At 44.5% G+C, this 72,089-nt stretch overlaps 3 protein-coding genes across 3 annotated transcripts; 2 read left to right on the forward strand and 1 right to left on the reverse strand.

The window, feature by feature from the left end:
• Positions 1-12,920: 12,920 nt before the first annotated feature.
• On the forward strand, positions 12,921-16,728 carry LOC123119894 (F-box protein At3g12350). The gene is made up of 2 exons (XM_044539857.1): positions 12,921-13,803; positions 15,991-16,728. The coding sequence occupies exons 1-2, from the start codon at positions 13,081-13,083 to the stop codon at positions 16,426-16,428; spliced, it is 1,161 nt and encodes a 386-aa protein (XP_044395792.1). The 5' UTR covers positions 12,921-13,080; the 3' UTR covers positions 16,429-16,728.
• A 2,240-nt stretch (positions 16,729-18,968) lies between these two features.
• LOC123119895 (LIM domain-containing protein WLIM1) lies at positions 18,969-20,967 on the reverse strand. The gene is made up of 5 exons (XM_044539858.1): positions 20,497-20,967; positions 20,296-20,392; positions 20,181-20,224; positions 19,661-19,744; positions 18,969-19,390 (listed from the first exon to the last, which is right to left on the reverse strand). Exons 1-5 carry the CDS (start codon positions 20,635-20,637, stop codon positions 19,166-19,168), a joined length of 591 nt encoding a protein of 196 aa, XP_044395793.1. The 5' UTR covers positions 20,638-20,967; the 3' UTR covers positions 18,969-19,165.
• Positions 20,968-29,668: 8,701 nt separating this feature from the next.
• On the forward strand, positions 29,669-30,593 carry LOC123124492 (uncharacterized). The gene has a single exon (XM_044545100.1). The coding sequence runs from the start codon at positions 29,834-29,836 to the stop codon at positions 30,488-30,490; it is 657 nt and encodes a 218-aa protein (XP_044401035.1). The 5' UTR covers positions 29,669-29,833; the 3' UTR covers positions 30,491-30,593.
• Positions 30,594-72,089: the final 41,496 nt, after the last annotated feature.

Consider the following 72,089-nt stretch of genomic DNA (forward strand, 5'->3'; position numbering starts at 1 on the left):
TTAGTTGCCCGAGATTCGATTGTGGGTATCATCATACCTAGTTCAATCTCGTTACCGGCAAGTCTCTTCACTCATTCCGTAATGCATCATCCCGCAACTAACTCATTAGTCACATTGCTTGCAAGGCTTATAGTGATGTGCATTACTGAGAGGGCCCAGAGATACCTCTCCGACAATCGGAGTGACAAATCCTAATCTCGATATATGCCAACTCAACAAACACCATCGGAGACACCTGTAGAGCATCTTTATAATCACCCGGTTGTAATGTTTGATAGCACACTAAGTGTTCCTCCAGTATTCGGGAGTTGTATAATCTCATAGTCATAGGAACATGTATAACTCATGAAGAAAGCAATAGCAATAACTACATGATCATAGTGCTAAGCTAACGGATGGGTCATGTCAATCACATCATTCTCTAATGATGTGATCCCGTTCATCAAATGACAACTCATGTCCATGGCTAGGAACTTAACCATCTTTGATTAACGAGCTAGTCAAGTAGAGGCATACTAGTGACACTCTGTTTGTCTATGTATTCACACATGTACTAAGTTTCCAGTTAATACAATTCTAGCATGAATAATAAACATTTATCATGATATAAGGAAATATAAATAAAAACTTTATTATTGCCTCTAGGACATATTTCCTTCAGTCTCTAGTTGCACTAGAGTCAGTAATCTTGATTACACAGTAATGATTCTAACACCCATGGAGTCTTGGTGCTGATCATGTTTTGCTCGGGAGAGAGGTTTAGTCAACGGGTCTGCAACATTCAGATCCGTATGTATTTTGCAAATCTCTATGTCTCCCTCCTTGACATGATCGCGGATGGAATTGAAGCGTCTTTTGATGTGCTTGGTTCTCTTATGAAATCTGGATTCCATTGCCAAGGCAATTGCACCAGTATTGTCACAAAAGATATTCATTGGACCCGATCCACTAGGTATGACACCTAGATCGGATATGAACTCCTTCATCCAGACTCCTTCATTTGCTGCTTCTGAAGCAGCTATGTACTCCGCTTCACACGTAGATCCCGCCACGATGCTTTGCTTAATTAGAACTGCACCAACTGACAGCTCCACCGTTCAATATAAATACATATCAGGTTTGTGACTTGGAGTCATCTGGATCAGTGTCAAAGCTTGCATCGACGTAACCGTTTACGACGAGCTCTTTGTCACCTCCATAAATGAGAAACATATCCTTAGTCCTTTTCAGGTATTTCAGGATGTTCTTGACCGCTGTCCAGTGATCCACTCCTAGATTACTTTGGTACCTCCCTGCTAAACTAATAGCAAGGCACACATCAGGTCTGGTACACGGCATTGCATACGTGATAGAACCTATGGCTGAAGCATAGGGAATGACTTTCATTTTCTCTCTATCTTCTGCAGTGGTCGGGCATTGAGTCTGACTCAACTTCACACCTTGTAACACAGGCAAGAACCCTTTCTTTGCTTGATCCATTTTGAACTTCTTCAAAACTTTATCAAGGTATGTGCTTTGTGAAAGTCCAATTAAGCGTCTTGATCTATCTCTATAGATCTTGATGTCGAATATATAAGCAGCTTAACCGAGGTCTTTCATTGAAAAATTCTTATTCAAGTATCCTTTTATGCTATTCAGAAATTCAGTACCATTTCCGATCAACAATATGTCATCCACATATAATATCAGAAATGCTACAGAGCTCCCACTCACTTTCTTGTAAAAACAGGCTTCTCCAAAAGTCTGTATAAAACCATATGCTTTGATCACACTATCAAAGCGTATATACCAACTCCGAGAGGCTTGCACCAGTCCATAAATGGATCGCTGGAGCTTGCACACTTGGTTAGCACCTTTTGGATCGACAAAACCTTCTGGTTGCATCATATACAACTGTTCTTTAAGATATCCATTAAGGAATGTAGTTTTGACATCCATTTGCCAAATTTCATAATCATAAAATGCGGCAATTGCTAACATGATTCGGACGGACTTAAGCATCGCTATGGGTGAGAAAGTCTCATTGTAGTCAACTCCTTAAACTTGTTGAAAACCTTTCGCAGCAAGTCGAGCTTTGTAGACAGTAATATTACCGTCAGCGTTAGTCTTCTTCTTGAAGATCCATTTATTCTCTATGGCTTGCCGATCATTGGGCAAGTCAACCAAAGTCCGCACTTTGTTCTCATACATGGATCCCATCTCAGATTTCATGGCCTCAAGCCATTTTGTGGAATCTGGTCTCATCATCGCTTCCTCATAGTTCGTAGGCTCGTCATGGTCAAGTAACATGACTTCCAGAACAGGATTACCATACCACTCTGGTGCGGAACTTACTCTGGTTGACCTACGAGGTTTGGTAGTAACTTGATTTGAAGTTTCATGATCATCATCATTAGCTTCCTCACTTACTGGTGTAGGAATCACTTGAACTGATTTATGTGATGAACTACTTTCCAATAAGGAAGCAGGTACAGTTACCTCATCAAGTTCTACTTTCCTCCCACTCACTTCTTTCGAGAGAAACTCCTTCTCTAGAAAGGATCCATTCTTAGCAACGAATATCTTGCCTTCGGATCTGTGATAGAAGGTGTACCCAACAGTCTCCTTTGGGTATCCTATGAAGACACATTTCTCCGATTTGGGTTCGAGCTTATCAGGTTGAAGCTTTTTCACATAAGCATCATAGCCCCAAACTTTAAGAAATGACAACTTGGGTTTCTTGCCTAACCACGGTTCATAAGGTGTCGTCTCAGCGGATTTATATGGTGCCCTATTTAACGTGAATGCAGCCATCTCTAAAGCATAACCCCAAAACGATAGCGGTAAATCAGTAAGAGACATCATGGATCGCACCATATCTAATAAAGTACGATTACGACGTTCGGACACACCATTACGTTGTGGTGTTCCGGGTGGCGTGAGTTGTGAAACTATTCCGCATTGTTTCAAATGAAGACCAAACTCGTAACTCAAATATTCTCCTCCACGATCAGATCGTAGAAACTTTATTTTCTTGTTACGATGATTTTCCACTTCACTCTGAAATTCTTTGAACTTTTCAAATGTTTCAGACTTATGTTTCATTAAGTAGATATACCAGTATCTGCTTAAATCATCTGTGAAGGTCAGAAAATAACGATACCCGTCGCGAGCATCAACACTCATTGGACCGCATACGTCAGTATGTATTATTTCCAACAAATCTGTTGCTCGCTCCATTGTTCCGGAGAACGGAGTCTTAGTCATCTTGCTCATGAGGCATGGTTCGCAAGCATCAAGTGATTCCAAAAGCCCATCAGCATGGAGTTTCTTCATGCGCTATACAACAATCTGCCTAAACAGCAGTGCCACAAATAAGTTGCACTATCATTATTAAACTTATATCTTTTGGCTTCAATACTATGAATATGTGTATCACTACTATCGAGATTTAATAAAAATAGACCACTCATCAAGGGTGCATGACCATAAAAGATATTACTCATATAAATAGAACAACCATTATTATCTGATTTAAATGAATAACCGTCTCTCATCAAACAAGATCCAGATATAATGTTCATGCTTAACGCTGGCACCAAATAACAATTATTCAGGTCTAATACTAATCCCGAAGGTAGATGTAAAGGTAGCGTGCCGACGGCGATCACATCGACTTTGGAACCATTTCCCACGCGCATCGTCACCTCGTCCTTAGCCAATCTTCGCTTAATCCGTAGCCCCTGTTTCGAGTTGCAAATATTAGCAACAGAACTAGTATCAAATACCCAGGCACTACTACGAGCATTAGTAAGGTACGCATCAATAACATGTATATCAAATATGCCTTTCACTTTGCCATCCTTCTTTTCCTCCAAATACTTGGGGCAGTTCCGCTTCCAGTGACCAGTCCCTTTGTAGTAGAAGCACTCAGTCTCAGGCTTAGGTCCAGACTTGGGATTCTTCACTTGAGCAACAACTTGCTTGCCGTTCTTCTTGAAGTTCCCCTTCTTCCCTTTGCCTTTCTTCTTGAAACTAGTGGTTTTATTGACCATCAACACTTGATGCTCCTTCTTGATTTCTACCTCTGCAGCCTTTAGCATTGCGAAGAGCTCAGGAATTGTCTTATCCATCCCTTGCATATTATAGTTAATTATGAAGCTTTTGTAGCTTGGTGGCAGTGATTGAAGAACTCTGTAAATGACAATATCGGAAGATTAACTCCCAGCTGAGTCAAGTGATTGTGGTACCCAGACATTCTGAGTATATGCTCACTGACAGACTATTCTCCTCCATTTTGCAGCTGTAGAACTTATTGGAGACTTCATACTCAATCCGGGTATTTGCTTGAAATATTAACTTCAACTCCTGGAACATCTCATATGCTCCATGACGTTCAAAACGTCGTTGAAGTCCCGGTTCTAAGCCGTAAAGCATGGCACACTGAACTATCGAGTAGTCATCAGCTTTGCTTTGCCAGGCATTCACAACGTCCGGCGTTGCTCCTGCAGCGGGTCTTGCACCTAGCGGTGCTTCCAGGACGTAATTTTTCTGTGCAGCAATGAGGATAACCCTCAAGTTACGGACCCAGTCCGTGTAGTTGCTACCATCATCTTTCAACTTAGCTTTCTCTAGGAATGCATTAAAATTCAACGGAACAGTAGCACGGGCCATTTATCTACAACAACGTAGACATGCAAAATACTATCAGGTACTAAGTTCATGATAAATTAAAGTTCAATAAATCATATTACTTAAGAACTCCCACTTAGATAGACATCCCTCTAATCATCTAAGTGATCGCGTGATCCATATCAACTAAACCATGTCCGATCATCACGTGAGATGGAGTAGTTTTCAATGGTGAACATCACTATGTTGATCATATCTACTATATGATTCATGTTCGACCTTTCGGTCTTCGTGTTCCAAGGCCATATCTGCATATGCTAGGCTCATCAAGTTTAACCCGAGTATTCTGCTTGTGCAAAACTGGCTTGCACCCGTTGTATGTGAACGTAGAGCTTATCACACCCGATCATCACATGGTGTCTCGGCATGACGAACTATAGCAACGGTGCATACTCATGGAGAACAGTTGTACCTTGAAATTTAGTGAGAGATCATCTTATAATGCTACCGCCGTACTAAGCAAAATAAGATGCATAAAGGATAAACATCACATGCAATCAATATAAGTGATATGATATGGCCATCATCATCTTGTGCCTTTGATCTCCATCTCCAAAGCACCATCATGATCACCATCGTCACCGGCTTGACACCTTGATCTCCATCGAATCATCGTTGTCGTCTCGCCAACTATTGCTTCTACGACTATCGCTACCGGTTAGTGATAAAGTAAAGCAATTACATGGCGATTGCATTTCATACAATAAAGCGACAACCATAAGGCTCCTGCCAGTTGCCGATAACTGTTACAAAACATGATCATCTCATACAACAATTTATATATCATCACGTCTTGACCATATCACATCACAGCAAGCCCTGCAAAAACAAGTTAGACGTCCTCTACTTTGTTGTTGCAAGTTTTATGTGGCTGCTACGGGCTTAGCAAGAACCGTTATTACCTACGCATCAAAACCACAACAATTTTTCGTCAAGTTTGCTGTTTTAACCTTCAACAAGGACCGGGCGTAGTCACACTCGATTCAACTAAAGTTGGAGAAACAGACACCCACTAGCCACCTGTGTGCGAAGCACGGCGGTAGAACCAGTCTCATGAACGCGGTCATCTAATGTCGGTCTGGGCCGCTTCATCCAACAATACCGTCGAATTAAAGTATGACATGCTGGTAAGTAGTATGACTATTATCGCCCACAACTCTTTGTGTTCTACTCGTGCATATAACATCTATGTGTAGACCTAGCTCGGATGCCACTATTGGGTAACATAGTATTTCAAAAAAATTCCTACGATCACGCAAGATCTATCTAGGAGAAGCATAGCAACGAGCGGGAGAGTGTGTCCACGTACCCTCGTAGACCGAAAGCGGAAGCGTTAAGTAACGCGGTTGATGTATTTGAACGTCTTCGTGATCCAACCGATCAAGTACCAAACGCACGGCACCTTTGCGATATGCACACGTTCAGCTCGGTGACGTCCCTCGAACTTCTAGATCCAACTGAGGTCAAGGGAGAGTTTTGTCAGCACGACGGCGTGATGACGGTGATGATGAAGTTACCGATGCAGGCCTTCGCCTAAGCATGACGACAATATGACCGAGGTGGAAATCTATGGAGGGGGCATCGCACACAGCTAAAATCAACTTGTGTGTCTATCGGGTGCCCCCCTCCCCCGTATATAAAGGAGTGGAGGAGGGGGAGGACCGGCCTCCTAGGGCGCGCCCCAAGGGGGGATACCTACTCCTACTAGGAGTAGGTTTCCCCCCTTTCCTAGTCCAACTAGGAGGGGAAAGGAAGGGAAGAGGGAGAGAAGGAAAGCCCCCCCCCCCAAACGCTACCCCAATTCGGATTGGGCCTAGGGGGGCGCGCGCCACACCTGGCTGCCTCCTCCTCTCTTCCACTATGGCCCATCAAGGCCCATTAACTCCCCGGGGGGTTCCGGTAACCCCCTGGTACTCCGTAAAATGCCCGAACATATCCGAAACCTTTCCGGTGTCCAAACTTAACCTTCCAATATATCAATCTTCATGTCTCGACCATTTTGAGACTCCTCGTCATGTCCGTGATCTCATCCGGGACTCCGAACTACCTTCGGTACATCAAAACACATACACTCATAATACCGATCATCATCGAACGTTAAGCGTGCGGACCCTACGGGTTCGAGAACTATGTAGACATGACTGAGACTCATCTTCGGTCAATAACCAATAGCGGAACCTGGATGCTCATATTGGTTCCTACATATTCTACGAAGATCTTTATCGGTCAAACCGCATAACAACATACGTTGTTCCCTTTGTCATCGGTATGTTAGTTGCCCGAGATTCGATCGTGGGTATCATCATACCTAGTTCAATCTCGTTACCGGCAAGTCTCTTTACTCATTCCGTAATGCATCATCCCGCAACTAACTCATTAGTCACATTGCTTGCAAGGCTTATAGTGATGTGCATTACTGAGAGGGCCCAGAGATACCTTTGCGACAATCAGAGTGACAAATCCTAATCTCAATCTATGCCAACTCAACAAACACCATCGGAGACACCTGTAGAGCATCTTTATAATCACCCAGATACGTTGTGACGTTTGATAGCACACTAAGTGTTCCTCCGGTATTCGGGAGTTGCATAATCTCATAATCATAGGAACATGTATAAGTCATGAAGAAAGCAATAGCAATAAACTAAACGATCATAGTGCTAAGCTAATGGACGGGTCATGTCAATCACATCATTCTCTAATGATGTGATCCCGTTCATCAAATGACAACTCATGTCCATGGCTAGGAAACTTAACCATCTTTGATTAACGAGCTAGTCAAGTAGAGGCATACTAGTGACACTCTGTTTTTCTAGTGGTACGGTAATCCTTTTCTAGAAATCATGTTACTAGACCATGACGAACCTACGAACTATGAGGAAGCGATGATGAGCCTAGTGTTGGGTAACGTAGTATTTCAAAAAAATTCCTACGATCAAGCAAGATCTATCTAGGAGAAGCATAGCAACGAGCGGGGAGAGTGTGTCCACGTACCCTCGTAGACCGAAAACGAAAGCGTTAAGTAACGCGGTAGATGTAGTCGAACGTCTTCGCGATCCAACCGATCAAGTACCGAACGCACGGCACCTCCGCGATCTGCATACGTTCAGCTCGGTGACGTCCCTCGAACTTCTAGATCCAGCTGAGGTCGAGGGAGATTTTTGTCAGCATGATGGCGTGATGACGACGATGATGAAGTTACCGACGCAGGGCTTCGCCTAAGCACTACGCCAATATGACCGAGGTGGAAATCTGTGGAGGGGGGCACCGCACACGGCTAAAATCAACTTGTGTGTCTATGGGGTGCCCCCCTCCCCCATATATAAAGGAGTGGAGGAGGGGGAGGGCCGGCCTCCTAGGGCGCGCCCCAAGGGGGGATTCCTACTCCTACTAGGAGTAGGTTTCCCCACTTTCCTAGTCCAACTAGGAGGGGAAAGGAAAGGAAGAGGGAGAGAAGGAAAGGCCCCCCCAAACCCTACCCCAATTCGGATTGGGCCTAGGGGGGTGCGTGCCACACCTGGACGCCTCCTCCTCTCTTCCACTATGGCCCATCAAGGCCCATTAACTCCCTGGTGGGTTCCGGTAACCCCCCGGTACTCCGGAAAATGCCCGAACCTACTCGAAACCTTTCCAGTGTCCAAACATAACCTTCCAATATATCAATCTTCATGTCTCGACCATTTCGAGACTCCTCGTCATGTCCGTAATCTCATCCGGGACTCCGAACTACCTTCGGTACATCAAAACACATAAACTCATAAAACCGATCGTCATCGAACGTTAAGCGTGCGGGCCCTACGGGTTCGAGAAATATGTAGACATGACCGAGACTCATCTCCGATCAATAACCAATAGCAGAACCTGGATGCTCATATTGGTTCCTACATATTCTACGAAGATCTTTATCGGTCAAACCACATAACAACATACGTTGTTCCCTTTGTCATCGGTATGTTAGTTGCCCGAGATTCAATCGTGGGTATCATCATACCTAGTTCAATCTCGTTACCGGCAAGTCTCTTTACTCGTTCCGTAATGCATCATCCCGCAACTAACTCATTAGTCACATTGCTTGCAAGGCTTATAGTGATGTGCATTACTGAGAGGGCCCAGAGATACCTCTCCGACAATCGGAGTGACAAATCCTAATCTCGATATATGCCAACTCAACAAACACCATCGGAGACACCTGTAGAGCATCTTTACAATCACCCGGTTGTAATGTTTGATAGCACACTAAGTGTTCCTCCGTTATTCGGGAGTTGCATAATCTCATAGTCATAGGAACATGTATAAGTCATGAAGAAAGCAATAGCAATAAACTAAACAATCATAGTGCTAAGCTAACGGATGGGTCATGTCAATCACATCATTCTCTAATGATGTGATCCCATTCATCAAATGACAACTCATGTCCATGGCTAGGAGTTAACCATCTTTGATTAACGAGCCAGTCAAGTAGAGACTTTGTTTGTCTATGTATTCACAGATGTACTAAGTTTCCAGTTAATACAATTCTAGCATGAATAATAAACATTTATCATGACATAAGGAAATATAAATAACAACTTTATTATTGCCTCTAGGGCATATTTCCTTCACCCAGATTCCGCGAAATGGCTTGAGGCCATGAAATCTGAGATGGGATCCATGTATGAAGAACAAAGTGTGGACTTTGGTTGACTTACCCGATGATCGGCAAGCCATTGAGAATCAATGGATCTTCAAGAGGAAGACGGACGACGATAGTAGTGTTACTATCTACAAAGCTCGAATTATCGCGAAAAGGTTTTCGACAAGTTCAAGGTGTTGACTATGATGAGATTTTCTCACTCATAGGGATGCTTAAGTCTGTCCGAATCATGTTAGCAATTGCCACATTTTATGAAATCTGGCAAATGGATGTCAAAACTGCATTCCTTAATGGATTTCTTAAAAGAAGAATTGTATATGATGCAACCAGAAGGTTTTGTCGATTCTAAAGGTGCTAACAAAATGTGCAAGCTCCAGCGATCCATCTATGGATTGGTGAAAGCATGTCGGAGTTGGAATATACGCTTTGATAAGTTGATCAAAGCATATACAGACTTGTGGTGAAGCCTGTATTTACAAGAAAGTGAGTGGGTGCACTACAGCCTTTCTAATAAGTATATGTGAATGACATATTGTTGATCGGAAATGATGTCGAATTTTCTGGAAAGCATAAAGGAGTGTTTGAAAGGAGTTTTTCAAAGAAAGACCTCGGTGAAGCTGCTTACATATTGGGCATCAAGATCTTTAGAGATAGATCAAGACGCTTGATAAGAGTTTCCAATGAATACATACCTTGACAAGATTTTTGAAGTAGTTCAAAATGGAATAGTCAAAGAAGGAGTTCTTGCCTGTATTGCAAGGTGTAAAGTTGAGTAAGACTCAAAACACGACCACGACAGAAAATAGAAAGAGAATGAAAGTCATTCCCTATGCCTCAGCCATAGTTTCTATAAAGTATGCTATGATGTGTACCAAACCTATTGTGTACCTTGCCATGAGTTTGGCAAGTGGGTACGATATTGATCCAGGTGCGAATCACTTGACAGCGGTCAAAATTATCCTTAGAAGACTAAGGAGATATTTCTCGGTTATGGAGGTGATAAAGAGTTCGTCGTAAAGAGTTACGTCGATGCAAGCTTTTACACCGATCCGGATGACTCTGAGTCTCAATCTGGATACATATTAAAAGTGGGAGCAATTAGCTAGAGGAGCTCCATGCAGAGCATTGTAGACATAGAAAATTTGCAAAAAAAAACATACGGCTCTGAATGTGACAGACCCATTTACTAAGCTTCTCTCACAAGCAAAACATGATCACACCTTAGTACTCTTTCGGTGTTAATCACATTGCGATGTGAACTAGATTATTGACTCTAGTAAAACCCTTTGGGTATTAGTCACATGGCGATGTGAACTATTGGTGTTAAATCACATGGCGATGTGAACTAGATTATTGACTCTAGTGCAAGTGGGAGACTGAAGGAAATATGCCCTAGAGGCAATAATAAAGTTGTTATTTATATTTCCTTATATCATGATAAATGTTTATTATTCATGCTAGAATTGTATTAACCGGAAACTTGGTACATGCGTGAATACATAGACAAACAGAGTGTCCCTAGTATGCCTCTACTAGACTAGCTCGTTAATCAAAGATGGTTATGTTTCCTGACCATAGACATGTGTTGTCATTTGATGAACGGGATCACATTATTAGAGAATGATGTGATGGACAAGACCCATCTGTTAGCTTAGCATAATGATCGTTTAGTTTTATTGCTATTGCTTTCATCATGACTTATACATGTTCCTCTGACTATGAGATTATGCAACTCCTGAATACCGAAGGAACACCTTGTGTGCTATCAAACGTCACAACGTAACTGGGTGATTATAAAGATGCTCTACAGATGTCTCCGAAGGTGTTTGTTGGGTTGGCATAGATCGAGATTAGGATTTGTCACTCCGTGTATCAGAGAGGTATCTCTGGGCCCTCTCGGTAATGCACATCACTATAAGCCTTGCAAGCAATGTGACTAATGAGTTAGTCACGGGATGATGCATTACGGAATGAGTAAAGAGACTTGTCGGTAACGAGATTGAGCTATGTATGATGATACCGACGATCGGATCTCGGGCAAGTAACATACCGATGACAAAGGGAACAACATATGTTGTTATGCGGTTTGACCGATAAAGATCTTCGTAGGATCTTCGTAGAATATGTAGGAGCCAATATGAGCATCCAGGACTGGAGATGTGTCTCGGTCATGTCTACATAGTTCTCGAACCCGTAGGGTCCGCACGCTTAACGTTCGATGACAATTTTTTTGACACTTGAAATAGCTTCGATGACGATTTGTATTATGAGTTATGTGATTTGATGACTGAAGTTTGTTCGGAGTCCCGGATGAGATCACGGACATGACGAGGAGTCTCGAAATGACCGAGAGGTAAAGATTGATATATTGGGAGGTAGTATTCGGACCCTCGAAGGGTTCCAGAGTGTATCGGGTACATACCGAAGTACCGGAAGGGTTACCGGAACCCCCGGGAAAAGATATGTGCCTTATGGGCCATAGGAGGGAGGCTAACCAGCCCATAAGGGGCTGGTGTGCCCCCCACAAGGGAGGAGGCCGAATTGGACTTGGGAAGGGGGCGCCACCCCCTTTCCTTCTCGTACTCCCTCTCCTTCCCCTTTCCCCCCTCCGGTAGAAGGAAAAAAGGGTGGGGCCGAATCCTACTAGGACTGGAGTCCTAGTAGGTATCCCCTCTCCCTGGCGCGCCCCTTGTTGGTCGGCCTCCTCCTCCCCTCCTTTATATACGGGGGCAGGGGGCATCCCAAAGACACAACAGACAATTGTTTTAGCCGTGTGCGGTGCCCCCCTCCACAGTTACACACCTCGGTCATATCGTCGTAGTGCTTAGGTGAAGCCCTGCGCCGGTAACTTCATCATCATCGTCGCCACGCCGTCGTGCTGACAGAACTCTCCCTCGTCCTCAATTGGATCAAGAGGTCGAGGGCGTCATCGAGCTGAACGTGTGCTGAATGCGGAGGTGCCGTACGTTCGGTACTTGGATTGGTTGGATCGCGAAGACGTTCGACTACATCAACCGCGTTACTAAACGCTTCCGCTTTCGGTCTACGAGGGTACGTGGACACACTCTCCCCGCTCGTTGCTATGCATCTCCTAGATAGATCTTGCGTGCTCGTAGGTAAATTTTTTGAAATACTGTGTTCCCCAACACCGCCACCCTCCTCTCCTCGGCCGCCGCATCTTGGGTCCATGCCATCATCCTCACCACGTTCGCTTCCTTTCTTGCCTTCACAATAGCTTCCATAGCATTTTTAAACTCATCATCTCCTTTTCTCTTCTTCTTTTCTTTTACGTCTTTCTCGCCTCTATTTGGTCTTTTTTGGCTTGGAGTAGGCAACCGAGTTTGGTGTAGGGCTTCTCTTGCCGCCATCACTTGATGCCTCCTCCTCATCATCATCCAAATTAATAGTTTGCTTGCGTTTGTTGCTCTCCTCTTCGACACCTTCACAGGGCTTCCATTTCTCATCATCCTTCAACACATCATAGCAATGGGGCAAGGTAAATGGTCTCTCTTTCTTGATCTTTTCTTTCTTGGTCTTCTTCTCCTCTCCTTGAAATAAGTTTTGTGTAATAGTGAGTTACGAAAAAACTCTCTAAGAAACGCTGTCTCCCTGCGAATATTCGCACCCAAGCCCATTTTCACTTCCTCCCACGCCTCCGACCACCGCCCGTTCCCAAATCCCCAATTCCATCATCTCTCAAGCTCCAACACACGCCGATCTCATCGGGAAATTCGGCGCGCCGACTCGAAGGAAATCCTAACCCTAGCTCTTGCACCATGGCGACCTCACTGGTGGCGGCGGCGGAGACGGCGCTGGAGGATATGCCGGAGGATGCGCTGCTCGCGATCCTGGCCTTCCTCGCGCCGGCCGACGCCGCCGCCGCCGCCTGCACCTGTCGAGCCCTCTTCGCCGCGGCGTCTTCCCCGGCGCTCCCGCTCGCGCTCGCGCTCCGCCTCGGCCTCCCGCCGCCGCGGCCCTCCCCTGAGGCCTGCCCGGCCTCCGTGCGTCGCCTCTTCCGCTCCCTCCACCGGCTACGCCGACTCCTCGGCCTTTGGCGCCGCCTCCCCTCCTCCCACTCCGGCTCGCCATCCCTCGTCGCGTTCGAGTGGGCTCCGCGCGCCACTCTCGCTGCCTCCCTCCTCGCACCCTCCAACCGCGGCCTCGCCGTCTCCAAGTCCCCCTTTGTGACCCTCTCCGTCGCGGAATCCGGTGACACGGTGGCGGCTCTCGGAGAGGTTCCGGTCTGCGTCAATTTCGTCGGGGACAACCACATTGTGGTGGAGGCGGCGTCGGGGGAAGATGAGGAGGAGGGGATGGAAGGAGGATCGCCGCCGGAGGAGATGTATATGCATTTCGCGAACCGTAGGAGCCCCGGGGCAGGGAGGAGAAGGCGGGAGAGGCAGGGAAGGAGGAAAGGTGGTCGAATGGAGCCTGAACACTTTGTGAGGATTCCAGATGCTGAGCCGACCAAAGCGCGGCCGCTGCAGGGCCTGTGGAAGGTGCTTCCTTTGCACCCACAGCTTGCTCCTTTGTTGTTGCATAGTATTCTCCTTGGAGTAGTTGATTGATATACTAATACTCATGGAGTGCATGCGGAATCATTACTGTTGCGGATACTGCGAAATGTGGTTGCTCGTGCGAGGAATTGGCATATGTCAGTTGTCTGTTGTTGCACCTATTGGCATAGATCAGTTTTGGGAGTTTGCCATATAAGATCAGGATGTAGCCTGCACTCTTGTGGATAATATGTTTGTTCATGTGTGATTGCTCCGCTTTTCGAGCATCTGTACTTTGACATGAATTGCGTGCACTTTAAGAGGATTACTTGGGTATTACTCCCTCCGTAAAGAAATATAAGAGCATTTAGATCACTACTTTAGTGATCTATAGTGATCTAAATGCTCTTATATTTCTTTACAGAGGGAGTAGTTTATATTACTCCTATGGTCAGGTGATCATCGCTATTATGTTGATTGGAGATGACTGAGATATCTCTTGGATTGAAATAGCATAGCAGCATGATCTGTTAGATGTTGGCACTGAAAATTGGATATGTTAGTTATTGTGTAGATTGTTTTTGATTGAATGCTATAATTGAATTGCTGTCCATTTGCCCATGGCACAATTTATGTAGTTTGAGATATCTGTTCAAGTTAAAATTGTGCGCATTCATAGTGTTTGCCCCATGGCCTCTATGCTGACCTGCGTATCATGCACATGCTTGGAATTGAGTTAGAAATATCTGTTGAAGTTCGAATTCGCATGGTTGTTATGGTGGACCACACCTATGACTGTCAAAGGAGGTCACTTGGAATTGATTGTCACTAAAGAGAGCATGAAGGTGTTTCTCTTAGAATTGAACTATGGGTAACCTAGGTACATTTAACTGTTCTTAAAATCATAGCCATTTGAAAATCTGATAGCATCTTTGAAGAAAAATTGCTCAGTGACAGTCGTGTTGACTTTGAGTTCTTGTTAGAATAGCTATTTTTTGGTTTTCGCAGATAGTGCTTATGAAAGGGCAAGGGCAGTACCACCAGAGGTGGTTTTCCTTGCTAGCATGGCAAGTAGTGTCTTTCATGGTTCACCATTCATATCGCCCCACGAACATATAATGCTGTGTGGAAGCTATGTCAGCAGTCAGAATCCCTGTTGTGTCATGATACGAGAACGCATGGTCACAAGGCTGTACAGACTGAGAATGTGATTCTCATTGGATAGCAAAAGCTTGAAAACTTGGTGTAGTTCCATTTAGTGCTGCCGCCAGAACTAAGGATATAACATTACTGCCTAAGAGGTTTCAGTTCCTACTTGTTTGGGATGACTAGGACTTCTATCGTGAAAGCTCAAATAAATGTTAATTTTTTTTGGTTTATTTTGGAAATGAAAGGCTAGCAAAATTCGCAGGTTCAACTCCTCTGATATTTGTGATTTAATTGAGAAACTATCGTAAAGGCTGCATGGAATTGGCGGTGCAAGTAACTGATTTTTACATAGTCGCGATGTTAGAGTGCTGAATTTGACAAGTGGTTGCAGTACTGCCAGTGCAAAATTTTGCATCCCCATATGTCTCTGTGACTAGGAGCCCGTTGGTGGATAGAAAATTGAAGAGAACCCTCCCTTACCATATTAGAGGCTTTGGAAAGTATGGGTTATTTCCTGTACATTGCTACTTAATAGTATGAGATCTCAGACAAGGTTTGCATGCAACTTCTAAATATGAGTTCATTTTTGCTTGTTTCTCTCTATCTCCTGTTATGTGTAGCAAATTAGCTCATGAATGATAGTTCCACAGTTATGATTTGCTGTTCTAGTTTGTTGTTACTGATTTTGTTTACAAGAAACTCTGATATGTTTATATCGTCTATAGATTGTTTTCATTAGTATTTGGACATTGACATTGTCTTAAAACATATGGTCCAATAGAAGGTTAATGTGTACTCCCTCCGTCCTAAAATAAGTGTCTCAACCTTAATACAACTTTGTACTAAAGTTAGTACAAAGTTGAGACACTTATTTTGGGACGGAGGGAGTATATATGATACTGAACTAAAACCACGACCCTTATTTTGGAACAGAGGGAGCATATATCATCAGCTGATTTCTCAAATCACTTTTCTTAGTTTACAGAATATCTTTTGCAATTTATAGGAAATATGATGTTAACCTTTATTTTCCTCAAACAGGGTGTATGCGAGAATAAGACTCTGGAATTTTACATTATCAGCTATGACGACATTGGTGGAGTGAGTTGTCGACGAGTTAGTGAGAATAGGGGGCAAAACTCAGGCTACTCCCCTGTCTTCTGGACTACAGATGCTACATTTCTTGAACCACCATTTTCTGAACGGGAGCTGGATCGTTATAGTTGCCTTGAGCATATTGGAGTCGTTACTTGTGGCCATACAGAGACTTGGAACAAGGCAGTCTCTCGGATACTGTGCATCAATTCAAGTTTTGACCTGGTTCATCCTCATCTGTTAGCTCCCTTTGATGATACCAGGAATGTAGAGGGGAGGATTTGGCTTTATGAAGATGGAACCTTTGGGTTCGGATTCACTGGAAGTAATTCAATTATAGATCTGAAGCATGTCTCCATGGATGGTTGTATTATTGATACATAATCCTAAAGATATGTCCTTCTGGCATGTAATTGTTGCTAGGACTAGGAAGCCATCTGTACATCATTGTTAGGAAAAAAAATTGCATCTGGCATGAAGCATATTGCTTCCAGTTGTTGTACTACTACTATAGATGGCAATTCGCCAGACCTGGCCCTTTGGTCTTGTACTTGTTCGTAGGATAACCGTGTATCCTGATACTGCACTGAATGGTGGTCCCTTCTGGCATTTACTTGTTGCTAGAATACCCTTGTAACATTATTACAAAATTTAATTCTCAATAAATTGGAGTTGTTACTTCTTCGTAGGTGCTGTTTTGTTGTCCCATTTTAGGTGAATGCTGTGCCGTTAAGGGCAGTCTTGTAAAACTTTGCAACTTCCTGTGCAAGTCATCTGATATTGAATGTTAATGTTATCTCATGATAATAGAGAAGGTTAATGTTGCCTTGTTTTCTTGTTTATTTAAGGTTTTTGCTTTTTGTCAAATGAACAAACTGGCTCTTGGTGTTGTAGAAAAGATATCAAGTGATTCTTATGGTAACAGTACTGTATTATAATACTAGTACCACTTTTTGCTCAGCTATCAAAATAATTGATTCACCAATGTATCAGCTTAGCACTTCAGTTCAACAGCGCTGTGTGGATAGGTAAACAGGTAATGTTCTACTCTTGCATATAGTTTCGTATTACTTGCAGTTACATTTCTCAAGAGCATATATCCCTGTGCTCCATTCTCGAGAGGTAGTTTGCCTGTCAGATCTCTGCATATAATTTAAGTCGCTTGGTATCTGGTGGTAAGTGGTAACAGTGATTTACACAATCTTAAGTTTCCATTTCTTGTATATAAATGCTGATATACTTGTCTTTCTAATAAACTTGTATCGTCTATCTTTCTCCTCTAGGTGTAGATTTGCTTATCATGAGCCCTCTTCTTCAGCGCAAGTCGCCATGTGGAGCCCAGTAGTGAAAGGCCTGAGGACGCCTAGCTGTTTTTGTGGAAATGCCTGTACATGTACATCACATACGGTCAGCAATTCAAGACCAGTGTGCTGTGTGCACTGTCTGCAGTAATTAGTAGTGATTACTACTTCCCTGGTAGAATATGGTACTGCCAGTCTGCCACTTTGCCAAACAGTAGGAAAACGTATAGCTAAGAATAGCAAGCAGATGCAGATTCTATTGTTTGGCCAGGGGATACACAATATCGCAATAAAGATAAGGAATAGTTTCCCTGTTTCCTACTTTTATGCTTCTAGTTCATGAAGATAAAGATCCATTCTAGGTCTAAGATCTCTTTGGAGCTACTCGTCTTCATTATGTGAAATGCCGCATTATCTACATTTTACATGTATTTTTGGACTAATATTTTATGTTGGTATATACTCCCTTCGTCCAAAAATAAGTGCCGTGTCAAATTTGGACCAAAACCACGGCATTTATTTTGGGACGGAGGGAGTACCACATCATTCATCATTCCGGTTGATTATTAGTTATGACTGTCCCATGACGCTCTTCATTTTGGTACTGCATATGGCTAATTCCTTACTCCATTCTTAATATTCTCCCTTTACGACATGTGTGTTAAGGTCCCTCGTAATAATTCTATGTTGTCCTGCTGTCATAATTACAAATAAGCAAATGATATAAGTTGATGGGAGGAAATTGGCATGCTAGTTGGTCAAAGGACAGCTGGTGATGGTGTCAGGATATCCAAGCTGGGTGCCTGCCTGGTAATCCCAACAGCTGGCAAGTGACTGCCATGATTGATCCTTGAAATTTAGAGCAACTTCTGATCCTCTCATACACTACATTTCAGCTGGCAAGTGACTCTAGTTTTCTTTCCAGGGACAGGTTGGTCGTCTCATGATCTTGCAGCGTTCTGATGGCCTTGTGCACTTTTCAGCTGGCAATGAGATTCTAGGGGCGCAAATAAATTGGAACTAGGTAGAAAAATCCCTATCTGATTTATGTATCTGAACTAATTTTGTCCATCCTCTTGGGCTAACAAGCCGAAATAATGGAACATAAAGAGGACAAATCATGTTGTGGCCATTCAAATCTTTCTCAGTGAATGCATTTTTCTATACCCTGTTATAAATGGCCTGCCAGTGATATCTTAAGATATTTGCATTGCTAATGATGCCACACCCTACATTGTATAGTATATTTGTATCTTTGGATGCCTCCTTTTTCAGTTAATTAAGCATAAAAGAATACTTCTTCAGTACTGTATCCCCAACACTATATGATCTATCATTACTTGCTTCAACCCTGCTAGAAAGCTTTGTTCTATCGTCCACGCACAAAAAAATATATCATGGTTGTACAGCTTGTTGTAATGTCTTTTTCAGTACTGATTAATTAATGGGCCTCCAAATCTGTGCCAGTTCTTTTTGGGGCACCAGCTCATTTCTTTTCTGTGGAAGGCTTAAAGTTGTTCAGAGTTTTATTCTTTTTAAACATAAATGTTTTACCCCTATTACCTATTCTTTAGACAAATGATAAATCAACTTACAATTCTCTTGCTTGTATGCGCATAGACGTCGTCGAACCAGGTAGAGATATTTTGACTCGGATATAACAAGGTTTACATGCGTACAAGGCAATAACATAATTGTCTTCGGAATGCACTTGATCTCGATTGGAAAAACTCAAAAGAACCACACAGCAGAAAGATATACTGCTCTGGTGCAAATGCAGAAGGGCTCGTTATTCATCTCTGGATATCCTCAAGGACTGACTAATACTCCGAGTCTTCATCATCCACTGACCCGGCACTCTGTGATGTCTTGTCGTGGTCGTTCTCGAGCTGGCTGAAATTACCCTTCTCTTTGATCAGCTGGGTGTGGTGGTGCTTGCAGAAGAGCTTGCCCTCGTGCGCGATGTAATTCGAAGGGCTGATGGTGCACCCTCCATGGCAGCATTTGAAGCAGCTCTTGTGGTACATAGTGTTATTCACAGTAACCTGCAGAGTTGGTGCAGGTGTCATGACCAGAGCACTGTTATGTATGCAAACCAAAGAGGTATGATATGAACAATACGTCCGCGTCGCCTTTTCTTATCACAGAAAAAGGAAGATGAATAATTGAATGCCCAACTTGGAAATGCAGCAGATGAATATGAATGAATCCAGCTACATGTTGTTAAGTAAAGGAAACTCCAGCTAAAAAGTAGTAGTCCAGAGGATAATAATGCAGATACTTAATTGAGACATAAGAGTAGAAAATAATAGTACCCTCTCAATTGGATAGACTGTCTTGCTGCATCCAAAACATTTCTCTCTAGTGCCAGCAAATGCGCTGGAGACTTTAGTAGCATTCTGCCCAAAAAAAACACTCATGATAAGCATCACCAAATGTGGTACTAGCTCACAAAGAACAAAGGATCAATAATGCCGATTAGTTGCACGACTTTGTCGATAATCTGCCTATCAGTTTGCAAAACGTCATTTTCTATTGAACTAAGCTCCCTATCGGATCCGGCGTTGCACTCACTTTCTTCTTAATGAATTACATGGAGCTCTGTTGCATGGTTCGAAAAGAAGAAGAAGAATCTATGTATGTTTTGGATTATCTTGGGTGTGTGTTTTTGGATCATCTTTGGAACAATAGTACTCCATCTGTAAACAAATATAAGAGTGTTTAGATCACTATTTTAATTATCTAAACGCTCTTATATTTCTTTACGGAGGGAGTACTAATGATCTACTACACTCTGCAGAGAATAGATAAATGTTAGAGGAGATTAGTGGATACCTCATTCCCAACATTCCTTTCTGGCTTGACAACCTTTGGAGTGCCTGAATCAACATTCCTCCATTACTTTCTGAAGAATTGCAAAGGAATGCAGTGTGATAGGCTAAGGCCGTACCTTCGAAGCTCTTGTCCAGGCTCCCGGTCCTCTTGAAGAGCTGGTCAAAGTGAGGCCTGCAGTAGAGCACTCCTTCGAACGAGTTGTAATTTGCGAGCTGCGCCAGGGAAACATAGAACAAGTTGAACAAGTGATATCTCAAAGTGAATATGAGGCAGGAGGACTGAGGATTGGGAAGGGGGAAGAGTAGAGTGGTAGTACCTTGAGGGTGCCCTTGCAGTGGTGGCACCTGAAGCAGGCCTTGTGGTAGACCCGGTTGTCGGCGGTGAGCTTGTCGACGAGGTACACCGTCTTGTCGCAGGCGTTGCACTTGGTGGTCGTCCCCTGGAACGAAGTCGCCATTGCCTCTCCCGAACTCTCGATCTGCAAGCTGCTGCTCTGTTCTTCCAACACAAGACTGGCTTGGCTTCGCTCCCGACAAGCCTTGGGGTGAGTGATGATTATATGGTGGTAAATGGCGTGGCGCGGTTGGTGGTGGCCGGCAGCTGCAGGTATTGCTGTTTGCTGCCGCGAGGCGGGGCAGGACAGCTTGGGTGAGACAGGGAATAATGTTGGAGGTGGAAGCAAAGAGCCAGAACGAGTAGTAGTAGTCAAGTGGGAATGAGATTGTAGCAGCTCAAGGAAACGAAAAAGGAGGTGGTGGTTGTGGAAATTTGCGGAGGGGCTAAGCAAAATCCACGTGGTGACTGGTGATGACGTGGCAGGGAGAGAAAGCATTTGGGGTGAAAGGTAAATGGCAGCTGATTTCCATCTTGGGGATTTGAGGGGGCTAAAAAGCCACGGTAATTTATATTCTTGACATGCTCTCTCTCTCTCTCGTTAAGTGTAATAATCTTTGAGGGTCCCTGATTGAAACGTGCTGCCAGCACACCATATGCACTGGATGAACCAAAGCTCAGTCGGTGGGTCTGCTGGGGGAGAGCATCTCCAATAGAGGATGTAAAAGTTGGTGTTCGAAAATAATAATAATAAGTTTTTAGACACCTGAAATTTTTAATTCCGTAACATTATTGCATATTTCATAATTTCTAACTCTAATAGGAAATGTTCAACATTTAACATTAAAACGACATCACACTAGATAACTAAAAACAGTTCTATGGTAAATCATCACACTACTCATCGTCACACCTACAATACACCATCATGGGAAAGGCGTCTTTGTACGCACAAGGTACCCGTCCAAGTCGTCGTCGTCGGATCCTGATCTGGCGACTTTGGGATTGCTCAGACTCAGGCCAGGCAAATCCACGATGGGCTTGCCGATGCTGGCAGCGGCGACACTCGTGGGTGTCATTTTTCTTCTTGGAGGCGCTGCCTTGGCCTTGATATGTGACCCTCGTCGAGCAGCAGGGGAAACCCTAGGTCCGGTTCTCCGGATCGAATGGCGACGGCGTCACAACGGCGTTCCCCTTCTTGAAGGCGCTATCTTGCTAGATCGTTGTGTCCCGGCGTTGGACTTGAAGATGTTTGACGTCCTGTTGATTTGGTTTGCTCCTCTAGTTTTAGTTTTGGTGGGTTTAGTTGTGTTTCACTCTGTTCGGGCTAAGCACCCCGTCTCTCTGCCCAGGGCACCATGTTCATGCCTCCTTGCATTCATGTCATGTGTTGTATCTACTGTTGTACTCATTCTCTTTCCTTCTATCAATGAAAAGATACACAAGCTTTGCGTATTCGCAAAGTCGTCGTCGTCGAGTTGATGTCGATTGCCCCTCCGGCCGAGGGGCCTACCTCGTGGTCATTGCTGGTAGAAGGCTTCACCTCCTCCTCATCGAAACAACTTCCTTGTCAATTTGGTCGAACAACTCATGGACCTCGACTTCTATACTGTGTTGGTGCTCCTCCTCCTCCTTCACGCGCTCCGTGTCCCTCTTGGCATAGAATGCAAGCTCTGCTACCACGAGTTCCGGGTTAGCCTGGGCCAGCTTCGTCATGTGCAGCTAATAAGTGGCCTCGGCTCTACGTGCCTTCTCTGCACTAGACCATGGAAGGGGTGAGGAATCTGTATGGCCGGCCACCTCGGGGAAATTGAGCTCGGCCAAGCTCCGATCGTATCGAACTGCCACTGTATCATAGGCGAGCACCGCGAGCTCCTCGGTCTCAAAGGTGCTAAGCCACTCAGGTGATCTCGGCGGCGAAGTGGCCCGACGCCCGATGACGAACACCACGGTACGGCATGGCGCTCGCGATGGCTAGTGCGACAACATCTTCGACGGGAGGCAGCGGAGAAGCCCGGTGGCGACAAACAAAATGACTGGTGGAGAAGCTAAGCTCGACTGCGGCTGACGAAACAAGCACCGATGGCGGCAATGGACGAAACAGACGCCCCACGACCGAAATGGACATATCTAGTGGTGGGGATGATGGATCCGGCGACGATGGGCGGAAGCCGATGGTGGCAGCCGGATTCGTGCGGGGATGTGGCACGACGAACGACAAAAATGGGGACAGATTTGGGGAGCAGAGTGGCCCGTGGCGGCCAGAATCGGCGGCGGTGCCATCCAGCGATGAAGCACGCAGTGCCGGTCCTGAGATTTTGAGGGCCCGGGCGAAAGTAAAATTTGAGGCCCCTTAATATAAACATCATAGCAATGATAAATAATGATTCTAAAAAAAGCAATGATAAATAATATATGCATCTACAAAATGTTACCAATAATTACTTAAATGCACCCGAAAGCCAATATTTATATAAAATAACTTATACAATTTGCCTACAAATTTTCTTGTAAAATTCTTCGATGCAAAGCCATTGTGCCGATGTCAATCTCATCCATCGATTTCTTCTCGATACATAATTTGTTCATCAATAATTTCAAGTTGGAAAGCATCTTTTAGCTAATGCAACAATCACCGATACAGTACGTAAATCCGAATAAATCTTTAAACACCATGAGTTTTTTAAATCCTTTCTTCAAAGAAGTGATCAATTAAAACAAACAAATAGCATGATAATCCTTCCAACTTCTAGAATTCCTTCTTGGCTACCACTTTTATCAAACTATTTCTTCCTCTAGCATGAAGTTTTACTGAAAATTGTAGGAAAATTACAGTATGATATACCTTGGATTGATTAGATCGGCGTCAGTGGCTGGACGCTCGGCGACGATGCGATGGCGTTTTCTGGTGGCAGGCACTCGGCGATGTGCGTGCTGCGTCGTCGCTGCGTTCAGCGCCGGGAGACCTGTCTGCCCTGCGCGACCTGGGATCTGGAGTTTTAAAACCATGGAACAGAGAATAGGAAATTAGGGATGAACTGATGTCGCACGATCGTTTTCTTTTGCTGAAGGAGAGTGTCTCGTAATAATAATAACGGCACGAGGTGATTTACGTGCATACTTGCTCTTTTTTCCGTCCTGATCGTACGCTGATTGAAGCGATTTACATGCGTACGCTGCTGCCTGCCGTCCCTTTCTATTTGGATCTGGCTACTTCTTTTCCTTTTTTTTTTCTGAGACAAGGCTACTTCTTTTCCTACGAGAAGCTATGGCTTATGGGCTTCTTTACCTTCACGTAATTACCTGGGAGGGGGGCCCTCGATCCTGGGGGCCCGGGGCGGCCGCCCCTGCCGCCCCCCTCAGGGCCGGCCCGGAAGCGGCTGAGGGTTGGGAAACTTTCGCTGGAAGAGCGGGGGTGCGCGCCTAAATTTAGGTTGTGAGGCAGTCCCACAAGTGCTATAGATTTGCAGCACTTGGAGCTAAAATTTAAGGCCACTGCAATTTTTCTTTACACTAAATAGAGATACATCATATGTTGAAGCAGTATTTTAACTCCAAATGCCCCAAACCGTATTTTGTTTGGACATGACCGTTGTTTTACATCATCAATTAGAGATGTTCTTCCACGCAAAAAAATAAAATAGAGATGTTCTTATTTCCAGCATGCGGTTGCTTCTTGTGCAAGTGGAACCAAGTCAGTTTGGCAAATATTTCTAGGTTGCTTCTTGTTAAAGTACTCACAGAAAAAAGTGCTAACAGAAAAATCAAAGTGTCTTTTTCTTTTGTGTAAATTCCATTTCAAGTCTGTGCGCACTCCCTTCAACCTAAAAAAAATGGTGAGTGCATTCTGCACAATTAGCCACAAGTGTTTCCCAAACTAGAATGTCGAAGTGTTAGATTACTCAACTGATACATCAGAAAAGCAAGACTGCATTTCACTTTTACTTTTCTTCATGTAATTTGAAGTTTTCTGTTTAAAGTTTCACAGCTGGCTAAAATCAATACCTTCTTATTTGTACGTTTTCTCATACAAAATACCACTTTAGCACTATTTAAAATATAGGGCCGGCTCACTGAAGCTCGTCTTTCAAAGTAACTTTTCGCATTCCCTAGCATCTTCTATACTATCTCGGTCTCATAATACAATATGTTATTACAGACAATATGGACAGAGGAGTGCATGTCAATTGTTCTTGTAATTTCCCATCAGTCCTTGTGTGTCGGCAGCTTAATTAGGCTGCTACTGAGACATGTGTCTATGCGCTCGGGAGAAGGAAAGCCGCTGATCTTGACCCCTCGAATCCAAACATAATTAGATTGTTTTTGTTACCAGTAATCAATCCACAGCCATCATCCGCCGACTGAAATGCTCAAAGAGGTTCCTGAAAGACAAGGCCACCGCAACAGCCAAGCGAAAAAGGCAAGTGGGTCTGCCTGTGCATCAACGCAACTCGTTGTCAGAATCCCCTGTTGTTGCAATCTTCACTCTTACTCATTATCTATGACCCATGTTTTCAATACTCAATTCAATCATGTAATAATATGATATTCGTGTGTTGGGTGGCATGTAGGTCTCTTCGCGGGACCGGGTCAACTCGTTTTCTGTATTTTCATCTTATACTCTATCTGTTTTTATTTATATTGGCACCCAGAAACTCCAATTGGGATCAATCAAGTGCACATTTGCCATGAACTGATAATGCATGAACTGCAGCCACCGACAAGCAAGACGTCTTGAAAACCCATGATAATGGCAAATAATGTACTGTATTATACAATAAGACAACAGTCAACACAAAGCTAGTGCAGGTTTACTGGCTTTTACTGTTGTCAAGTTATCATGAAGGTCCCACACAAGTTCAGTTTAGTAGCCAAGTGAACTAGTACGCACTTTGAACTTCTTTGGAACAAAAGCTGAAGTAGTCTAAACTGAAGAAACAAACTAAAGAGCAAAACCTGAAGTATGAACTAGTCTGAACTTTTACTTACCTGGAACCTTTTGCTGAACTGAAGCATGCTTGGGAGCAAGACGAGATTGGGGGTTTTGGGAGAACGTTGAGCAGTCGAGATGATGCAGGAGCGCATCAGAATGAAGGAGAGCGGTGGCGCTGCACGGGTGTCACCGACTGGGGAGGTGATGCAGATGGTCGAAAGTTAGCTAGTACGTATACAACAATATTTTTTCATAGCAATAACGTTGAACACACAGTATTCATAGCTTCACACAGAAAAGACAGGGTGGAAGGCTTATGAGCAGGCCCATACGGCAGTCGGGACTTGCTGTAAATGTTTGTATTTTGAGAACATTTACTAATTTTTACATATTTTCTCTCCATATTTATAAAAACAATCTGAAAAAAATGCCACACGAGTGACACGAAGCAATCTGGCCCTGACTATTTTACAACTAAAATTGCCATAAAAAAACAAATTAAAAAAAAACAACAGAAACTTGCCATCTGAAAAGAAAGTAGCCATCATCACTAAACTTGCCATAAAAAATGTCCGGAGTTATCATGTGTTCGTGTCACACATGTGGCATTTATCATGATCTTTTTTAGGCCAGGTTGTCTACAAGAGCGACCGACATACTCCTAACCGTCACATTTTTTTTAGCGGAGCTCCTAATAGTCATATGTATCCCCAAAATGTCACTATAAAGCCTGCATAAACGCTCCTGGGCCGCGGCCCAGTAGACCATTTGCTTGTCGCTTGCTCGCCCACGCTAGGCGAGAGCAATTAGCTGGGTAGTTCTCCTAAAAAAAGTTGGGGAGTACTCGTTGCGGGGTTCCTGCAAGTGTTTATTTTTGGGCGCACTCTCAATCACCGCCACGTGTTGTCGCATGTTGGACACTTTCTCATGATTTCATTTTTTTGTACGCATTTTCGGTTTTTAGATGAACTTTTTCAGTTTTTCCTAGGTTTTTTTTATAAAAATTCAAAAAAATTGAGCAAAAAAAATGTGTTTTTTTCTCTTTCGCGAGAGTCACGGATTTACTTCTCGTGGAGGCGTAGATATGCTCCGGCGAGAGACACAACAGTGCCTCTTGGAAAAGGAAAACCGTGTTTTTTTTCCTTTCGCGTGAGGCACAAATTTGCTTTCATGAGAGGCACATATGTGCCTCTCAGAAAAAGAAAAAAACCCCTGATTTTTTGCTTCCACGAGAGGCACGACTTTACTTCACGTGGAGAGTTGTGCATCTAGGAAAAGGGAAAAATGTGTTTTCTTTTTTCCCGCGAGAGGCATAGATTTGCTCACGTGAGAAGCACGGTTATGTCTCTCAAGAAAGGAAAAACAACGCCTTTTTTCGCGAGAGGCACATATTTGCTTCGCGTGGAGATGCATATTTCCTTTTTCCGCAAGAGGCATTCGATATTTTTGACTGTTTTTTGTGTGGAAAAAACTTCGCTGAAATCTATAAACATGAGATCTAGTTTTGAAGATCTCGATGCGAGGAATTCAAGGCAAAAACGGTTTGGGATTTAGACACACGGTTTTCAAGAGATAAAACATTTTGAATAAACAAATTCTATGAAAAAAGGAAACTCCAAGGTTGCGACAAGTGATGCACATGCAGGGCACCGCTTCTCCCAATTTGGGGAAGTGGGGAGTGACCTTTGTAAAGAGTACTCCTTAATTAATGATTTCAACACTTGGCAACCTACTTTTTTTCTACTCGGTTTTCCTTGCCACTGTGTTGTCTCGGAGAAAAACCAAACTGGCTACCTCTCTTTAATTTTGAAAAAGGTGAAATACAAAAGCCACGGATTTAAAAAAACAGGATTTAAAACATGCGTGAATTTTAATAAATATTCATGAATTTGAAAAATGATTAAAATATTAAAAATATGAATTGGAGAAAAGTTCATGGTTCTATAAAAATGTTCAAATTTGGATAATATTCACAAAAGTTTAGAGAATTCATTAATCTTAAAAAATATTAACAAAACTGAAAAGGTTGACAGATGTAAAACTTGTTAATGAATTTTTTAAAGTTCACATAATTGAAAAATGATCATGGAGTTTTAAGAAAATGAAAAAGGAAAATAGAAAAGAAAATAAAAATCAAGTATAAATAAAAAATAATACACACACAAAAATGCAACCCGAATCTTCCCAAAATTGGAACGTGTTGGACATACATGGGCCGGCCCACTTACAAAACTAAGCGATGGGAGGGTGTGCACTTACCAGGAACCGTTTAATGCTTAAAGCGTCAAATAGAAAAAGTGTCATTCTAATCTCGAGTTCAAATGCTCTTGCACGAAGAGTAAAAAAAGGGGAAATGTGTTTTTTTACAATAAACATTTGCTTAGTTTTCTGCCCGCGTGCAATTGTTTGCGATGAAATCACATTCGTTGTGGTTTGGGCAAAAATAACAAAATCATCAATTCAAAATGCTTTCAAAAACAATAATTTTGAAGATTTTTTTCCAGAGCATTAGGAATGTCATTTCTTCACGCATAAGGCATAGTCAAGCCAAGATCACGCTGACAGAGCACCACCTCCCCACGATTCATTGGTCACACAAGCCATGCCAAGCTTCAAGCTGAAGCCCTTAAGAGGAAATGTGACATTGAGTGCCATCATCACTTGATCGGGGAGACTCGGACCTGGAGTTACCCCCAGAGCATGTCGGGGGGATAGACAAGCACCGTAGCATGCCACCTTCAACAAGGGGGCAACACCCACAAGTACCGCCATCGTTGGCTTCGACCGGAACCGAAGTTCGACTTTCACAGATAGTTTCACCACACCAACCCATAGCATGCTTGTCGCCAGGACGCCATTCACCATCACAGCAGGCAAAGCAGTTGCAACCTCTTGCGAACAAATATCGCCGCCCCACATGGGGCCTCTAGATCTGGGACCAAATAGATCCGGAACAAAGTTGTGCCAAAGCCACACCTCAACACGCTGAGGCCGCCGCATACCTTGTGCATCAACGCCGACGCGCCCACTACCCCTCCACCCCACGCATCCACGTCATAGCATGCCTTGGGCCAAAAAAGAGCACAACTGCACCAGCACATTTAGCCACAAGACCGAAGCCATAAGGCGTGAGAACGCAAGCCAGGCGGCTTGAGAGACTAGGCATAGTAGCGCAAGTGCCGACCAGCCGCCTGCCACACACATCGGGACAAGGCGTCACCACTCCACGACATCCCGTGGGAGAAGGAGATCGTGCCAGATCCACGCCAAACGACAGGTGGCTGACGACCAAGCGCACCACCTTCACCATCGCAACCACGGACACACTTCCTTCGCCAAGGAGCACCTATGACACGCGTGGAGAAGCTTTCGACCGTTTGTCGCTACAGGAACCCTTTCTCGAAAAAGCACCACCGTAGTTCGCCAGAGCCACTCCGCCGTCAGATCCGCGTGGGCAAAGCTCAATGGAAAGCCATCTGGCGGCGGCTAGTGGGGGGAGGGGTGAAGAAGCTAGCCCTGCACGAGCTTTTGGCGAGCTACCATCCGAGCCCTGGGGCGAGGATGACGCGGGGCCGTCCAAGCAGTCGTCAGTTTTTCCAAGTGATTGTTTAGGATTTTTTTTTAAGTTGTGAACTTTCATCAAATTCAGGAACATTTTTAAAAATTTATGAATATTTTTAATATACATGTTTTTTTTTAGAATTCATGAACTTTACTAGTCTTCTCGTATTTTGGGTTATATTTAGACGCTAACTTTAACTAATAAAATGTAGGAGTACTATGTAGCAAAAATACTATCATTAGAAACAGTATTTAAATACAGATCTAATAATATAATTTTTAATGACATAAATTAATAGTTTAATGGTCAATATATGGTGAAATTTTAACGGAAAATACGATGGGACTGATAATGCGGAACAAGGCAGCAGCTGTATATAATGCACGTTCACGGGCGAGCGATAGCTGCAACTCCCGAGACAACCCACACGGAGTCACACCTGATCCGACACGTGCATCTTGTCCGTCCACAGCTGTTAACACCACAGTTCTACGCCCGGAAGCTTCGCGCCAGCGCCACAAGGAAACGTTGAGCGGCGCACGGCCATGCACGACGCGCCGTACTCTGCTCTCTCACGCGTTCTCTTGTGACTCATCCCACTCCTGTCCCCCACTGGATCTAAGCCCTACTTGCTAGCGGGTATAAATAACAAGATGCATATAGCTGCAGCTGACCAGAGACGAGCTCGACCGTCCAGCTAGCATCGGCGACCAGAGGAGCCAGTTTGACACTCAACAGCCGCGTCGATCGATCGGAGTTGCACGGGACGCAAGCTAGCGCGAGCCGGTGGTAGCGTTGTAGTACACCGACATCATCGACCCATCCATGCATCTGCTCCATGGGTCTGCTATGATCGGTGGCAGCTGCGGCGGTAGAGCTCTCCGGCGAGTCGACAGCTCCCCGAAGCCGTCCTTGTGCCGGAGCGACGCCATGAAGAAGAAGAGGAGCAAGAGGTCCAGGCTCTCCGCCGCGCTGCGGGAGCTCAGGCTGGCGGCCAAGGCGAGGGACAAGGAGGGGCTCCTTCAGATCCTCGTCACCGGACACCGCACCAGCCGCGGAGGATCCGGCAACGGCGAGCGCACCGGCGGAGCATCGACGGAGCGCAGTGTGGCTGGCACGGGCGACGACCAGCGCGCGACACTGCGGTGGCAGGGACGCGGTGTCGATGCAGCCGGGCGTGCGGATGGTCCTCTTCTTGAGCTGGGGAGACCGACAGCAACCGGGGGAGCCAGCTGCGGCGGCCGTCGTTGCCCGAGTTGGGCGCTGGCAGTGGCGCTTGTGCTCGCGCTGGTTTGCGTGGTAGCGCTCGGGACGGCGCCGGCCATCTGTTGCTGCACCTGCGCGGCCTGGTTGTGCGGCGGCTGCGGCGCGCAGGAGCATGCATCTGACCGGCGGCGGGGCGGCTCCTGCCGTGGCAGCGTCAGAGTAATGCAGCAACAAGCCGGTAGTACACTGTATCATGCAGAGGTCACCAGTGGGTGAACTGTATGAATTTTGCATATTCTTTATTTTCTATGGGAGAATATCACATGAAAACCGACGTTGGATTGAAATCAATAAAACCACATGAAAACAATGGCTTGAAGTTTTGAAAAGATCTAAAAAATATGAGATCGGGTGATGTTCTATTACTATAAAAAAAATTCAAGATTTTTTTTTCGAAAGTACGTCAACGGCATAACTTATCTTTATAAAAGAGGGAGGAACAATTTACAAAAGAAGCCAAGAAGAAGATGCACACATCCCTTCTCAGCCACACCACATTACACCCCACTTTAGACTAAAGCCTACTCTCTCACAAAATGTGACAACCCTCCTACTCTTACGCCAGCCTCTCTTCAGTTCTGGATCTCTCTTAGGATGAACTCCACTAGTTAATGAGCCGACCTTTGTTGCGCCGTCTTGTTGAAGATAGGCGCTTTGCGCTGTTTTCATAACACCCAAGTCACTACAATAACAAAGATGTCGAACCCATGTTTAAGTTCCTTACCGAAACCCCTTCTGGCATTGAGCCACCAATCCAACCCCTTCTGGCATTGAGCCACCAATCCAACAGGTTGTTATCCATTTTTGGTTTCTCCATGTTCAAGTTAAGTTTCTGAAGACATTCATGCCATACTTTCTTCGCGTACACACATTGAACCAAAATGTGTGGTTCAATATGTGCTCGGCGTTGTCTTCATCCTGCAGGCAAGTGAAGCAAGGAGACGGCCGATCTTGTAGCCCGTGTTTCGCTCTCCGATCCGACGTCCTGCTGCACTGCCAACCAGACAAATATTTTGCACTTAAACAGTGTCCAGCTCTTCCAAATGCAAGTTGCATATGATACCCTCTGGATTTCGAGACACAAGCGGTTATACGTGGACCTCACAAAGGTGAGGTCTCCACCCACATCATGTAGCCATCACGCATTCTTCAAGCTCTCACTGATTGTACGCCTGTTCCTAGTGCGAGTGTCCACCATATAATGAATCAGTGGTGCGATGTCCTCCACCGCAAAGCCATGTATCCATATGTCCCTCCAAAAAAGCACCTTGCTCCCGTCCCCCACTTCAATCTTGACCAGGCTATCAAACACCGCTCGTGCCTCTATCCTCCGTCATGGCCAGTCCATGCCATGGCCTCTGTGGAACCATTCTTTTTAACCATTCCCATCTGACCCTAAGAGCAAGGCCTTGAAGCTCCAGATTTCTCACTCCCAAACCACCCATCGAGGTGGGTCTAGAAACCGTGCTCCACGCCACCAAACACTGCCCACCATTCACTTTCTCTTTGCCAGCCTAGAAAAAAGCGCGCATCCATTGGTTGATCTCCTCCAGCACCCAAGCCGGTGCCTTCGCGATCATGAAGTGGTGGATAGATTTTGCCGCGATCACTGACTTAACTAACACCAGCCGACCAGAGCGTTGGAGGAGTCCCCGTTGCCACGCCAGGGCACACTTTTTCGCTTGGTCCACCATGGGCAGCCACTCGGCCCTGCTCAGTTGCTTGATCGCGAGCTGCAAACCCAAGTATCTACAAGGGAAACTTCCCATGTTACAGTTCAGCAGAGTCTGCACTCGGTCTCTGTCCGCCTCATCACCATGGATCATAATTGCTAGCGATTTATGGTAATTTATGCTCAGCCCCGATGCTTCCGCGAACGCCTGCAAAGCTTCTTTTACGAACCTTAAATCCACCTCCGCGGGTTTGACAAACAGCGCCACGTCGTCCGCGTAAACAGACACGCTTTGGTCAGCCGATATCCCGGTGAGTTTACTCGTCACCCCCATCGTAGCAGCTTTGATCATAATCTTCGACAACACCTCCATTGCGATGACAAACGACAACGGCGAGACTGGGTCCCCTTGACGTAACCCTTGCACATGCCGAAAATTTCTCCCGGGACTCCCATTGACAAGAACTTTCATGGACGCCGTCCTCAGCAGAATAGACACCCAGGTCATCCACTTCGCTCCAAACCCCTTGTGCGTCAAGACCTTGAAAAGGAACGGCCAGGCGATCGAGTCAAAAGCTCTGGATATATCAAGTTTGAGGAAGACTCCTGCTTCCCTACGGGCATGGATCTTCCTAGCCACCTGGCGGACCAGCAAGAAGTTCTCATGTAGGTGCCTCCCACATATAAAAGCCAATTGGTCAGCTGCCACGATATCCTTCATCCTCTGCCGGACCCGGTTGGCCAGCAGCTTAGCAATTTTTTTGCCATGCTATGGGTCAGACTAATGGGGCGAAAGTCGCCCGCCTCCTCTGCCTCCGGTTTCTTGGGGATCAGAACTATATGTGCTCGGTTTAACTTGCCAAAACCCCGACCATCGCCAACATAAAGCTTCATAAATACCGCCATCACGTCCTGCTTGATAATGCTCCATGCCTTCTGAAAGAAGGCAACGATGAACCGATCTGGTCCCGGCGCTCGATCCGGAGGCAGATCCTTGATAGTATCCCAGACTTCCTCCTCCGAGAAGATCTCGTCCAGCTCTGATAGATCATGCGACTCCATCCCCAGAAACTCGAGATCCACCTCCAACGCCCTCGAATGCGCCCGACCCAATAGTTGCTCATAAGTCTCCGTGAAGATTTCTTCTCTCCGGAGCTGATCCGTAATCAACTCCTCATTGTGCCTCAGGTGCGGGATAATTTTTTTGACCTACGGCCATTAGCCACTGCCTGGAACAACTTCGTGTTAGCATCTCCCTCACGAATCCACCTTAACCGCGATCGCTGCCTCTCAATGGTACGCTGCAGGGAAACCAACCCTAGTAATGCGTGCTTGATCGTACACCTGAGCCATCTTTCCTCAGTCATGAGGGCACGGGACTCCATGGTGCGGTCCAATCTCAATATAATGAAATTCGCAATGGCCATCTGCGTCTTAATATTTCCAGTTTTCTTCTGTCCCCAAGCCTGTAGGGCGGTCGCCGTGTTACGAAGTAGCGTATCCAACCTCTTAAAGGGATCTACAATGAGATCATCGCACACCCAAGCATCACGGACCGTCTGTTCGAACCCATCCAGCTTCAGCCAATACATCTCAAAACGAAACCTTTTGTTCACACAAAAGGTGCAGAGGCGGTTAAGTGCAGCGGGGTATGATCCGAAATGTTTGTAGAGAGAGCTTGCAACAACATATCCGGGTAGTTTAGCTCCCAATCTACCGACACTAGCACGCGGTCAATTTTCGTCATAACCGGCCGCTCCCTTTCATTCGACCATGTAAACCACCTCCCATGCATGTATGGTTCCTTGAGTTCGCAATCGTCCACAAATTCTTTGAATCTTCTCATAATCCTCCGGTTCAGATTGTTATTACTCTTCTCATCCGCCCGTAGGATCATATTGAAATCCCCGAGCACCATCCAAGGTCTCAGACAAATGGCATGTCTATTGTGTAGCTCAACAAGAAATTACATCTTCGCATCATCCCCTTGCGGTCCATAAACTACGGTCACCCACCATGTCGACCCGTCCTTAGTGTGCACCAGCCCCGTGAGGGAATGAGTATCCATGACAATGTTATCCACCTCCAACATCGTCGTGTCCCACCCCATAAGAATCCCGCCACGAGTGTTAGACGCCGACAAGTAGGCAAAACCATCAAACGATGGCCCCATACGTTGCATTACCATAAAAGGATCGATTACATCAAGTTTCGTTTCTCGCAAGCACGCTAGGTTCACTTTGGCTTCAACCACAAACTCCCGAACGACATTCCTGTTCGCTGGGTTGTTCAACCCCCTCACATTCCAGCATAGCACCTTTGGATTCCAATCCATAGAAACTAGATGCCCTCCTTAACTTCCTCCAATGCGGGCACCTATGCCGCTCCCACACGACTGACGCACCGATGACCATGTCACTCACCGGCGGCACCTCCTTGCCGAACAAAACCGCGATGACCCGGATGTGCTGCTCCCTCAATGGTGACTCGAAGATCTCGGCCAACTCAACAATGTTGTCATCGTTCCCCTCCAAATCCTCCGGAACTATCCCAAGTGCACTCATGAGCACATTCTCAGCCTGCGTAGCTTTGCCCATCTTGGTGACCGAGGCTCGCTTGGAACCCCTTGTCGTGTGGCGCGGTGTGAAAGGCTCATCCTATGGCCTTAGGGTGGACTACACCTCCAAAAGAAGTGGTGGCGCTAACTTATGCACGAGCGCGTTACAAAACCACTTGAGCTTCCCATATGCCACTGCCTCCTAAGGGGTCATTCCACTCGTGCATGCCTGAAACTGCCCTTGCATGTTCAACTCAACGTGCACATCACCCTGTTCCCCATACACCCCCTGGTCATCCGCCACTTGGCGCGAACACATCGGTTCCTTGCATGCGGGAGATTCTCCCTCCATTAGCACTTCCATGCATGCAGGAGCACTAGCCCTAATCATTGGTGGGTCCAGCTGCCGATCCCCTGCGGACTAGTCCTCCAATGCGGGCAGCGCCCCACCCGTGTGCTCACCAGCCAAAGCCACCACGTGGCCGCCCCTCAAACGCTCCGGCACGATCTTCCCAGCGGTGTCCACCACCTGACTCGTCCCAACTAGACTAAGGCCCGCAAGTGGCCTCACAGCTGTCTCTTGCCCTGCCCCCGGGCCCCCAGTATCCACCTCATGCTCGCTGTGCACGGGCCCCGCCACCAAGCGGCTTTCCACCGGCCTATCAGCAGGCAGCTGTGCTGTCTCCGGGCCCCCATCGCTAGCCTCGGCATTGGCCCTTGCCATCCCCACCTCCAACAACCTGACCTCGCGATCCGCAACGACCACCGGTCCCAAAACATCCTCCCTCTCCTGCCGCCCTGTGGGGGCCACCACCGCCTCCTGCCTTGACCAGATAGGCACAAGCGGCGTGCCACCGACAGGGCGGGCCCAACTCGTCTGATCCGCAGAGCGTGTGGCCCCCTCTTGGGTCTGCACCCCCTCCAGATCCTTGTCGCCTTTGTCGCCAAGCTCATTCAAAATTTGAACCTCCCGGCACGCAATCTCCTCCACCTGCCGCTCAGCGCCACCCAACCGGTCAAAAGCAGAACGACGGGACGTCAGCCTATCCTAAACAGCCACACCGGGCCCACGACCACCCACCCGCTACACTGGCTTCATCGAAGAGATCCGCCAGTCAAGCTGGCCGGCACCAACCGATCCACTGGCGTGCTGCCGGCCCACCGCCGCACCACTACCCCCGCCCGCATTGGCTCCCCTACGGTCGCGGATGCCGAATTGCCAATCTAACCTGCGGGTGTGTTGGGGAACATAGTAATTTCAAAAAAATTCCTAAGCACACGCAAGATCATGGTGATGCATAGCAACGAGAGGGGAGAGTGTCGTCCACGTACCCTCGTAGACCGTAAGCGGAAGCGTTATGACAACGCGGTTGATGTAGTCATACGTCTTCACGATCGACCGATCCTAGTACCGAACGTACGGCACCTCCGCGATCTGCACACGTTCAGCTCGGTGACGTCCCACGAACTCACGATCCAGTAGAGCTTCGAGGGAGCGTTCCGTCAGCACGACGGCGTGATGACGGTGATGATGAAGTTAACGACGCAGGGCTTCGCCTAAGCACCGCTATGATATGACCGAGGTGGAATATGGTGGAGGGGGGCACCGCACACGGCTTGGAACAATCAACTTGTGTATCTATGGGGTGCCCCCTCCCCCGTATATAAAGGAGTGGAGGAGGTGGGAGGGCCGGCCCTCTATGGCGCGCCCTGGAGGAGTCCTACTCCCACTGGGAGTAGGATTCCCCCTTCCCTAGTTGGACTAGGAGAGAAGGAAGTGGGAGAGAGGGAGGAAGGAAAGGGGGGCGCCGCCCCCCTCCTAGTCCAACTCGGACCAGAGGGAGAGGGGGCGCACGGCCTGCCCTGGTCTCCTCTCTCTCTCTCTCCACTATGGCCCAATAAGGCCCATACTCTTACCGGGGGGTTTCGGTAACCTCCCGGTACTCCAGTAAAATCCCGATCTCACCCGGAACTATTCCGATGTTCAAAAATAGGCTTCCAATATATCGATCTTTATCTCTCGACCATTTCGAGACTCCTCATCATGTCCGTGATCATATCCGGGACTTCGAACTACCTTCGGTACATCAAAACACATAAACTCATAATGCCGATCGTCACCGAACGTTAAGCGTGCGAACCCTACGGGTTCGAGAACTATCTACACATGACCGAGACACGTCTCTGGTGAATAACCAATAGCGGAACCTGGATGCTCATATTGGTTCCTACATATTCTACGAAGATCTTTATCGGTCAAACCGCATAACAACATACGTTGTTCCCTTTGTCATCGGTATGTTACTTGCCCGAGATTCGATCGTCGGTATCTCAATACCTAGTTCAATTTCGTTACCGGCAAGTCTCTTTACTCGTTCCGTAATACACCATCCCGCAACTAACTCATTAGTTACATTGCTTGCAAGGCTTATAGTGATGTGCATTACCGAGAGGGCCCAGAGATACCTCTCCGACAATCGGAGTGACAAATCCTAATCTTGATCTATGCCAACTCAACAAGTACCATCGGAGACACCTGTAGAGCACCTTTATAATCACCCAGTTACGTTGTGACGTTTGGTAGCACACAAAGTGTTCCTCCGGTATTCAGGAGTTGCATAATCTCATAGTCATAGGAACATGTATAAGTCATCACTACAAAATAAATACACTTCCGTGATGATACGTGTTTGTCACAGTAGGTCACGTTTTCTGTCATGCATGTACATCCATGACGATTTTATGACAGAATCAAGATAGTCATACCTGTGCTGTCGTAGAAGTGTTCCATGACATAACCAAAATTATCATCACGGAAGTGTCCACTTCCATGACGATAAATCGCGCGTCACAGAAGTGCTTTCGTCAAGGGTGACCGACACGTGGCATCCACCGTAACGGAACGCCGTTAAGCTACCAGGTCTGGTTTTGGATCCGATAACCCATTAACAGCCCCGACCAGTGGGGATTTTCCATGTGTAAAATCATCATTGGCTGGAGGAAACACGTGTCAGCTCACCGTTGGGACAGATGTCATCCACTCATTGGACCCAAAGCGCCTATGATACGTCGACACGTGGCACGGCGCAACAGAGGCCCCATTCCTGTGAAAAGGCCGGCCCGTTTGACTTGGTCAAAAGGTGGCGGGCCGGCCCACGGCAAGCCTGTTAACGACATGTTCGCATATAGCCCATTTATAGCCCGCTAACCCAGGGCCCATTTAGGGCCTATCCGAATTAGGCCCAGTAGCGTCATCTGGGCTGTCCAATATAATTCCAGCCCGTTTTAACTTGCGACCCATGTATGGCCCATGACGTCTTTCGGCCCATATGAGGCCCTTTGTAACTCTCGGCCCATTAACGGCCCGTGGTAAAACTGGCCCGTAATGAACAGTGTATCACTTTATACCCATTAACAACACGTGGTGAAACTGGCCCGTAATGAAGAGTGTATCACTTTATATCCATTAACGGCCCATTATTCCGTTGGGCCGTTTCCAACCCATGTTATCTTTCGGCCTTCTCAGGGTCCATTTATTCTTGGGCTCATTTCTAGCATTCGTTTACTTATGGCCCGTTACTGTCATTTTCTGCTTGTGGGCCAAATTCAGCCTGTGGTTATAGTCGGCCCGTTTGTGGCCTGTTAATACGTTGGGCCGTTTTCATAGCGTTATCAAATACGGCCGATTAACGACGACCCGTTATGGTCGGCCCATGAACGGGCGATTTCAACTCTAGCCCATTTACGACCATAATGTGGTCTGTTATTGGCCCATGTTTGGCCAACCGATCATACGGCCCGTAGAAGGCCCATTGATGATACGGCCCGTAGAAGGCCCATTGTGTCTACGGCCCGTATAAGGCCCATTGTTTCTACGCCCCGTAGAAGGCCCATTGTTTCTACGGCCCGTAGGAGGCCCATGTTAACTAAAGTAAATATGTAGCCCATGGTTATTGTGGCCTAGTTTTAAAAAATAGGTTATTGCGGCCACTAGCAAACCGCGGAAAAAGAACTACACTGACTACAAGAAAACAAATAAACAAGACAATAAGGAAATAAATTAGCAAGCAACTTATGCTAGGCTATCACGGCTATTACACATATTACATCCACTGGGCATCAAAGTTCGCCACCAGTGCAAATATAGGGAACAAAGCAGCATATAAACGCCGCAACAAAACAAGTCCAGAACTGAAACCACTTCAGAAGGGCTCAAGAAACAATATCCTGGGTACCCATAATGCTGGCAAGATGCTTAGCAAGCTTATTAACTTTCTCTTGTTTGGCGCTTAAATCCTCCAGCACTTGCTGTTGCACCAGAAAGTATGCATCTGAATTCTGTAGGGACTTCCTCAGTCCTTCGGCTTCCTGTTGCATAACATCTGATCGATGTCTTTCAACTTGAAGTTGAGACTCAAGAAGCCGAACTGATTCAGGCAGCGAGTTCGAAGAGCTGGTGCCAGCAGTAGTAGCCAGTAACTCAAACACTACATCAAGACAGGACTTTGGGGTTGTCTCAGTGTCTTCAATATAGTTTTTATCAGCTTTCTTGGAGACCAACAGGGATGTCTCACTATCTTGAACCTTATCTGCATTACTTCCTTTACCATTGCATAACGGGATACTCTTCTCCAATATTTTATCCGCGTTCTAAGAGAAACAAACAAACACATCACAGGTTTACAATGTAGTATATGAAACTCATTTTGGTAAACCGGTTCAGTAGTAAGGTGGACAGGATAACATCATGAAACAAACATATATCTATGTAGTATGGTCACTGTATGGTCTATATCATTCTAGTTTATGTTGCCAAATCAAGATAGATACAGCTCGAATCATATCTATTTAAGACAAAGCAGCATAGACAGAATATAAGTGTGGGAAACTACACAGCAATAACAACACTTGTAATGTGCATGGCATGAGAACATAACTGTTTATTCAATTGAAACCGAAATCAACATAGAGCAAGTTACAATAGCAAACACGTTAAAGAAACAGGTTTAAAACATACCAGTTGCGCCATTGGAGTTTCAATTGCATCCTTCAAATTTGAAATTAGTTGGTATGAGTAAATATAGTGATGCAAGAGCAAAGTAGTATGAACCATAGCTACGGAACCTGACCTGAGAACAATTCTTCTTCTGCTTTAAGCGTTGACTTGGGGTTCGAAGTGGTGGTCCTCATGCTTTGGGCACTGCAGTTGCCTTACTAACTGCTCGTGTTTGGGTGCTGTGTGGTGGAGACGGTGCTGTGTCAATGGGAACTGGGTTACTATCTGCTGGGGTTGGGGTTAGAAGGGGTGTAGCTGGTTCTCTGTCCAACTGGGTAGGGGTACAATCTGCGTGAGTCTGGGTTATGTGTGGTGGGGCTGGTTCTTGGGCAAGTACAACTGTGGTTCTATCTCCATCGACAGGTAGCACGATCTTTTCTGAAGACCGTGTTTTTACTCCCACAGATACTTCCATCACCCCCTCCAATTGAAATGGCTGATAAACAAGAAAAGTAATTGAATGTACAGACATTGTAAGATAGACAGGTGCAATGGGTAGTAGGGAAGAAAATAGGGCATGAAATAATTCACATATATAAACTAAGCTATGTCATTTGCTTAGTTTAGACATGCTTTGTTGCAAGACATTATATATGTGAATTATGCAATGCCATCTTGTTGCAAGACATTATATATGTGAATTATGCAATGCTATCTTGTTGCAAGACATTATATATGTGAATTATGCATAATTCACATATATGGTAATTAGACACTAAACAGGTGGCATTCACACAAAGCATGTCTAAACTAAGCAAATGACATAGCAATGCAAGATACCATACGCACGATATGAGCAACATAACCCTGCCAAGTTAGAGCATGCACCTCGGGGGGGGGGGGGAATAGGACTGGTCATCTGTCTCTGAATCCTCCTCTGAGGAGCTATCTGTAACCAGCAAGACATGCGCTTCGTCAGATAACATTGTCTGCTCTGAAGACCTTGTTTCCACTCCAGATTTTTCCATGACCGTGCCGAATGGCTGATGCACAGGAAGAGTAATTGAATGTACTAAAATTGTTGACAAATTTAACACGTAATAAAAAAATGATGTCATGATATAATTCACATATAAGATGACTGGCTAACCAGGGTGGCATTGCAAAATTCACATATATGATGCCTGGCTAAACAAGATGGCATTGCATGATTCACATATACGATAAAGAAACTAAACAAATGGCATTGACACAAAGCATGTCTAAACTAAGCAGATCACATGTTTGATGTATACAGTAAGCAATGCAAGGCACCATATGCATGATATTACCAACATCACCATGCCAAGTTAGAGTGAAGACCTCATGGGGTAAATACGAGTGGTCTTCTGCTTCTGAATCCCCCTCAGAACAGTTATCTTCCTCTTGATTACGATCCGAAATGGGTGGAGGGGGGCTGCCTTTGCGCCCACCATGGAGCGACGTCTGCATGAAATTTTATTGCCACGCAAGGCTCGTCTCTTTTGCTCTACATGTTCAGTTCCATTGTGTACAATAACTGACATGCATAGGAATAAAACATAGTGAGATTATGTAAGGAGTGCATGCACAAATCCAGAGTGATGGTAGCAAACTGTGGATAGACCCAAAACCAATGATAGCAGGCAGATAATAGCTTTAGTTAAAAAATACAGATAATGGCTCCTTTAATGTTTGTTTGCACCCAACATGAAACTCATAGTAGACACCCGAGATTAACTAGATAGTAGACATATAGTACTGATTGCTGTCCCAATATGTACCCCACAACCATTTAAAAACTCAAGTTTCAGCATAAGTATGGACCTGACTCGGAGTCTAATAGGTGAACACGACGATAAAGTAGCATGTCATCATATTAAGCGATGCATAACGTAAGCAGACACGGAAGAGTGCGACCTCTCTTGCGGACCCGTGTAGTCCTCAAGGTCATCTGCTCAGTTGATGATGGTAATGCAGTTGTCGTGGCTGCTGGCGGTGGGGAAGAAGATCTGAGGCGGCGAAAGACAGTCTGGAGAGCGGATCCCTGCTGTGGTGAACCCTTCCGTCGTTGGAGCAGCTGAGCTGGGGTGGAACACAGCACCGCAGGAGCAGGACAAACCACACAAGGTTTTCTTTGACACATATCTGTAACAGAAGTAATTGTGTAAGGGCTTGTTTGAATTTGAGGATTCTAACAATGCAGGGATAGGAAATAGACAGGAATAGGATAGGAATGCACGTACGAAACAGAGAATTTAAAAACACATGATTTCTGCCAATCTGGGTGTTTGGTTCACAAGAATTGGAAGATCACAAGATGCAAAGAATCATGGTGAGATTAAGTCAAACCACAAGAAAATGTACGGTTATAATGCTATTATGCTACTACTCCCTCCGTTCCAAATTACTCGTCGCAGAAATGGATGTATCTAGAACTGAAATACATCTAGATACATCCATACCTGCGACAAGTAATTCGGAACGGAGGGAGTATCTCTTAGTCTTGTGCTTCATGAATAGGAATTTGAAAAGGAGGACAAGTGGAAATTAAAATTCCTACGGTTTTTCTTTCAAGGAGACACTAAAGGAACAAATCCTACAATTTTCCTTTGCTCCATTCCTTTGCACCAAATTCATGAAAAATAGTACCATAGGAAACTTTCCAATTCCTATGTTTTTCATTCACTTTTCCTTTCAAGCACTGGCGATTCTAGTAGGCAGGCTTGAGCAAGGAAAATCCTACACTAAAAAATGTTTTTGTGCTACTTCTGTTACTTTGGACCCAGGCCACTGCCGTACTAGCTCAGCTCCCAGGGCCATCGACAAATGCACAACTCAAACGCGCAGAGATAAATAATGATGGCGTTCAAGAGTGTCCATCACGGATAGCTAAGTTGCCTGGTACCTCACTGTTTGTCATATAGTAGGATAAAATAATTGTATTTCCCGTTACTCCGTGTGCTCAGTGGACAATATATATAACATGTAGAGTAAAAAAGAGATGCAACAAGTGTACAACCTCTTTGGCGAAGCCATGTCGATCTCAGCGTGATTGCGTTGGCCGGTGAGGATGCTCCGGCTGACTTGGCTGTCGGAGGAGGGGAAGAAGATCTTAGGCGTCTGGAGATGGAGCCTGAGGTACTGCTCCGCTGTGATGGAGGGTTTCGTCGTTTGAGCAGCTCCGGTGAGTTGTACAACGCCGAGGCTGAAGCAGGATAAGAGAGACAACGTTAACGTGAGTGGAATTCTAATAGCATCTCCAATAGATGACGTAAAATACATAACCACAAAGTGCTAGATGTAAAATACATCAGCCGCTCATCTCTGAACTTAACTGTCGAAACTGAATTTTGCTGTCGAAACTGAATTTTGCTGTCGAAATTGAACGCACTAGAGGTGATGCTACACGTCAGTCGACTGACTTTTTCATCTCTGGTCAGTCGATTTTGCAGCTGTTGGATATGAAATCAAGGGCCTGCAGTTCATCTTCAACCTCCACCCCCCTGAGCCGCCAGCCACCACCGGCCAAATAGCCGCCCCCCCCCGCCCGCGGCCGGCGGTGCGCCGCCTCGCCCGCCCCGAAAACACTCCCCACCGCCGGTCTGCCGCCGCCCCGGCCATCTATCTAGCCCCCCCCCCCCGTGCCGAGCTTTTTCTCTGGCGATCCCCACGCCACTGCCCCACCACCACCGGCGACCATCGCCCCCAGCCTGAACCCTAAGATAGATAGTGGGGTACCTCTCCGGTGAGCCCCCCTCCCCGCTGCGGCTGGTTCTTCCTTAACTCCGGCGAGCCCCCCCTGAAAATCGACTGACCCAAAAGTCGATTCAGTCGACTGAAGTGTAGCTAAATTGGAGCAGCATCACAAGCAAGAGCAGCAGTGCGAGCAAGAGCAAGAGCAATAGCAAGAGCAGACCATGCAGGGGACCGAGAGCAAGAGCAGAGCAGCAGCGCGAGCGAGAGCTAAAGCAGCAGCAGCTCCTACTGATGTGGACGTCGCCACCGAGGGAGCGACGCCGTGGAGGAAGTGGCCGGCGACGCTGCCGTGGATGGAGCCGTGCCGTGTCGGCTCGGGACCGAGCGCCGATAGCACCGTGAGATCGAATCAAGAAGAAAATGCGGCGATTAGTGTACAACCTCTTTGGTGGCGCCGATTAGGCCGCAGCTTCATCCGAGGAAACGGTGATGATGATGCTCTTCCGGTGGTGCGGGTGAAGACGGCGGTGTGGTAATGGAGGTGGCGCGAAAGACAAGGGGAACGTCGGGGCAGCTCCTTGGAGGTGGAGGACGGGGTGGCTTAACCGGCGGGACGACCAAATCGATGACGGATCCTCATCCGGTATGGTGGATGAGGGACGTCGAGTTGTTGCTGTGGACGACGTCGTCGGGGAAGAGGCTCTGGCTGGGTGGCGGACGGAGGAGGGTGTGGGGCTTCGCGGGTTTCCCGGCCTCGGTGTACGAATGGGTGGGCGGATGGGATGGGAGTGGGGAACCACGGCTTAGGGACACGCTTGTCCGAAATGTGGGGTAAGTTACGAAAGTACCCCCACCGATTTGAGGCGGTTCTTTCGGTTCAGGGGTATCACGGGCATTTCGTGTGTCGGGATTTCACAGGAGGTGGGAGTTTTCGCGCGCGTTGTAATTTTGGAATAGTAAGGCGCGGGTTGAGATGGAGGGTGTTGTCGGAGCACAACGAGACAAAGATATATCTTAAATATTTCGGGCTAACAAGGCGTGAGTTGAAATTTCCGGACAAGCCTAACATGTATTGTACCAAATCAATTCGCACTACAAATGTCACTCAAAACTTTGAATTCATGTTATGTTCAATTAAAATATTTCGCTACGTGTATAATGCATGCAACCTACTACTCAAATGAACGTTTTAGTGCATTCCAAACGTATATACTACCGCTTCAATATGAACTAAATTTGAATTCGTTTCTCTATTTGAATAAGATCTACAATAATGATTGTTGTGAACATTTGAATTCGTTTCTCTATTTTAATAAAATCTACAATCATCATTATTGTCAAGTTAAACCATCGTTTGTGTATTATCTTCACAGCACACCACATGATTAGTCTCGAGTTACATATGAACTATGTGTATTATATGAACTCGAACTTGATTTTTTGAATCCACTTTAGGTTGATTTCAAATCACAGTACATTTCAAGCTCTAGCTAGATCTTCATAATCTAAACCATGTCTCATATGTATAATGTGTTTATCACATTATGTATGGTGCCCCGCCCCCTACGCCTACAAGTATCTAGATGTGAGTTGCAAACACCACACATTACCACAAATTCAAATAAAATGTGAGAATGTTCAATATATAGTATTGTTTAGATTGTTCGATATTTAGTTGTAAGCTGCAAACGCCACACATTATCACAAATTCAAATAAAATGTGAGATTGTTCGATGTATAGTATGGTTTAGATTGTTCGACATTTAGCTGTGAGTTGTAAACGCCATGCATTATCACATTATGGTATAACATGTGCAAAACCACAACACGCGTATCACCGCTATATTCATGCATGCATATGTTTAAAACTCTATGATTTCCTATTCAAATATATGAATCCACTTTCATATCAAATTATGATCTTTGTTAGTCTCTTACACCCACACAATCCTCTAACCTTTGTAGCTACCACTAACTTTCTCTCGTGCATGCACACGCCCTCCTCGCCCTCCCCCTCCCTCGGTATTCTATCCATCGTGCACATTCATTTTTTTTCTTTAGGTCGTTCTCCCACAGTCTCCACAACTCCTTTCCAACACACACCGATCGATAAACCTCTCGAGCGATGTCTGCCTACAACATACACACGCACCTTCAATCTCCTCCTTTATGTGTCCTTGCCTTGTGTCTCTCATATGGTCCCACACACGTGTAAACTCTCGCCCCTCTTTTCATCAATCTCACAACCGCACACTCCCCCCTATCTAGCTAGTAGCCGGGCCTCTCGCACCACCTCCTAGCTCCATTCTCTCTGTCTATCCGTCTCACCGGCCCTTATTTGCTTCTAACAAATGGACGTACACCGACCGATCTCCCGCTATACATATAGCTAGCTAGGTCCTTATAACTCGGTTTTCCCCATGCGTCGATCGATCTACCTCATTAGTTATGTCTCTCCCTTCCTCCGACAAACAACAATTGATCTACCGATCTAGTTAGGTTTGCTTACCAAACACATGGTTCCCCTTCATCATCCATGGATGCGTCCCGATAGATCTATCACGCACAGGCACACACAGAAACACATCCCCACTCTTATTGATAATATTGCAGTTCCACCCTCAGTTTGTCTAGTAGGCCTCTCCCACCATCTTCGAGAAGCAACTCCATCACCCATCCAACACTCTACCCCTCTCCCTCCCTCTCTCCTCTCTCTCTCTCTCTCTGTCCCATCCTATTTCCCGTCCTTCAGTTATGTATGGATGTCGACCGATCTCCCTCAAGACATAGCTGGGTCTCTCCTTCTCAACACATATACGAGTCGTTCTACCTCTATAGTTAGGCATCTGCCTACCCCTCCCCCCACCCCCTCCCACACACACACATCGATACATCGAGCGCTCTAGTCATGTCTCCCTGCCACACACAAACTTGACCTATGCCCTCTGACGTTCCGGTAGGTCAGTCGCCCTATATCTTTGACTTGCACACACACACAATTTCGATGGCTCTCTTCATCGATTTCGAACCCACCCACTTGATCCTCTCTTTGACTCTATCGATATCTATGACCCCTCCCTCTCTTCTCGTGGATCGCCCGACCCTCTATATATGATATGGATAGGCCTCCATTTCACACACATTGCATGCAAAATTTTGTTTGAGATGTCATCGACACATATTCCCACAAATACATTCACGAAATCAACCCCCCCAAAACAAAAAACACTCACGAACGCACAAGCCATTTTTCTAGGTTTATATCTCTCTCAAACACACCTACTTAGGTGGGGACGTGCACGAAGAGAAGAGGTGCACGCACGTCGCACGTACTCCCGTCTCTTTCCCAACCACACCTGCGTGGGTACACGGTGGAGCTCATTTCTGTACGAAAAGGAAGCCCACGTGGTAATTTGACACGTGTACTGGTTGTCCACTTGATGGAGGGAGGATCGTCTACCACGGGTGAACAAACAAATTTCGACTTGACGCGTTATGTTAAAAAAGAGGCAAACCATGTGGGGCCTACCTTAGAGGCAAGGCTCTATACACTGGAGTACTTTTGATGTGTCCCATCAACTCGCAGAACGAGGAGAAGCTTGCTTAGTACGCCGTCTCCCCCGCCCGCGGGCGCGGTGGCTCGCAGGATGAGGTGAAGCTTGCTTACTAGTAGTAGTATTGTACGCCTTACGCCCGTTCCCTCGCCCACGCGCGCGGTGGCTCGCAGGACGAGGAGAAAATTTTACTACTCCCTCCGTTTACTCCTCATCCCTACTACCTTGGTTAGAGAGATTATCATATCGTTTGGAATATATATGTCCTTTAGTAGATTTCAATATGAACTACTAGTACATACTCCAAACACTGATGTATATAGACGTATTTTAGAGTGTAGATTCACTCATTTTTCTCCGTATGTAGTCCATATTGAGGCCTTGTTTGGTTCATAAGTCCTAGGACTTTTTCTAGTCCCAACTAAAAAGTCCCTACTCCTTAAAAAGTCCCTCCCTGTTTGTTTTCAGGGACTAAAAAGTCCCTAGTCCCTCCCTAGAGGTTATTGAATGACCATGTTACCCCCAGTATACAGAAAAACAACAACCAAACAACACCATGGGGCGGCGGGGCAATGGGTGCAGGGAGGGGCATTGTTGGAAAAGTCCCAAAAAAGACTCTCCTTGAGAGTATTCTTCATTAAGTCCCAAAAAGCAAGTTTTAATCCCTAGTAGTCCCTTCTGTTTAGTTAAAAAGTCTCTAAGAGGGACTTTTTCTAGTCCCTACAATAAAAAGTCGCTGGAAACAAACGCCCCTTGCATAAAGTTGAGACACTTATTTTGGAACGGAGGGAGTACATATTTGCTATGATCTTTTTGAGGAACCGATATTTGCTATGATCTGTCAATCATTGAGATGCAATAGAATGCATGTTAGTCTCCTTTGTATTTGATGAAATGTTGCAACAGGCAACCTTGGACGCAAGATACATGTAACAGAAGCTGGAAGCTTCATAGCATTGTACTATCTCGCTGATAAATTACAGTACGTACTATACTAGTACTTACTCCGTTCCTAAATATAAGTCTTTGTAGAGATTTCACCATGAACCACATACGGATGTATATAGATACATTTTAAGTGTAGATTCATTCATTTTGTTCCGTATGTAGTCCACCTAGTGGAATCTCTACAAAGACTTATATTTAGGAACAGAGGGAGTACTATGTAAAGAGTTAGGTGTCGCACGGTGTCCAGAAAATATGGTGATAGTGTGAGGTGGGCCATGTAATCGCTGAGCCTGCGTGTTTTCACTGCTCTTGCACTCCTCCGCCGTAAGAATGGAGAAAATTTTAAGCAAGTAGTACATCCTTTCGCCGTAAGCGTGGGACATCCAGCAGTCCTACCACCTCAGTAATAATGACCAATGAGCCGTCAAATCACATAGACCCAGCAGTAAGTTGGACGGACGAAGCAACCATCACTCTTGAATCCGCTTCTCCCTTCAACGCAGGCGCCAGTGAAAGGTCGCAGCCGCTCTGCCCGGGCATGAATGCGGCACCGATTCTTTGGAGCGGCGCTAACCGTTTCGGGCGAGAAGCGCGCGCGGGCGATGGAGGGGCTTTGGGTGGGCCAGGCTGGTCAGGAGCGAGCGTGGCAGCTGTCCGCCTGTCCCTATCGGACGTCCGGAAACGAGAGGATGCACCGACTCTCGCGGCTAAAATTGTACACTACACACTGATGTCTACTACGCAACCTTCTTCTTGTAGACGTTGTTGGGCCTCCAAGTGCAGAGGTTTGTAGGACAGTAGCAAATTTCCCTCAAGTGGATGACCTAAGGTTTATCAATCCGTGGGAGGCGTAGGATGAAGATGGTCTCTCTCAAACAACCCTGCAACCAAATAACAAAGAGTCTCTTGTGTCCCCAACACACCCAATACAATGGTAAATTGTATAGGTGCACTAGTTCGGCGAAGAGATGGTGATACAAGTGCAATATGGATGGTAGATCTAGGTTTTTGTAATCTGAAAATATAAAAACAGCAAGGTAACAAGTGGTAAAAGTGGGCACAAACAGTATTGCAATGCTAGGAAACAAGGCCTAGGGTTTATACTTTCACTAGTTCAAGTTCTCTCAACAATAATAACATAATTGGATCATATAACTATCCCTCAACATGCAACAAAGAGTCACTCCAAAGTCACTAATAGCGGAGAACAAACAAAGAGATTATGGTAGGGTACGAAACCACCTCAAAATTATTCTTTCCAATCAATCCGTTGGGCTATTCCTATAAGTGTCACAAACAACCCTAGAGTTCGTACTAGAATAACACCTTAAGACACAAATCAACCAAAACCCTACTGTCACCTAGATACTCCAATGTCACCTCAAGTATCCGTGGGTATGATTATACGATATGCATCACACAATCTCAGATTCATCTATTCAACCAACACATAGAACGTCAAAGAGTGCCCCAAAGTTTCTACCAGAGAGTCAAGACGAAAACGTGTGCCAACCCCTATGCATAGGTTCATGGGCGGAACCCGCAAGTTGATCACCAAAACATACATCAAGTGAGTCACGTGATATCCCATTGTCACCACAGATACGCACGGCAAGACATACATCAAGTGTTCTCAAATCATTAAAGACTCAATCCGATAAGATAACTTCAAAGGGAAAACTCAATCCATTACAAGAGAGTAGAGGGGGAGAAGAAACATAAGATCCAACTATAATAGCAAAGCTCGCGATACATCAAGATCGTATCACCTCAAGAACACGAGAGAGAGAGATCAAACGCATAGCTACTGGTACATACCCTCAGCCCCGAGGGTGAACTACTCCCTCCTCGTCATGGAGAGCGCCGGGATGATGAAGATGGCCACCGGTGAAGGTTCCCCCCTCCGGCAGGGTGCCGGAACAGGGTCCCGATTGGTTTTTGGTGGCTACAGAGGCTTGCGGCGGCGGAACTCCCGATCTATTCTGTTCCCCGATCGTTTTAGGGTATATGGATATATATAGGCGGAAGAAATACGCCAGGGGAGCCACAAGGGGCCCACGAGGGTGGAGGGCGCGCCCAGGGGGGTGGGCGCCCCCCCTGCCTCGTGCCTCCCTCGTTTCTTTCCTGACGTGCACTCCAAGTCTACCGGGTTGCTTTCTTTCCAAAAATAACTTCTCCAGAAGGTTTCATTCCGTTTCGACTCCGTTTGATATTCCTTTTCTTCGAAACACTGAAACAAGGGAAAAAACAGGAACTGGCACTGGGCTCTGGGTCAATAGGTTAGTCCCAAAATAATATAAAAGTGCATAGTAAAGCCCACAAAACATCCAAGATGGATAATATAATAGCATGAATACTTCATAAATTATAGATACGTTGGAGATGTATCAGTATCCCCAAGCTTAATTCCTGCTCGTCCTCGAGTAGGTAAATGATAAAAGAAAGAATTTATGAAGTGTGAATGCTAGCAGGTGCATAAGTTTGATCAATGATAATTTCAATAACCTTTTCTAGCATCATTATATGTCATAACAGTAGCTCAACTCATAGACCTTTTCATGATCAAGTAACAAACTATTCACGTGTTAAAGTATAGATCATAAACTTTCTTGAAAACTAACAAACAGTTCTCAGTCATCAAACAATTGCAATTCATCTTATTTTCGAGAAGAGTCCATGTCAGAGCTTTGATTTAGCAAACTCCACATATTCAACTATCATATAGTCTTCCATGATTGCTACCACTCAAAGCATATTTTTAGAACAAATAGCATCCATCGAACATAGAGAAAGATAGGGGCTTATTGTTTCGCCTCCAAACCTTTTACCTCAAGGGTAATGTCAACAGTAATAATTCATGCTCAAATATATTTGAATGGCCATATATGCCTAGATCTTTCCATCACATGATGCTTGCCAACTAAAGAGTAGGTTGGAATGAGAAGGAGTACTACAGACTCTTGCATAAAAGTAAAAGATAGGCCCTTCACAGAGGGAAGCAGGGATTTGCAGAGGTGCCAGAGCTCGAAGCAAAAACAGAGAAGAAAATAATTTTCAGAGGTATGCTTTCATTGTCAACATAACGACCAAGAGTTCCCAATATCTTCCATACTACATACATTATAGGCGGTTCCCAAACAGAAAGGTAAAGATTTTAACTCCCCGTCCACCAACAATCATCAATCCATGGCTTGCCCGAAACAACGGGTGCCTCCAACTAACATCAAACCTGGGGGAGTTTTGTTTGCAATTATTTTTGATTTGATTTCGATCTTTTGATCATGGGACTGGGCATCCCAGTTACCAGCCATTTTCTCGTGAATGATGAGCGGAGTCCACTCATCGTGAGAATAACCCACCTAGCATGGAAGATACTGCTAGCCCGTAGTCGCTACATGAGCGATTCGGGCATACAAAATAGATTATTATTTGAAGGTTTAGAGTTTGGCACATGCAAATTTACTTGGAACGGCAGGTAAATACCACATATAGGTAGATATGGTGGACACTCATGGAAGAAACTTGGTTCAAGGATTTTGGATGCACAAGCAGTATTCCCGCTTAGTACAGATATTTTGGCTAGCAAAGGATTCTAAATAGCAAGCACCACATGTTAGAGGATCCAAAACAATATAACTTATACAAATATACCCAAGCATAACTCATTACGTTGTCTTCCTTGTCCAACTTCAACTAATTTGCTCAGGTTTGAAAATAATTAAAGGGGATCACAATCATAGAAGATGTCCAAGATAGTATATTTATATGTGAAATCTCTCTTCCTTCAATATTCTTTCATGAATTGTTCAAGTGACCAATACAATGTTTGCTAACCTTCAATAAATTTACCACCTCTACTTCTTATATGTGAAGGCATTACTCCCCATGGGAAAGACATATGAAACATATATAATTTCAGATATATGACATTCAAATCATTCAACCATTTACTCATAGGATATAAGTGAAGCACACGAGTAAATGACAAACTACTCCAAAAAGATATAAGTGAAGATCAATGAGTAGTTAAAGAATTATGTAGCTATGTGAAGACTCTCTCTCATTTAAGAACTTCAGATCTTGGTATTTTATTTAAACAGCAAGCAAAGCTAAAGAAAATAAAATGACGCTCCAAGCAAAACACATATCATGTGGTGAATAAAAATATAGCTCCAAGTAAAGTTACCGATGAACGAAGACGAAAGAGGGGATGCCATCCGGGGCATCCCCAAGCTTAGGCTCTTGGTTGTCCTTGAATATTACCTTGGGGTGCCTTGGGCATCCCCAAGCTTAGGCTCTTGCCACTCCTTATTCCATAGTCCATCGAATCTTTACCCAGAACTTGAAAACTTCACAACACAAAACTTAACAGAAAACTCGTGAGCTCCGTTAGCGAAAGAAAACAAAACACCACTTCATGGTACTGTAATGAACTCATTATTTATTTGTATTTGTGTTAAACCTACTGTATTCTAACTTCTCTATGGTTTATAAACTATTTTACTAGCCATAGATTCATCGAAATAAGCAAACAACACACAAAAAACAGAATCTGTCAAAAACAGAACAGTCTGTAGTAATCTGTAACTAACGCAAACTTCTGGAACTCAGAAAAATCCACCAAAATAGGACGACCTAGATAATTTTTTATTGATCTACTGCAATTGGAATCAGTATTTTATCACGTTCTGGTGATTTTTAATAATTGTTTTCGTGAACAGAAAGTTTCTGGAATTTTCAGCAAGATCAAATAACTATCATCCAAGAAGATCCTATAGGTCTTACTTGGCACAAACACTAATTAAAACATAAAACCACATCTAACCAGAGGCTAGATCAAATATTTATTACTAAATAGAACCAAAAAGAAAGAACAAAAATAAAAATTGGGTTGCCTCCCAACAAGCGCTAACGTTTAACGCCCCTAGCTAGGCATGATGATTTCAATGATGCTCGCATAAAAGATAAGAATTGAAACATAAAGAGAGCATCATGAAGAATATGACTAGCACATTTAAGTCTAACCCACTTCCTATGCATAGGGATTTTGTGAGCAAACAACTTATGGGAACAATAATCAACTAGCATAGGAAGGCAAAACAAGCATAACTTTAAAACTTTAAGCACATAGAGAGGAAATTTGATATTATTGCAATTCCTACAATCATATATTCCTCCCTCATAATAATTTTCAGTAGCATCATGAATAAATTTAACAATATAACCATCACATAAAGCATTCTTTTCATGATCTACAAGCATAGAATTTTTACTACTCTTCACATAAGCAAATTTATTCTCCTTCGGAATAGTGGGAGCAAACTCAACAAAATAACTATCATACGATTCAAAATTAAGATCAAGATGACAAGTTTCATGGTTATCATTATTATTTAAAGCATACGTGTCATCACAATAATCATCATAGATAGGAGGCATGCTTTCATCATAGTAAATTTGCTCATCAAAGCTTGGGGGACAAAAAATATCACCTTCATTAAACATAGCATCCCCAAGCTTGGGACCAACATTAATTTCAGCAAATATATTCTCAAATATGTCATTCTCATCAAACATAGCTTCTCCAAGCTTGGGCCTTTTCATATCATAAGCATAATCACTCTCATCATTAATAGTATGGATAGCACCAATAGTATAGCAATTATCATATTCTTCCAAGCAAGTGCCAAAAAGATTCTCAAGATCATAAGAAGTATCATTATCTTCCCAATCATAATCATCAGAACAAGCAATAGGCATAACGAGATCATCATCAAGTGCATCATCTTCCACAATTATTTTTGATTCATTTCCATGAGGCACTATAATAATAGGAGCAACATTATTTGGGAGATATATCTTTTTACCTCTCTTCCTTTTTCTTTTCTTCTTCTTCACCTCATGTGTGGGTTCAATCCTCTTTTTGGAGCTCCTTATTAATGAGATTGGTTGAATAGAAGGCTCCTCCTCATTACCTGATTCATCATAAGAAATAATAGGAGAATATTGGGAAGTCTCTTCCCTTTCATTAGTGTTCTCTTCATCTTCTATTTGCTTTCTTTTCTTTATGTAATTGGCAATATAAGGATTTTAAATGCAATTCACCGCACAATACATACAAATCTTCTCTAGATCAAAATCAAGAAATCTATCAAGATTAAACTTTGGAATACCCTCAGTTATACGTTTCATTTCCTCATACCCCAAAAGAATACTAAGCTCTTTATGATGCTCAAGGGTAATCCAATTATCACAAATTTTTGGACACGATTCGGTCATGAAACAATTTGCATTGGAGATTTAAATGACCATGTTCATTGCAAAGTTCACAAGGATCGCGAAAAATATTGAATTTTTCAGCACAAACATCAAGACTTTCTTGCAACAATTTAGTTTCTAAATGCTTGTGCCTCTTGCAATATCTATCTTCCCTATTTGGTGTGTACTTGCAAACCCAATACACTCCACAAAAATCAACATGCTTATAAGAGATATTTTCATCATGACTAGTGCAATTATCATTAGTACCATGGATATTCAAGGAATTCATACTAACAACATTGCAATCATGCTCATCATTCAAAGATTTAGTGCCAAACATTTTAATGCATTCTTCTTCTAACACTTTGGCACAATTTTCTTTTCCATCATACTCACGAAAGATATTAAAAAGATGAAGCGTATGAGGCAAACTCAATTCCATTTTTTTGTAGTTTTCTTTTATAAACTAAACTAGTGATAAAACAATAAACAAAAAGATTCGATTGCAAGATCTCAAGATATACCTTCAAGCACTCACTTCCCCGACAACGGCACCAGAAACTGCTTGATGTCTACTACGCAACCTTCTTCTTGTAGACGTTGTTGGGCCTCCAAGTGCAGAGGTTTGTAGGACAGTAGCAAATTTCCCTCAAGTGGATGACCTAAGGTTTATCAATCCGTGGGAGGCGTAGGATGAAGATGGTCTCTCTCAAACAACCCTGCAACCAAATAACAAAGAGTCTCTTGTGTCCCCAACACACCCAATACAATGGTAAATTGTATAGGTGCACTAGTTCGGCGAAGAGATGGTGATACAAGTGCAATATGGATGGTAGATATAGGTTTTTGTAATCTGAAAATATAAAAATAGCAAGGTAACAAGTGGTAAAATTGAGCACAAACGGTATTGCAATGCTAGGAAACAAGGCCTAGGGTTCATACTTTCACTAGTGCAAGTTCTCTCAACAATAATAACATAATTGGATCATATAACTATCCCTCAACATGCAACAAAGAGTCACTCCAAAGTCACTAATAGCGGAGAACAAACGAAGAGATTATGGTAGGGTACGAAACCACCTCAAAGTTATTCTTTCCAATCAATCCGTTGGGCTATTCCTATAAGTGTCACAAACAACCCTAGAGTTTGTACTAGAATAACACCTTAAGACACAAATCAATCAAAACCCTAATGTCACATAGATACTCCAATGTCACCTCAAGTATCCGTGGGTATGATTATACGATATGCATCACACAATCTCAGATTCATCTATTCAACCAACACATATAACGTCAAAGAGTGCCCCAAAGTTTCTGCCGGAGAGTCAAGACGAAAACGTGTGCCAACCCCTATGCATAGGTTCATGGGCGGAACCCGCAAGTTGATCACCAAAACATACATCAAGTGAGTCACGTGATATCCCATTGTCACCACAGATACGCACGGCAAGACATACATCAAGTGTTCTCAAATCATTAAAGACTCAATCCGATAAGATAACTTCAAAGGGAAAACTCAATCCATTACAAGAGAGTAGAGGGGGAGAAGAAACATAAGATCCAACTATAATAGCAAAGCTCGCGATACATCAAGATCGTATCACCTCAAGAACACGAGAGAGAGAGAGAGAGAGATCAAACACATAGCTACTGGTACATACCCTCAGCCCCGAGGGTGAACTACTCCCTCCTCGTCATGGAGAGCGCCGGGATGATGAAGATGGCCACCGGTGAAGGTTCCCCCCTCCGGGAGGGTGCCGGAACAGGGTCCCGATTGGTTTTTGGTGGCTACAGAGGCTCGCGGCGGCGGAACTCCTGATCTATTCTGTTCCCCGATCGTTTTAGGGTATATGGATATATATAGGCGGAAGAAAAACGTCAGGGGAGCCACGAGGGGCCCACGAGGGTGGAGGGCGCGCCCAGGGGGTGGGCGCCCCCCTGCCTCGTGCCTCCCTCGTTTCTTTCCTGACGTGCACTCCAAGTCTATCGGGTTGCTTTCTTTCCAAAAATAACTTCTCCAGAAGGTTTCATTCTGTTTCGACTCCGTTTGATATTCCTTTTCTTCGAAACACTGAAACAAGGGGAAAAAACAGGAACTGGCACTGGGCTCTGGGTCAATAGGTTAGTCCCAAAAATAATATAAAAGTGCATAGTAAAGCCCACAAAACATCCAAGATGGATAATATAATAGCATGAATACTTCATAAATTATTGATACGTTGGAGACGTATCACACACCATCTCTCTGTAGGAGTAGGTCGATCTATAGCTCTCTCTAACACACACATGCTGTTAAACACACACACATACGCACACGCACACATAGATTCATAGAATAGGAAAATCGTGCGAGTGCGAAGCTACAGGAAGTGAGATACAAATGGAGTACGTACAAGAAGAGAAGAGGTGACGAATATTCCATCAAACATGGACTGAGGAGTAGTACTCCCTCCGTCTAGGTGTTAAGTCATCTTACGGAAATCAGATATTCCCAAAATGTTTAGGCATCGTCCATTAACTTCGCATCTCAATCCCCTCCTGGCCTCGTTGCTAGCGAGCGTTGTTACTTAGGGGGCATTTGGATCCTTAGCAAGAATAGCTTATAGCATAGCCGGGCAAGGTTAGGCGTTTGGAACTGTTAAAATATGTTAGCTTTTGTGGGCCAGCTAGCTTGGGTGGGCTAGAAAAACCTTGCTAGCTCAGGAGAGCCAGATCGGCTCGCTTTCGATGGCAAACTTCGCGTAGTAGTAACATAGACTAGTAACATATGCATGTTACTAGTCCAAGTTACTCACCACTATGACCAACCTCAGCAATGTAACCAAATGCTCCTTACTCTGCCTTGTTATCTCCCCCGGGAACCCAATGCATGGAGTGCAACTACGCGTTGATCAGTCAAGAAATCAAAGTCGGCTTGCATGCGAGTTAATACGTGGCCCTGCATGGTAGCTAAAACGACATCTCTTAGTTGTTTGGATTAATTGTTGCGTTTAGAGACAGAAATCAGGGCTTTGATTGGAGGAATGTGATGTCTACTACGCAACCTTCTTCTTGTAGACGTTGTTGGGCCTCCAAGTGCAGAGGTTTGTAGGACAGTAGCAAATTTCTCTCAAGTGGATGACCTAAGGTTTATCAATCCATGGGAGGCGTAGGTTGAAGACGGTCTCTCTCAAGCAACCCTGCAACCAAATAACAAAGAGTCTCTTGTGTCCCCAACACACCCAATACAATGGTAAAATGTATAGGTGCACTAGTTCGGCGAAGAGATGGTGATACAAGTGCAATATGGATGGTAGATATAGGTTTTTGCAATCTGAAATTATAAAAACAGCAAGGTAACTAATGATAAAAGTGAGCGTAAACGGTATTGCAATGTGTTGAAACAAGGCCTAGGGCTCATACTTTCACTAGTTCAAGTTCTCTCAACAATAATAACATAATTGGATCATATAACTATCCCTCAAGATGCAACACAGAGTCACTAATAGCGGAGAACAAATGAAGAGATTATGGTAGGGTACGAAACCACCTCAAAGTTATCCTTTCTGATCGATCTATTCAAGAGTCTGTAGTAAAATAACATGAAGCTATTCTTTCCGTTCGATCTATCATAGAGTTCGTACTAGAATAACACCTTAAGATACAAATCAACCAAAACCCTAATGTCACCTAGATACTCCAATGTCACCTCAAGTATCCATGGGTATGATTATACGATATGCATCACACAACCTCAGATTCATCTATTCAAACCAACACAAAGTACTTCAAAGAGTGCCCCAAAGTTTCTACCGGAGAGTCAAGACGGAAACGTGTGCCAACCCCTATGCATAAGTTCACGAGGTCATGGAACCCGCAAGTTGATCACCAAAACATACATCAAGTACATCACATGATATCCCATTGTCACCACAGATAAGCACATGCAAGACATACATCAAGTGTTCTCAAATCCTTAAAGACTCAATCCGATAAGATAACTTCAAAGGGAAAACTCAATCCATTACAAGAGAGTAGAGGGGGAGAAACATCATAAGATCCAACTATAATAGAAAAGCTCGCGATACATCAAGATCGTACCACCTCAAGAACACGAGAGAGAGAGAGAGATCAAACACATAGCTACTGGTACATACCCTCAGCCCCGAGGGTGAACTACTCCCTCCTTGTCATGGAGAGCGCCGGGATGATGAAGATGGCCACCGGTGAGGGATTCCCCCTCTGGCAGGGTGCCGGAACAGGGTCCCGATTGGTTTTTGGTGGCTACAGAGGCTTGCGGCAGCGTAACTCCCGATCTATTCTGCTCCCTGGAGTTTTTAGGGTATATGGACATATATTGGCGAAAGAAGTCGGTCAGGGGAGCCACGAGGGGCCCACGAGGGTGGGGGCGTGCCCAGGGGGGCAAGCGCGCCTTCCTGCCTCGTGGCCACCTCGTTGCTTCCCTGACGTACACTCCAAGTCTCCTGGATTGCTTCCGTTCCAAAAATAACTCTCCCGAAGGTTTCACTCCGTTTGGACTCCGTTTGATATTCCTTTTTTGCGAAACACTGAAATAGGCAAAAAACAGAAACTGGCACTGGGCTCTAAGTTAATAGGTTAGTCCCAAAAATAATATAAAAGTGTATAATAAATCCCATAAACATCCAAAACAGATAATATAATATCATGGAACAATAAAAAATTATAGATATGTTGGAGACGTATCAAGCATCCCCAAGCTTAATTCTTGCTCGTCCTCGAGTAGGTAAATGATAAAAACAGAATTTTTGATGTGGAATGCTACCTAACATATTTATCAATATAATCTTCTTTATTGTGACAAGAATATTCAGATCCATAAGATTCAAAACAAAAGTTTAATATTGACATGAAAACAATAATACTTCAAGCATACTAACAAAGCAATCGTGTCTTCTCAAAATAACATGGCCAAAGCAAGCTATCCCTACAAAATCATATAGTCTGGCTATGCTCTATCTTCATCACACAAAATATTTAAATCATGCACAACCCCGATGACAAGCCAAGCAATTGTTTCATACTTTTGATGTTCTCAAACTTTTTCAATCTTCACGCAATACATGAGCATGAGCCATGGACATAACACTATAGGTGGAATAGAATGGTAGTTGTGGAGAAGACAAAGAGGAGAAGATAGTCTCACATCAACTAGGCGTATCAATGGGCCATGGAGATGCCAATCAATAGATATCAATGTGAGTGAGTAGGGATTGCCATGCAACGGATGCACTAGAGCTATAAGTGTATGAAAGCTCAACAAAAGAAACTAAGTGGGTGTGCATCCAACTCGCTTGCTCACGAAGACCTAGGGCATTTTGAGGAAGCCCATCATTGGAATATACAAGCCAAGTTCTATAATGTAAAATTCCCACTAGTATATGAAAGTGACAACATAGGAGACTCTCTATCATAAAGATCATGGTGCTACTTTGAAGCACAAGTGTGGTAAAAGGATAGTAGCATTGTCCCTTCTCTCTTTTTCTCTCATTTTTTATTTTTTTATTTGGGCCTTTTTTATGGCCTCTTTTTTTAGTTCGGAGTCTCATCCTGACTTGTGGGGGAATCATAGTATCCATCATCCTTTCCTCACTGGGACAATGCTCTAATAATGATGATCATCACACTTTTATTTACTTACAACTCAAGGATTACAACTCAATACTTAGAACAAAAATATGACTATATGAATGCCTCTGGCGGTATACGGGGATGTGCAATGAATCAAGAGTGACATGTATGAAAAAATTATGAACGGTGGCTTTGCCACAAATACGATGTCAACTACATGATCATGCAAAGCAATATGACAATGATGAAGCTTGTCATAATAAACGAAACGGTGGTAAGTTGCATGGCAATATATCTCGGAATGGCTATGGAAATGCCATGATAGGTAGGTATGGTGGTTGTTTTGAGGAAGGTATATGGTGGTTGTATGATATCGGCGAAAGGTGCGCGGTATTAGAGAGGCTAGCAATGGTGGAAGGATGAGAGTGCGTATAATCCATGGACTCAACATTAGTCATAAAGAACTCACATACTTATTGCAAAAATCTATTAGTTATCGAAACGAAGTACTACGCGCATGCTCCTAGGGGGATAGATTGGTAGGAAAAGACCATCGCTCGTCCCCGACCGCCACTCATAAGGAAGACAATCAATAAATAAATCATGCTCCGACTTCATCACATAACGGTTCACCATACGTGCATGCTACGGGAATCACAAACTTTAGAACAAGTATCTCTCAAATTAACAACTACTCCACTAGCATGACTCTAATATCACCATCTTCATATCTCAAAACAATCATAAGGAATCAAACTTCTCATAGTATTCAATGCACTTTATATGAAAGTTTTTATTATATCCCTCTTGGATGCCCATCATATTAGGACTAAATTCATAACCAAAGCAAATTACCATGCTGTTCTAAAGACTCTCAAAATAATATAAGTGAAGCATGAGAGTTCATATATTTCTTCAAAATAAAGCCACCGCCGTGCTCTAAAAGGATATAAGTGAAGCATTAGAGCAACCGACAAACTACTCCGAAAGATATAAGTGAAGATCAATGAGTAGTTGAATAATTATGTAACTATGTGAAGACTCTCTAACATTTAAGAATTTCAGATCTTGGTATTGTATCCAAACAGCAAGGAAAACAAAATAAAACAAAATGACGCTCCAAGCAAAACACATATCATGTGGTGAATAAAAATATAGCTCCAAGTAAAGTTACCGATGAACAAAGACGAAAGAGGGGATGCCATCCGGGGCATCCCCAAGCTTAGGCTCTTGGTTGTCCTTGAATATTACCTTGGGGTGCCTTGGGAATCCCCAAGCTTAGGCTCTTTGCCACTCCTTATTCCATAGCCCATCGAATCTTTACCCAAAACTTGAAAACTTCACAACACAAAACTTAACAAAAAACTCGTAAGCTCCGTTAGTATAAGAAAATAAAGCCAACACTTAGGTACTGTTGTGAACTCATTATAAATTCATATTGGTTCAATATATACTGTATTCCAACTTCTCTATGCCTCATACCCTCCGATACTACTCATAGATTCATCAAAATAAGCAAACAACACATAGAAAACAGAATCTGTCAAAAACAGAACAGTCTGTAGTAATATGTATCATTCGAATACTTCTGTAACTCCAAAAATTATGAAATAAATTTGTGGACCTGAGTAATTTGTCTAGTAATCATCTGCAAAAAGAATCAACTAAATATCACTTTCCAGTAAAACGTTGTAGCTAATCTCGTGAGCGCTAAAGTTTCTGTTTTTTACAGCATGATCATAAAGACTTCACCCAAGTCTTCCCAAAGGTTCTACTTGGCACAAACACTAATTAACACATAAAACCACATATAACCAGAGGCTAGATATATTATTTATTACTAAACAGAAGCAAAAGGCAAATAACTAAAATAAAATTGGGTTGCCTCCCAACAAGCGCTATCGTTTAACGCCCCTAGCTAGGCATGATGATTTCAATGATGCTCGCGTAAAACATAAGAATTGAAACATAAAGAGAGCATCATGAAGAATATGACTAGCACATTTAAGTCTAACCCACTTCCTATGCATAGGGATTTTGTGAGCAAATAACTTATGGGAACAATAATCAACTAGCATAGGAAGGCAAAACAAGCATAACTTCAAAACTTTAAGCACATAGAGAGGAAACTTGATATTATTGCAATTCCTACAAGCATATATTCCTCCATCATAATAATTTTCAGTAGCATCATGAATTAATTCAACAATATAACCAGCACCTAAATCATTCTTTTCATGATCTACAAGCATAGAAATTTTATCACTCTCCGCATAAGAAAAATTCTTCTCATTCGGAATAGTGGGAGTATCATAAGAAACTCGAATACTATAAATTGTTTGCACATTAAAAGAGTAATGTTCAGAAAAAGGGTAATCATAATCATGACAATTTTTATAAATATAATCATCACTACTATTTATGGCATAAGTGTCATCACAAGAATCATCATAAATAGGAGGCATGCTATCATCATAATAAATTTGCTCATCAAAACTTGGGAGACTAAAAATATCATCTTCATTAAACGTAGCATCCCCAAGCTTGGGACAAACATTAATTGCAGAAAATATATTCTCAAAAACATCATCTTCATCAAACATAGCATCCCCAAGCTTTGGCCTTTTCATATCATAAGAAAAATCACTCTCATCATTAATAGTATGGATAGCTCCAATAGTATAGCAATTATCATCTTCACAATGAGTAATAGGAGCAACATCATTTGGGAGAGATACCTTTCTACCTTTGCTTCTCCGTCTTTTCTTTTTCTTCTTCATATCATGTGCGGGTTTAACCCTCTCTTTTGAGCTCCTTATTAATGAGATTGGTTGAATAGAAAGCTCCTCTTCGTTCCCTGATTCATCATAAGAAATAATAGGAGGATATTGGGAAGTCTCTTCCCTTTCATTAGTATTCTCTTCATCTTCTATTTGTTTTCTTTTCTTTATGTAATTGGCAATATAAGGATTTTCAATACAATTCACCGCACAATACATATAAATTTCTTCTAGATCAAAATTAAGAACTCTATCAATGGCAAATTCTGGAATAATCTTAGTTATACGTTTCATTTATTCATAACCCAAGAGCAAACTAAGTTCATTATGACGTGCAAGGGAAATCAAGTCATCACAATTTTTGGACATGATACGATCATGAAACAATTTGCATTGCGTACTGAAATGATCACGTTCATTGCAAAGTTCACAAGTACGCCTAAGAAAATTTAAATTTTCAGCACAAACATCTAGCCTTTCTTGCAACCATTTAGTTTCCAAATACTTATGCCTCTTGCAAAATCTATTTTCCTTAATTGGTATGTACTTGCAAACTCTATGCACTCCACAAAAATCGACATGCTTATAAGAGATATTTTCATCAAGACTAGCGCAATCATCATTAGTACTATGGATATTCAAGGAGTTCATACTAATAACATTGCAATCATGCTCATCATTCAAAGATTTAGTGCCAAACATTTTATAGACTTCTTCTTCTAGCACTTGAGCACAATTTTCCTTTCCATCATTCTCACGAAAGATATTAAAAAGATGAAGCGTATGAGGCAAACTCAATTCCATTTTTTTGTAATTTTATTTTATAAACTAAACTAGTGATAAAACAAAAAACCGAAAGATTCGATTGCAAGATCTAAAGATATACCTTCAAGCACTAACCTCCCCGGCAACGGCGCCAGAGAAGAGCTTGATGTCTACTACGCAACCTTCTTCTTGTAGACGTTGTTGGGCCTCCAAGTGCAGAGGTTTGTAGGACAGTAGCAAATTTCCCTCAAGTGGATGACCTAAGGTTTATAAATCCGTCGGAGGCGTAGGTTGAAGATGGTCTCTCTCAAGCAACCCTGCAACCAAATAACAAAGAGTCTCTTGTGTCCCCAACACACCCAATACAATGGTAAATTGTATAGGTGCACTAGTTCGGCGAAGAGATGGTGATAGAAGTGCAATATGGATGGTAGATATAGGTTTTTGTAATCTGAAATTATAAAAACAGCAAGGTAACTAATGATAAAAGTGAGCGTAAACGGTATTGCAATGTGTTGAAACAAGGCCTAGGGTTCATACTTTCACTAGTGCAAGTTCTCTCAACAATAATAACATAATTGGATCATATAACTATCCCTCAAGATGCAACACAGAGTCACTCCAAAGTCACTAATAGCGGAGAACAAACGAAGAGATTATGGTAGGGTATGAAACCACCTCAAAGTTATCCTTTCTGATCGATCTATTCAAGAGTCCGTAGTAAAATAACATGAAGTTATTCTTTCCGTTCGATCTATCATAGAGTTCGTACTAGAATAACACCATAAGATACAAATCAACCAAAACCCTAATGTCACCTAGATACTCCAATGTCACCTCAAGTATCCATGGGTATGATTATACGATATGCATCACACAATCTCAGATTCATCTATTCAAACCAACACAAAGTACTTCAAAGAGTGCCCGGAAGTTTCTACCGGAGAGTCAAGACGAAAACGTGTGCCAACCCCTATGCATAAGTTCACGAGGTCACGGAACCCTCAAGTTGATCACCAAAATATACATCAAGTAGATCACGTGATATCCCATTGTCACCACAGATAAGCACATGCAAGACATACATCAAGTGTTCTCAAATCCTTAAAGACTCAATCCGATAAGATAACTTCAAAGGGAAAACTCAATCCATTACAAGATATTAGAGGGGGAGAAACATCATAAGATCCAACTATAATAGCAAAGCTCGCGATACATCAAGATCGTACCACCTCAAGAACACGAGAGAGAGAGAGAGAGATCAAACACATAGCTACTGGTACATATCCTCAGCCCCGAGGGTGAACTACTCCCTCCTCATCATGGAGAGCGCCGGGATGATGAAGATGGCCACCGGTGAGGGATTCCCCCTCCGGCAGGGTGCCAGAACAGGGTCCCGATTAGTTTTTGGTGGCTACAGAGGCTTGCGGCGGCGGAACTCCCGATCTATTCCGCTCCCCGAAGTTTTTAGGGTATATGGATATATATAGGCGAAAGAAGTCGGTTAGGGGAGCCACGAGGGGCCCATGAGGGTGGGGGGCGCGCCCAGGGGGGTAGGCGCGCCTCCCTACCTCGTGGCCACCTCGTTGCTTCCCTGACGTACACTCCAAGTCTCCTGGATTGCTTCCGTTCCAAAAATAACTCCCCCGAAGGTTTCATTCCGTTTGGACTCCGTTTGATATTCCTTTTCTACGAAACACTGAAATAGGCAAAAAACAGAAACTGGCACTGGGCTCTAAGTTAATAGGTTAGTCCCAAAAATAATATAAAAGTGTATAATAAAGCCCATAACATCCAAAACAGATAATATAATAGCATGGAACAATAAAAAATTATACATACGTTGGAGACGTATCAGAATGACCGGTCAAGTTTCTCCTTCTCCTCCAATCTGCTTGCACCTTGGCCCCGCTGCACCTTCTAACATGACTTATTACACCTAGACGGAGGGAGTCGTACGAGATACGGTGGCACACTGACTTAGGTTGAATACAAGTGCCCAAAATTGTGTGCATGTTATAATAAGGATTCACTTAAAATAGTACGTGAGCGAATAGAGGGATCAATTGGACAGTGTTCCCGACCAGTAGCGAGATGTGTGAGGTAAGATACACCGCTGGCGCTTTTAATTTTTCTTATTAATTTGTTTGTTTCACCCTCTGACTGGTGGGACCCAACGTACTACGTGGAGAGAGGTAAGGTGACTAAGGCTGCATTATTTTTGCACCACTGTGGATAGTCTTACCACCAAAGCCACATGACACGATTATGATTAAAATCCCAATGACTCCCACACACACAAAAAATGGCATGCTCACACGAATGCAGGAATGTATAAAAGGTTATCTTCCTCTCGTTGAACATAATGGGAGGGTTGTGTAGCTGGTTAGCCTGTTCGCTCATCAAACTTGAGGTCTCGGGTTCGATAACTACACTTGAGCATAATTCGTGCCAGGAGGATTCTTTGACTGGTCAAAATGGATGGATACGGAGCTATACGATCAGCTGCAGCCTCGACGCTTGTTTTCTAGGGTTTGCACTCTTCACACTCTCTCCAGTATATATATACATGCTGGAGCCTCTGCGCTTGTAGTTGCTGTCTTCACACTCTCTTACCCTCTTCAGATCTAAACAAGACTTCATTGGCCTCTCTCTCCCCTCACTGCTGGTCTGCTTGTAGTTGCTCTCTTCACACTCTCCCACCCTCTCCAGATCTAAACAAGACTTCATTGGCCTCTCTCTCTCTCCCCCCACTGCTGGTCAAAGAGCCGACAGGATCCGTCCGTCAGGAAGGGAAGGAGGCTTAACGTTGTCACCGTCGGCGAGGGAGGGAATCCACTACTGGCGTAGCTGTTCACTTTCACCCAGCGGCGGCGTGGGAGGGCCTTCGACCCCTTCTTCTTCGCCACCGTACATAGTGTGGGCCGAACGGCCTCCGGTCGCCCACCGAACCACACCCCAAGAACCTTAAGGTATAATTTACTTATTCCACATGCATTGCTCTAGCTGCATGTGTGTTTTTTCCGCTTCTGCACTCGAATCTAGGTGTTGGATCAAATAGGAAAGTAGTGGGGAAAGTTGTATACCATGAATCTAGGACGTGGTTCAAAGAGGAAAGGAATGGGGGAAAGTAGTGGGAAAAGTTGTATAGCATGAATCTAGGACGTGGTTCAAAAAGGAAAGGAAGGGGGAAAGTAGTGGGGAAAGTTGTATCGCATGAATCTAAGGCGTGGTTCAAAGAGGAAAGGAATGGGGGAAAGTAGTGGGGAAAGTTGTATAGCATAAATCTAGGACGTGGTTCAAAGAGGAAAGGAAGGGGGGAAAGTACTAGTACAGACTGGCTATCTAGCACCTACGTTGGTCGAAAAGGGAAAACAATGACAAACGTAGTACGCACATCTGTAACGAACTGACCTTTTGTTTTGGGGGACAAGGCTGTAGAGTTTGAGCAGGACTAGATTTGCTGCGCTCACATAGGGAAAGGTGTCTAAAGATAACAAAACTGGGACCAACACAAATATGCTCCTTGGTTGTTTGTTCTTTGTTGCAACACACTGTGCATAACCCAGTACATCGGTAGATGCACATGGTGCTGGTGCGTCCACTGTCCTGTGGAACTCTTTAGCTGTTGTTAATCTAAGGCCCTGTTTGGTTAAAAACTCCCTAGTCCCTACCTGCTTGGTTCTAGGGACTAAACATGGACTAGAGGTTATTAAATGACATGCTAAAAGACCATGTTACCCCTAGTAATGAACTAATAGAGACAAGGTGCGATGCGTGGCAGGGCAACTGTTGGAAAAAGTCCCAAAAAGACTCTCCCTCAGGGTCTTCTTTCTTTAGTCCCAAATGCCCACTTTTAGTCCCTAAAAGTCCCTCATGTTTGGTTTAGATGGGACTGACACGGAGTTTTTTTAGTCCCTCCACCAAAATGTCCCTGTAAACAAACACCCTCTAATAATGCCGCTGGAAAATTGATGCAGTGCCACAGTTAAAAGCAAATTACATGTTTAGCGAATTTTATTGTTAATATAATCTCTCTGTTAATATTAATCAATGCCACCGTTTGAGAAATGCTACTGTCTTGCTTTCTTTCCCATTTAGATAAGGTAGATGCTTCTTTTTGTTGGCTTCTGTGTCATCCACCGTTATTGACCACTAGTTGTTTCCTTTGCACCTCTGTGTAAACAGGGTTATCTACTTCACCTCGTTGCCATTGTGACCTTTTGTTGCACTGCACAAAACACTTTTGTTTTAAGAGTGTTTTGTGCAGTTCAACCAAAATGTCACACCGACAATGTTGCTTGATTGCTTGATCTTAGTGGAACTGCACAAGAGGAGATCTTACTTCCTATCCGTGTTGGCAAATTTGGTTCAGATCTTCTTCTTGTGAGTTGTTTGAATTCCGCGTCATGAGAGGTCAGTACTAGCCTTCTTTCACATGATTCTGCAGTGTGCTTTCATATGTTGTGCTACTTGTACGGTAATGTTGCTTGATTTTAGTGAACTGCACAAATGGAGACAAGACTTCCAATCTGTATGTGCACCGTAATATCCCATTGAGGTAAGATAAGGATATTTCACAACTGTTGGCCTGTATTTTGCCACTTTCATCAGAAAATTAATGTCATTGTTTAGTGCTATACTTGTGCAACCTAATTGACATGCCAAATCTTACATTGAAGGCGAAGCTTGTCTGTTATTGAACCAAGTGATGAAGGGGAAGAACAAGCGGAAGAAAAACAAAAATCAACTCCCGGTGCTGTAATGAAGCACTGGAACTGTGATGACACAAGTAATGATATAGTTTTGCATCTTAATTTATTGCTATGGCTGGAACGAGCAATTGTTTTGCCACTGATTTGATGCCACTCTTAATGTAATACGTAATTATCTCTACTTGTGCAAACAGGGATCTTCTTTGAAGATACCATATATTTTAGTGGAACTGCACAAGAAGATGTTGGAAACATTAAACTAATCGAGGAGTATATAGTAAGCATGGCCACCACAGTAGATAGCAACAGATGGTTCCGGAGAAGTGCTTCATCTGTATGCTCTACACAATAAGCCTCCTGACAAAGGTTGGTACTCGCCCACTGATTTCATCCATATGATTGAGCTTTGTCATCTCTATTGGTGTTGTGCTACTGTTTAGATACTGTCATGAAAAAGTGGTATTGTCCTTGAGAAGTGCTTCATCTGTGTTGTTTTAAATATTTCCTTTCCTTTTTTCGAGCAAACAGGGATGCTAGCATTTAGTTGTCCTCTTGTCTTTGCACAACAGGATCATCCTCCTCTGAAGAAGAATATGGAGTACGTGAAGTGACTAGTTCCGATTATGCCAGGATGAAGAAGCCCTGTCTATCTTCTCATCAGAAGGAGCAGTTGAAGGATGGTTACATTACTCCCCACAAGACCAAACTAACTTCAGCTCAGAAGGACTGACAAATCTCCATTTTCTTGCTGTGATGCGCGAGTACAATGTTGTTCTAGGATTCTTTCCGGTGAGTTCCATTTTTCTAAAAGTGTGCTCTACATGGACCATGTAGGTGCCTGTTTAAACTGTCAATTCATAGTACAGTTTGCTTTATACTAATCACTTTTTTGTATTTGTGCAAACAGGGGTGCTCAGCTTGATTTCAATGGGAACTGCACAAAATGTTCATGAATACATCGAATCATTCATTTCCACCACAAGAAAGGAGGTGCCGATAAGTTCAAGGCGTTGCAACATATAAGGGCGAAATCATACAAGCTACGCGCGAATTTGGTTGATTTTGGTGGAACTGCACAAAAAGAACAGCTGGTTTATTTAGCACGAGGTGCCATGTCAATGTCCGAACTGATGGCAAACCCTGCCCATTCCACAATCGTAGGCATTTGATATTTTGGAATGGGACAACCTTGTCAAATTTTGCTCATTGATTTTAGCAAGAAGACATGCGTTTGATATTTTCGAATGGGACGCCCTTTGCTGTCAGCAGCGTCGATCCATTTTTTCTTTATTCTTTAGTTGTGAAGTAAATATTGGCTCTGACATGTGAATCGCTGAGATGCATAATCATCGATTGTTTTGAATGTTCTCTATGAATTGCCAGGCCTGTGTGTTTGATTGCAATGTACAGGAATGCTAAAAAGCTGCTCAAACTCTTTGTACTCCTTCTGTTCCTTTTTACTTTGCACATTGTGAAAGTCCATACTTTTTTCTATAAGATTGGTCAAAGTAGAGATACTTTGACTGCAGACAAAACTTGTATGCAGACTAGAAAGGACCGGAGGGAGTACATGTGAAACAGCTGCAAACGAGGTGATCACCCTGGGAATAATGCTAGTACGTATTGTTTTGCATGTTCATGCAATGCCAGTGATACAAGAATTCGAACTAATCAAAATAAATTGATTCATACACGGTCGGATTTCATATAAACATGCCGGATTTCATTACATTTCATATAATCTTCAACTAAAAAGGGGTGCGCTGGAGGTATAATTAATTAACTGAAGCTACCCACCTGTGTCCGGCTGAGACGAACAGAAGCTTCAGTGACTTAACTGCAGGTGCAGTTGCGTAACTGACATGTGGCCCAGATGCCTGTTGGGCCCACGTGTCAGTCAGCCAACTGCACCAGCAGTTAAGTAGAAGCAGCATCCTTCTCCAACATAGCTCTCCGACTCCACGTCGCCGCCAAGAAGCTAACTGGTCGTCAGTGGTCAACCAACCTAGCTTGGCTTCAACCGGAGGGTAGCAGCGGTGGCCTTACTTGGACCCGAGCGGCAGCGACCTACCGTGTTCTACTCTTCCTCGTTTTCTGTGTGGCGCGACCTCGTTGGCAGCGGGGCGGGGCCTCAGCGGAGCCGGCGATGTCCTCTATCTCGTTGCCGGCGGGCGGCGCCTCGGCGGAGCGGGGGAAATCCTCCCCCTCGTTGCTGGCAGGGTGGGGCCTCGGCGGAGCCGGCGGTGTCCTCTGCCTCGTTGTTGGCGCCGCGGGGCCTCGGTGGAGCAGGGCCTCGTCGACGCCAGCGGAGCGGTGACTCGTCGGAGCCGACATTGTCCTCTGCCTCATCCTCGGTCTCGCCAAACAGTGCCTCGCCCGCTTCATCGCCCTCTTTGTAGGCGGCCGCAGCCTCCGCCAGCGCTCGAGGCGGCCCTCACGGGCGGAGCGGTATGAGTCGAGCAGCGCCTCCTGCTCTGCCCGCTCCGCGGCGATCTGCTCCTCCGCCTGTAGGTGCTCCTGGAGGAGATGGTGGTTGTAGGCGGCGTCGGCCTGCGCCTCCCGGAACTGCTCCTCACGCTTCTGCCTCACCGTGTCCATATATTGGGCACAGGCCTTGCCGATGGTCATGGTGCAATGCACCGGCGAGGATGGCGCAGAGGAGGGGGTTGGCGCCAGATCATCGACTACCATGTTCTCCTTGGGACGTCGTCGTCCTCCGGCTGCCTGCCGGCCAGCCAGTCGGCAGCAATGGCTGCCATCTCCTTGTGGTCCGTCGTCTGCCCGTCCTGAAGAGCGTTGGAGCGTGAGGAAGCCATGGTGGGCAGTAGTGGTGTGGACAGGAGAAAGGGAACAGATGTGGATGACTGCGGCTATGGCCGGCGCAGCAGTTTATATAGCAATGGTGGGCGGCGGAGGGACGGACGTGTGGCGCCGGAGTAGCCGCCTCGGCAACCACGTATCATTAATGTGGGCGGCAGAAGGATGGACGGACGGCACTTGTGTCGTTTGAAGGCGGAGCAATCGCCTGCACCAGGAAGCGGGGCGGGCGGCGCTGACAGTTTTGGGCGGAAAGCGCGCGCGGGCGAGGGAGGCGGTCTGGGTGGGCCAGGGCAGTCAGACTCGTGCTTGGCAGCGGGTCGGTCCAGCAGCTGTACATGCTGGCTTGCCAGCTAGCTCGCCGAGCTGAGCGACGACAATCAGACGATGGACGTAGCTTCCGACCAGGAGCCGGCGCCACTGTCCAAGCCGGTTCATGCCGTGTTCACCATAGAGCAGGTGCGGCCGCACTTCGACGCCCTAATGGCGGAAGAGCTACCAGCGCAGGAGGACCTGTGCTGCAACCTCCGTCTCCTCAACGAGCACCGGTGAACAAGCGAACGACAATGCCGTCGCAGACATGTGGCCCTATGATCCTGGCTTCCTGAATGAGTAGCGGGCGCTGTATCAGGCCATCTGTAGGGCCCGCAAGCCCCTCTCCGTCGTCCTTCGAGTTGTTGCGCTCGCCGTGGCACCGCCGTCTCGCGTTGTCAACATGGTCAACAGACATGAGGATGAGGAGATGACTATACTTGGAGAGGATGACAGTGGGGACCCACCTGGGCCATAGCCGCACGTATGCAAGTGCCTCCTTATTAGTATATAAAACTATAATTTTTTTTGCTTCCTCCTAGTCTCCTGACATCACGGTCCCACACCATTGTCAACCTATGTACTCAATAAACGAGAGAATTGCACAAGAAGCGGCCGACAGCTGGGACCAAGCAGCTCGAGCAGTATTTGTGTTTTTGAGGTGTGAGCACTGCAGAGTTTTTCTTGAGCGATGTTTAGCCCAGATATTAATTTTTCTCCTCTGAACAACAACAAAAACATCGCTGCAGGTATTAACTGGGCGGGCTGTGGCCCGTCTAGCCCAGGCCAGATATCCAGCCCAGATATTAATTTTTTTCAAGCTGAAAATGGCTAGCCCAGCTATACTTTTTTAGGAATACCCAGGCAAGGTCAAGTTGTTATTCTCCGCCCCGCTGGGCTGCAAATCTTTCCTAGGAGGGATGCATTAGGCTTAACAAGAAAATGGGCTTTAAGAAATAATAAATGGGATGTAATTATAAAAACTGGGCAGTAACTATAAAAAATGCACCAAACACGTAATTACTTTATAAAATATTATTTTTGGATATTGAAAATTTTAATTTCATTAATTGTTGCGAGCGCAATGTTTCGTTGGATTTTTACGTAATATAAATTTATATTGAAATTG

This window comes from Triticum aestivum, chromosome 5D, assembly GCF_018294505.1.
Source record: "Triticum aestivum cultivar Chinese Spring chromosome 5D, IWGSC CS RefSeq v2.1, whole genome shotgun sequence".
NCBI classification, from domain to species: domain Eukaryota; kingdom Viridiplantae; phylum Streptophyta; class Magnoliopsida; order Poales; family Poaceae; genus Triticum; species Triticum aestivum.

Coding starts and splice junctions, on each gene's coding strand:
- LOC123124492 (XM_044545100.1), top strand. CDS start 29,834: ATGCATCTGCTCCATGGGTCTGCTATGATCGGTGGCAGCTGCGGCGGT.
- LOC123119894 (XM_044539857.1), top strand. CDS start 13,081: ATGGCGACCTCACTGGTGGCGGCGGCGGAGACGGCGCTGGAGGATATG. Junction 13,804..15,990: donor CGCTGCAGGGCCTGTGGAAG/GTGCTTCCTTTG, acceptor TTCCTCAAACAG/GGTGTATGCGAGAATAAGAC.
- LOC123119895 (XM_044539858.1), bottom strand. CDS start 20,637: ATGGCGACTTCGTTCCAGGGGACGACCACCAAGTGCAACGCCTGCGAC. Junction 20,225..20,295: donor CCTGGACAAGAGCTTCGAAG/GTACGGCCTTAG, acceptor ATGTTGATTCAG/GCACTCCAAAGGTTGTCAAG. Junction 19,745..20,180: donor AAAGGAATGTTGGGAATGAG/GTATCCACTAAT, acceptor TTTTTTGGGCAG/AATGCTACTAAAGTCTCCAG.